Source organism: Lytechinus pictus, chromosome 2 (assembly GCF_037042905.1).
Source record: "Lytechinus pictus isolate F3 Inbred chromosome 2, Lp3.0, whole genome shotgun sequence".
Lineage (NCBI taxonomy): Eukaryota > Metazoa > Echinodermata > Echinoidea > Temnopleuroida > Toxopneustidae > Lytechinus > Lytechinus pictus.
In genome coordinates this window covers 48,402,223-48,474,311 of record NC_087246.1, presented here as the reverse complement: position 1 = coordinate 48,474,311, position 72,089 = coordinate 48,402,223, and the positions used below count along the sequence as shown (strand labels likewise).

The window sequence follows — 72,089 nt, the reverse complement described above, 5'->3', positions numbered from 1 at the left end:
ATATCAAATTTTATATTTTCTCTTTACAAAACAAAACAGACATACATGTATTTGATTGGTAATTATATGCGAGATCATTTCACGGGAAAAGACTCTTTAACAGTTTATTGCTCTATTTATTTTCCGAGTTTCAAGACTATAGAGTATCCCAAAGGGAGCCCCCCGGGGGGGGCACTCGACCAAAAAAGTGGTAGGGGTGTGCCGCGGGCGAGACAAAAAACGGGGGCCTTGGAGCGGGCTTATTGTAAAAAGGAGGGTCCTCGGAACGGGCTCGGAACTACAAATGTTTGTGAAAACGGGGGTCCTTGGAACGGGTCGCCTGCGTGCGAGTGCGTATGCATCCCTATGGAACGTGCATGCAGCTATAGCCCGGCGGCACGACTGACGGGCGCGCTAGCGCAGAGGCGATGGTCGGGCAGCGAGCTGCGGCCGCTTTTCACCAAAATTGCGACCGGAACGGCGTAACGGAAAATATGCGATGCCCTGGAGCGGATTTTTTTCTTCTTTTTTCTCGAAAAGAAGAAAATGCTATGCTTTGGAGCGGCTTTCTTTGTTCTTTTTCTCAATAAGACAAAAATGCTATGCCTCGGAACGGAAATTTGAGTGTAAAAATGGGGGTCCCCTCCGCGGCACATACCCACTATGCATTATATACTGAGTGCCCCCCCCGGGGGGAGCCCCCTGTCTACACCGGAGAGACAGGACGATGTCTGGACGGTGTCGCTAGAAGGGACGGGATCATGCGGTAACCTGTAAGATACGATAGCCTTTATAATAATAAAAATTATTATTAAAAAACAAAAAACAAAAACAAACAAAGAAAGGAGAGGAACGATTATAAAGGACACGTCAAAGAAAAGAAAGAAAATAATAGTTGACCAAACGAGTTGGCGGTAATAGTCAAATATGACTGGTCGCCATTAATTTCCAACAAACAACAACATATAAATACCCGTTTGCCTTTTTATTTTTTACAATAGCATATTGCGAGCGGGCGAAGCGTGCGAGAAAAAAAAATCAACATTTGCTTGATTTGATTTCACCACAGTGACAATCAAGATAATGATAATGCATAATAGGTTATGGAAAAAATGTAATAATTTTAATTTTCTATCATGAAACCTTGAAGGGTTAACATAAGTTTTGTTATGATATGGAGACAAGAAAAAGCGAAAATGTTTGCTCTTTGTTATTCTCCCCTCCTCTCATTTTCTTCACTTTTCTTCCCCGATTCCTTAAATCCTCTCCTTTAACTTTATGTTATTCTTATCCCGTTTCTCTTCTCTTTCCCCTTTTTTCTCCTTTTTTGAAATCTGTGATGGATTGTCCTCAAACCTTTACCAATTTTTTTTTTTTTTTTTCTGATATTCGATCACTAAAACTTTTCGTCGGGGTGAAATTCCCCCGGAAATTCCCCTCGCCTTTTAATGGGATTTCGCTGAGGTAGTAACTCGGCCAAAATTTTGCAGCTTTAGCCAATTAGCCGCCGAGATGCATGAGAGAGATCGAGAGAATGAAGATTGAAGAAACAGCGAAATAATAATACACCAGCGGGAAATTAGATTGAGCGAATTTGGACAAGTTGTATCCATTCTATTTATGGGTTTGGGAGATATTTTAACATGGTATGTATTATGCATTGGTTGGGAATGATCATACGATTAATGCTTTTCTCGTTTTTGTTTTAAATCTAAGATCAATCAAAAGTTCTGACTCTGAGGTTCATAAAGACATGACAAGACAAGATCAAAGCTTTGGGTGAACTACTTACCCTGGTCCCATTCGTTGTAATTCGCGTAGGCCTAACAAGTTAGTAGTAGACAGCTGGCGCTGGCACAAGTGGCAGCTGCAGCCCACTCTAGGCGACACCCCAATACTTACCCGTGCTAATAAAGTGGGACTCCGCTCACGCGCGTTTGGGCCTCCCTAGCTTAGAACTAAGCAATATTATCTAGAAATCGTTACATTGTAGTAATTAAATATGTTCTATTAAATAAATTGATAATGTTTAATCGGTACTCACCGGTTCTTTTGTTGCATTTTCAGACCATTTCTCACAATTCTTCGTAAATATTTGCGGCAAATTTTGTCGCCATAGACAGCTTAGCATCCATCTTTATTGATAAATGGAGCGCCCTTTACGATTGTTGTTAATGCCGCGGAGAAATCGTTAGGCATTTTGGCCTGTGTTCAAGGCGTTCTTTCTGTTTTATTTTTAAATAGATTGTGCATTTGTTGAATAGCGCCGTCTACGTCAGGTATGAGATCGAGTGTATAAATACACTCTTCCAAAATAATTATGATTCCGACCTGGCGCTGTTTAACTTCAATCTCTTTCACCTAAATTAGCGATGAATGCTAGCATTATAAAATATATATTATTAACGTCTGACGAAAAGAATAACCAACCGATCAGCTGACGAGAACGCGAATCACGTGATCTTCATATCAGCTTCGATCGCGAGTCAGAAGAGAAGAGCAGTTGCCCAGAAAATCAGGAAAAAGCCGTGAAAATGTAAGTTCCCCTTCATTTCTTTCAATTTTTTTTATTGCTAACAATGTATTCAATTAGTGAGATCGAAATGTAATGATTAGACAGTACGATAGCTTGTAGTTTTGATAAAATACAAAAATAATCATCTTCACAAAGATTTCTGACACAAAATACTACTGATGTCGCCTATGAGGTCCATACATGTAATGTTGGACCTCATTGGTACTAGGAGTGCTGCAGCCGTCTGTTTCGAGGAGTTTTTTAAACATTTATATATTTGTTTAAATTCTCCTCGTACACAGATGGCTCGCGATTGTGCAGCCGCCATTAGGGGGTAAATAATGCAAAATCCCCCTGACGGGGCCGGGCTCATCGATTTTTGTCTTTATTTCACAAAAATAATATAGGCCTAGGCAGGCTAGCCTAAAAAGAACTGGACCAAAAAAAAAAGATTATAATTTTATATTAATATTATTAGATCTATTCTGTTTTGGCTTGAAATGCACCAAAAGTGGGAAAAAATAATTTAAAAAAGACAAAACAGTGACTTAATTTGGCTGGGGATCGAAGCAGCAGCTGCGTGTATTTAATATTGGGTCTCCCAGATCCGGATAAATCCCTTATCCGGATTGGTGCTGGAAAATGCATTTTCTCCCTTCGCTGATGGTGGCGTATGATGTGCAAAGAAGTTCATGCCTACGGCTAGGCACTAAGTGCAATTCGCCAGATTTAAAGTGCTTCTATGCTAGTATATAGGGATTATGGCATAAGGCATTATTTTAACTCTGAAAGTCTCTTTTTGTATGTTTTGACATGGAGATCAACAAGAAAATGGTCAAACTTGTGTATTTTGTAAATGAAAAGAGCAACATCTTGTTTGGGTTTTGTTCTTAGCTGGAGGATGTGTCTGAAGTTGATGTCTTTCTAAGGACTTTTCTTTGTATCCCCCCCCCCCCATCGGCTTCATAAAAAGGTTGAATAATTCTTACGAAGAAGGGTTCAACCAAAGACACTGTTCTAAGGCTATTCTAACTTTAAAAGTAAGAGCTGCCACTTAAAAATTTGAATGTATTGAAATGTATAATCATATTTTTTCTTGTACTTATGCCCATATGTAACAACTGATTTGACTGAATTAAGTTCAATATGTATTTTTTTTCTCTCACTTGTTTCAGGACTGATTTTCAACTAACTAGAGGCCGCAGAACAGGAAACTTGTCACTTTGCCTTCACAAACTTTCAAGGCCTTTACATGTACTTTCATGAACTAAGGGACAGACTCACCTCATTTGATGATACTGATAAATTAAGAAATTAACCTGTCAGTTTCGGATCTAAAAAAACAAACCTTGAATTTGAATTTTAAAAGGGGGAAGGGAAAGTTTAAAGGTGTCATGTGCACTTTTACACAAGCACAGATAAAGGATTAAAGTGGGACTTATAGTTCTAGATTGGCTGATGTGCTCCTACTTTCCTAAAGAACATTGGAATATCAAGACTTGAGACTGCACTCTGATGCATATTCCTTGAAGCAAGACAACTCAGATGGTGCTGATTTGAAGAGAAATATTGGCTGTGTACACTCAATCAGAGAGGTCATACTCATAAGACCTTTCATCCAAACAATTGAACAGTGTGGGTATGGATCCGTCTGAAGTGGAGTTCCTGGCAGAGAAGCAGGAGGTCACGATCGTTCCCAACTTCTCCCACGATGAAGTCTTCTTGATAGCGGGCAACGTTGGACCGTTCAATCCTAGTTTACCCATGAAGGTCCCCCTCTGGATGGCTGTCAATCTGAAACAGAGACAGAAGTGCCGGATCCAACCACCAGATTGGATGAATGTCGGTAAGTTATTCATGGTTGGTGATAGGAGGATGGAATGGTTGGGAGAGGGACAGTGAAATGAATTGAATGGAATATGTGTTTGTGCAGGGAGGGGGGGGGGGTGAGGTGGTTTATGTAGCTAGTTATTACAATTATATTTATCAGCTAATATCATTTTTTTCCAAATCAGAACTGAATAAGAACTAAGATCTAGATGACTGGATTGTTTCATTATCTATTGGCTCAACATGATCAGATCTATGCAATTTTAACAATAAAGTCATGATTTCATTTGATATGATGATAGATATAATGGTGGATGCTGATATCGAGCATTTAGGACTGTCACATATGGCATGCCTTTACATTAAATACAAATATTGATTGATACAAGGGAAAATCGGATATAATATTTATTTAAAATGATAAAAAAAAGAAGTGAACACTATGATGTGTGGGAGATAAATAACAAATTGGTCTTCACCAGAATTATTGGGAAATACCAGTGGATGGATGTATTTAACGATGACAAAAATAATTTCTATTTTGATTACTAGAGAAACTAGAAGAAGTGAAGAAACAAGAGCAGGATTCAGCTGTTTTTCAACCCATGGTGAACCCGCATTATATGGAGGTTACTAAACTACTTCTCAGCCAGTAAGTTTGAAAAAGTTACTAACATTATGCTGCTGCAAATGCTGTTATTATCTTTGTCAAAATCACTACCACCACCACCATCATCATCACCATCATATCATCACTCATCTTTATCATTACCACTGTTATCAACATTAGTCTGTATATGTATTTCAATAAAGTTTTGTCTGGCCTGAATAGCAGAGCTAGACTCTAGGCGCTGATTTCCCATGGTGATGATCGTGTACGGCTTTGACAACAGAATCCTGGAATATTTATCAAGCAAAGCTTCTATGCTAGCCAAATACAATAAAACGTCCTTTTGGATAAAAAATAACAATTTTGAAAATTGACTCACGTGAAATAAAAACTTCGTTCTTTAGTAGTAAAGTTCAACCAAAAAGGAAAGTGTCAACATGATTGTACCTTGCATATACATGTACACTGTACATGTCCTTCATCACTGCATGATATCAGACATGCCAACCGTTTCCCTTTTTAGAGAATTTGTTCCTCTTTTTTGCTATGAATACACCAATACTTTTTTGTATGATTTGTTACTTTAAAAAAAAATTCTGATTAAGGAGTATGTACTATACACAGTGCGTGACAATAGCACCGGTACAACAGTCCCAGACCGGTAAAAATCACTGCCGGGCCTGTAACTTGTTGCATGAAAAGCACAAGTAAATTCTTGCCTACGAGCGCATGTTTAACAGGGTGAATTATCAAGTGTTCAAGTTGAGTCATTTCACATGTATTTTCCACCAATCTCACAGGCTGGCGATTGTTATGTTGAAACAAATAAAAAAAAAAAAAAAATACTCTTTTTTGTCAAAAAATACTGTTTTCCCTTCTAAGAATACTTTTTTGTTGTTGTAGAAGGTTGGCAGGTCTGTGATATACATCGACGTCATACCCCTCCCCCAAATCATAAATAGATAATAAAAAAAAAATCTCATGAAAGAAAAATTAAATGAAAAAAATATATTCTATTGCATTTCTCCAGGGATGATATATACATGTGAGAAAAAAATTGTATTTTGAAGTTTTTATCCTTCTCTGTCAGTGCTACGGATGACATTCCCAACGCCGATGAAGTAAACGCGTTGATCAAAGATATATGGGATGTGAGGATGGCCAAACTGAGGCAGAGTATTGACAAGTTTGTCAAAGACCAGGAAACACATGCTAGGGTGAGTTTAAACGTCCGTCTTTGGTTTGTTCCACATCCACCCTAAATATTTACATTTTTGTCAAGAAAGGTAATGAAAAATGTCAGATTTATTTCACAGGAAAGAGATTATAGTTACATTTTTATGATAGGTTACACTCATTAAATTTCCATTTAGCAGAAAAGTGAATTATTTATATTGGGAATATTCACAAGGACTTGTCTTTTTTCTATCTGTTTTTTTTTTCTTATTTCATAGATATATGTGTCATGGGTTTTTGGAAAGTTAAAGCCATTTGACGAATTCTAAGAAACTTGACTTTTGTATTGTATGTGAAGCTAATAATCCATAAAGACCAAGTTGTAAATATGCTGAGAGACATTGACATTCTTCGTGATATCATTTTATTCACTTTCCTTCGATAAATGTTAATGTTTTCTGATTTCTAAATATATTTATCTTTATTATATACAATCAGTTGTCTTATATCCACCTTCTCATATGATGGAAACTTTACAATAAGCATTACAAACATTATTTTGGTTGTTTGCATTACCTTTTTTTTTCTTACTTCTGATTTGCTCACTGTCTATTGATTAAATTGTAATGTTTCTAGTTAATGTTCCTGATTGCTTTTTTTCTTGACTTTTGTACAATTTAAGCGTAGTATAATTAGTGCATGTTGATTGCAATCTACCTTTAGTTTGTGAACTCTATAGTAAAAAAATACATGTACCTTAACGATTATTGCGATGTAACACAAGAAATATGTTCCTATGAAGTAATCATATAAACTTTTTACTTCATTTGCAGCTTGACAACTTGTCATTGATGGAGATCAACACGATAAGACCATTCCTCACAGAAGCCCTGGACCACATGCACACATTACGCATGAATCTCCTAACAGCGGGCCCAGGTCCTACTCAAGACAGCTAAGACTACCTGTCAAGAGACTTGGACCACCGTATGAGACTATTCGCTACATGGTACCCAGTCGATTGTTTAATAATGACAAACTGCTCTGATGATGCATGAGTTGTTTTTTATGGAAGAAGCAATCAAGTGCCTCCATGAACCTCTAATTTGATCAGGATCTATGAATGGAGGCGTCGGCAAAGTCATATACCACAAAGAGCGTACAGAAAGCCTGGAAAGAGAGAAAGTTATCCATACTTCACCTGGGCACCCTTTCCTGAATGTTGACATCTCTGACAATTTGTCATTCTTCGACAGCTACATACATGTAATAAGAGACTAACTGGTGCCAAACAAACCAGTGATTGCACTGAAATTGTCAGAGCCGACTATTCAGTAAAATTGTGCCAACATGCTGATATTATTGAATTTTGGTGTACATGTCTGTAACATACTGAATATGAATAAAATTCATACAATAAAACCTAGCATATAGTGATGAAACTAAGGCTTTGTAAATGGCTACAAGAATTTTTACAGAAATTATTTTAAAATGTATTTTGCAGCATTCCAACAATTATTGTACATTGTGTAAGCAGTTTAAAAAAATTGATGTGAGAATTATATCTGGACAAGTGATTTTCTAACGGCAGTAATTTCATATGAGATAAAATAATTCTTTAAAGTTTGATTGGTTTACTGCTTCTCAAAATTGATTCTAGCTGTCAGTGAATCAACCCATATATGGCCTGGGAATGACTACCAAATTAACTCTTTCCAAGGATAAATGATAAAATTAACTAAATTCACACTTTGCAGAATCCGCTAGATTGCCCTTAGATATTAGAAGAGTGATGATCTTTGATTTACTTACTCATGCCTGACTCAAAATAAAATCCCATATTCACAGAAAAGTGCAAGAAAATCCACTTAACTTATTTTGCTAAAGAAACATTTTAATGAAAAATAATATTTTATTTGGGAGGGTGTTACTTGACCGTTAATATCGGTGTCTTCAGTTTGATGTTTCATATGGCCACCTTCTCCAGCCATTCCCTGCACAACAATACAAAGTGATATGTCTGCATTAAAGGTGAATGATCCCAAGAGGCATCAGAAAAGCAGATTTGATAATCTAGTCAATGGCAAACGGGAGAGTTGTCCCTACAAATTGTCTCAATCTGTAAGTAACCGCATATGATGTACATAACATCTGTAAACAGCAACCCTTACAAACAATATAAGGACTATGGTGTAGGACAACATTGTTACCAGTGTTAACTTCTATGAAGTTTATCTGAAATTATATCAATTATACAAATTTGTATGGTATTTATTTACGTTTGATTGAACAGGGGAAATTGTTTGTGAGAGTGCAAAAACTTGACTTGTGCCAAAGGCTGAAGTAATGCCTATTTGATATCATAAGAGGCAATCACTGACTATTCTGCCTCGCTGTCGTGTAATGAGACAGCATATGGCAATATTTTCATGGATATCTGCTTTAAGCGAATTGACAATGAACATTTTTGTAATATGACACATTTTCTGTGTCGTCAACCTGGAATCTACAATATAAACTTTAGCATCGGAATGTTTTGGAGAAACATTCAAGTAAAAATGTTGCACCAAATATCCTTTGTGGCATGAATGAATTTTTACCTTAAATGTAAGTCAGGTGGATAATTATATGTTTGTTCATTATTGTGTAATACATTGTCTCAATAGCCTTAGTGGCAGAAAGTGTGCATTGCTGATATGCATTGCCTTGTCTCATGTTCGTCTAAGAAATTCCACAGATAGATACCATATGAGTTGGATAAAACACCCTTCCATAGGGTGTATAATAATTGACTAATTTACAATGTAATTGTAATATCTCGTCATATGCAGTATGTAAATATTCAAGATATGTGTCTTCAAGCCATGTTTGCCTTGTATATTATACTTCCAAACACCAGAAAAATGTCTCCCGATATGACTTGATTAAATTCATATCATTAATAAATATATATGTAAATACATATTTTTCAATAGTTTGAATTGTATCTCCAATATTTCATATAATTGTTAAAGGTCAAGTCCATCCCAACATCACTGCTGTTCAATTTTAGTAAATTAGACAGGCAGAATGGAAAAACAAGAGGAAAAATTGAAATCACTTCAAATGACTGCAAAATGTAACATTCCTGTAATGTTACATTTTGCAGTCTTTGAAATGATTTCAATTTTTAAAAAATGCTGTAATTGACAGCATTTTAAAATTCAGTTCTAAGATCGACGACATACCGATGTTCTAATGTGAGATTCTAAATATTTCAATTTTCCCTGTGATTTGCAAAATGGCAAGTTCACTTCTCACGATTCAGTCAATGCCATGCATTGTGGAGCGTTGTGGCCCAGTGGATTAGTCTTCGGACTTTGAAACAGAGGGTCGTGGGTTCAAATCCCAGCCATGGCGTAATTTCCTTCGGCAAGAAACTGATCCACAATGTGCTGCACTCGAACCAGGTGAGGTAAATGGGTACCGGTAGGAAGTAATTCCTTAAAAAGCTGTGTGCGCTATGAACGCCTAGCTTAGCCGGGTAATATAGGAGCGCCTTGAGCACCTAACAAGGTGGATATGTGCGCAATATAAATACCCTATATTATTATTGGCGTATAATGAAAAAAGTGGTTTCTTTATATATTACTTATTGCTCTCTGCTTTGCTTGTTTAACTTCAGTGTGGAACAAAGGCTGACTTGGCTTTTACAATGTAATTTGCAATTTCATCATCCCTCTTTCATTTTTCTAGGCCAGAGTAGAGTTTGACAGGCCACTGGCAGACTGTTGAAACAAAGAAATTTAGTGCCGAAGACTGAACATAATCCAATTTAAAGGTCAAGTCCACCCCAGGAAAATGCTGACTTGAATAAATAGAGAAAAATCAAACTAGTATAGTGCTGAAAATATCATCAAAATCGGATGTAAAATAAGGAAGTTATGACATTTTAAAATTTCGCTTATTTTTCACAAAACAGTGATATGCACAACTAGGTGGGTCAGTCGATGATGTCCATCACTCACTATTTCTTTTGTTTTTATTGTTTGAATTATACAATATTTCATTTTTTATAGATTTGACAATAAGGAGCAACTTGACTGAAACATATAGTATTAAACAATAGTATTAAACAATGCTAATGCCACATGTTCAGGGAGGAATTAATCGTATCACTTGCCAATGACGAGAAAAGTAGAATATTTCATATTTGACATAATAAAATACAAAAGAAATAGTGAGTGGATGACGTCATAGTCTCCTCATTTGCATACCAGCCAGGATGTGCATATAACTGTTTTGTGAAATTAAGCGAAACTTTAAAATGTCATAATTTTCTTATATTACATCCGATTTTGATGAAATTTTCAGTGTTATGCTTGTTGGATATTTCTTTTTATTCAAATCATCTTCTTGTTGGGCTGGACTTGTCCTTAAATTTCCAAAGTTTGATATGGTACAACAGTATATCAAGTGGGGCTTTGGAAATAGGATCGCTTCTCAATTTTCTTGCTTGAATTTATCATTCATGTTAAAATATCATTGCATTCTGTCTGGGTGCTGCCATATTCTTTTACAGTACTATGATTTTTTTTGCTGCTTGCCCAAGATGGTGCTAACGCCAACAGAGTTGGAAGTGGCACAACAAATGTGACACGCCCATATAGAATGCAACCATATCATCATATTCCAGTTTCCCATTGGTTGAGAGAAAGGTGCAAAATTCGATATCAAGTTTAGTTTTATTATTGATACAAAATTTAGTTCAATTGGTTAAATTTGAAAGTTTTCTTTTACTCTGAATTTCTTTATGTATTTCTTTATTTACTTATTCATCCAGTCAATGCAGAAATATCACTGGTTGGAGCTGGTAAAAAGAAAACTGGGGTGACACAGGGCTACATTTTTCCCCTCTGCTTCTGTCTGCACTTACATTTTCTCTTCATTCTCTCTTTCATACCAATCTTGGCTACATCAAATAAATACAAAGGACATGGCATGTACGAGTGATTGCAATTTTTTTATTCCTCAAGAAACATATCTTTGGAATAAAGAAAACAAAACAAAAACAAACCAAAAAGAAGGTTGAGAGACAAAAAGGAAAGATAATCTTACACAACTACAATGCACTCTAAGACTCTTGCAAGAAGAGTAATCAAAGAAAAACTAGGTAAAGACATCACAAATGTCTAATTCATCACAAAACACAAAAAAAACATGGAATAAATAACATTTCGGTCCTAAAATTTGAAGAGGAAACAAAAACAAGACACATTGGACATTTCCTCATACTGATAATCTGTGCACTTTATCTTTCTCTCTTGCATACTCTCTCTTTCTCTCTCTCTCTCTCTCACACTACATTATACTCAACCAATTTATTAAGTTAAACCACACTAGGAAAAAAAAAATCTTGAAAGATTTACAAATAAATGGAAATGTACATGACCTACACATAGTTTGTGTCTACTTTCATTAACATCCAATTTCAATTAAAATCACATTCAAATCATGTGATAGAATTTGTCTCTTCTAAAATGTGTTATTTACAGTTGTAACCATTCGTTAAAGTCATGTGCTTCATATCATATGAGATCATAAATTTACACTACTTCCAAAGACAACAATGCACAATAAGTACAGATATTTTTATTTTTGATTGAACGCAAGAATAAAAAATAAAAGAAAAAAAATAAACCTATCATACACTTGCACACATGTTTGCTAGTCACATTATACAAGGTTTGTTTTAATCAAGAGAAACATCAGTGAATGAGGCTTTCAATATATAAAAAAAATCTTCCTTTTGTCTTCTTAATTTATCAAGATGAGGTTGCAAATTAACTCTCGAATCGACATATATATATATATATATACTTCATGATTTAATAATGTTTCATTTGCATTGTACAGATTTTAAGTCAACTGATAGAATACATTAATTTAAAAAAGAATGAATTGACTTGCAACATAATTTCAGGTAGCCATTTTCATATCTTTAATGTCAAAATGACTAATTCAACAAATAAACCAGCTTCGGTTTGGGAATTTACAACTATGTATTAAGTATAACATTATAGCATGTTTTTAGTAAGAACTGACAGTTGAATTGATTATTTTTTTAGTTCTCTTTATATTATAATTTGGATACATTTTTTTTCCAGAAAAAAAAGCAGACTGGATTGGATAAACATTACCCTGTGTGAAAATAAACTTAAAACGAAAGACAAAACAGATTTTATCAGAGTGTACACAACAATGGATTTGAACAGTTTTTGCTGCTAAATGTCAGATACATATATTGAAAAAGAAATATACAGCCCCCCCCCCCCCCCGAACTGCATGGATCTACTTCTTAGGTGGGCATGGAATTACACAAAATAGAAGGGAGAATAAAGGAAGAGTTGGTCCACTGTTGACACTTATTTTTGGTCCTCATATTACTAAATTATTTCAACACCATAAATTTCTAAAACTGAAGTGCAATTGTAAGTTGAAAAAGATTATTTTCTCATGGAAATTGGGCTGAGATAGTTTCCCAAGAATTGTGATTAATGGCCATAAAGGTGAAAAGAAATGTTTGATAATATTACCAAAGATTGTAATTCTCACGTGCATATACCTAGATGGATAGATCGAGGTATTTATACTAAAAGTTTGATAGAGAGATTGTCTTGTTTAAAGATATCACATGATCATCAAACATAAAAGTTCTATATATTTAACATTTATAATTGCTCATTTTCATGGTTAATTGTGTAAAACTAGAAAAATCTACTGAATATGAAATCCAAAGTATAAAACTGCCAATATGACAATATATATATGCAAATGTACATATCTATACACATGTATACATATATTGCCACATACACGAGGGAACTATGCAATGACAAAAAATGCTTTGAGTTATAAAAACTGCCATATTTACAAATTTACAAACAGCAAATCTCCCCCAAAAGCATAAAAATAAAATAAATGAATAATAAGTCTTAACCAGGTGCACTGAATGTGCATTTCAACATACAAAACACAAAAGTTGGTGCAAAAATTCTATGTGGGTGGGGGAAGTGTCATATTTAAATAAATAATGAAAGATTTTTTTTTACCATCTCAGAAAAACAACATTTAAATCCAACAATGGATAATAGTAGATAAGAACATGAAGTGAAATGTATGATACATGATTGCACTTTGCTTCAAAATCTTATAAAATATTCTTAATTTTAATAATAACAATAAGGGACGACGAAAGAGAAGTTGGATACATAACAATTAGAAAGATAGAAAATCGCTTGCATGAAATCAAGACATGTACATGTACCTAAGTTTCTTGTTTTAACTAAAAGGGTAAAGTCATACTTACCGGTACCTTCCCTTAAACAAATGTTCTAACTTTGAAAAAGGTAGCAGCACTTAGTATAGAGTTTGTAAAGGGTCTTCAAAATCCAAGCCACTAATGAGTAAGGAATTTTTAAGAAGTAGTAAAAGTAAAAACTTCCGCTTTTTGTAACACTACCATGAAGAATCTAGTATGGAGCTTGATAGGTTTTATTATTATTTGGAAAAGAACAAAAACCAAGGGGAAATGGTATCAATCAAATATATTCTTATATAGATTTCAGAAACACACCGAGGAGGAATCCAACCATGTTTTTATATTCTATTTTCAATTCCTTTCCTTATTATTTGATAAAAGAAAAATAATTACAAAACTGATCAGGAAGTCCAATATTTTGTATAATTGTGTATCCATTGATAAGGTAAGTGTTAGGCACTAAATCAGCAATAATACTTTTATCCTGAAATAACATCATTTCAGTGTAAAGAAAAATGGTAAACTAATATGGACATTGCTACCCTATATAAAGACAAGCTGCCAAAAACACAAAGAATCTAATGCAGACAAATCATAACTTAATTGAGTGTATAAATAAAATAAATAGAAATATCCCTGCTCGCCGGACAAATATATTCAAGACAGCATATCGAGTCACAGAATAAATAGAAATATATGTGTGATGTTTCTGGCCTTCCATTCAATTACACCATGCAGCTCTATATGCATTGCTCACAGTAACTTCATTAACAAAAGACACTTCATCGCATAGGTCTGCAACATTAACATTAATGTCCATTTGTACAATACTTCTGACTGCAGACATTTTCTTGATATTGATTTCTTTTCAATTTTAATGAAATAAATTCTTTGAAACAAGTATTCCAAAAGTGAGATGAAAAAAAAATCGATTGAAATCTATTAAAAGAGGATATAATGACAATGGAAAATATCAATTCCAGGTCAGGCTTGTCTATCATATGGTTAACGCTTTTTAGTTGCAGGTATTTTCTTTTGGCATGTAAAGAATCTAACTGCAGTATTCATTTTTAGTAAAAAATAAATGAAAAAAAAAATCACAAATTTAACAGCTGCAATTCAGGGTTTGAAAAAAAAAAGACAGGAAAGTTCATCATTTCAGTAAGGAGTCAGAATTTTAATTAGAATGATCTTGGTCCACTTATTTAATGCTAAATATTTAATGTAGTCAATTCTATACATTGAATTTATCATCTTTAGTAAACATACAAGTTTCTTGTAACACTACAATTTCTGTAAAAATTATCTCTGGACTTCAATTATACACAAAGTTCTACCATGATCATTCAAGTACCAAAATAGAAATTTAGAAGTCAATTCTGTTGTCACAATTAACATGATTTAGAATAAGTAATGACTTGATTTATTTGGAGTTATGAATGACCTTAATGCATTTATGTAAAACCTTATAGGGATTTTAAACAAATCATCCGATCCCTGACCCCCCAGCTTTAAATATGATAATCTGTTAAAAAGTTCATGAAAATATTAAGAAAATATTCAAACTTCCGAAATTCTGCTCCTAAAGTACACTGTATCATGAATTCTTCATGGATTGAGCAAGAATACTTTTCTGAATGACGAAACCTTAATCCATGCATCAATGGATCTTTATGCATTGCAGATTTGTTGCATCCCTAAACTTGTTTCCTCGATGAAGTTTCTCTTCTCCATATCCAATAACTCGTTCACCTGTCACGTCCACAGGCAATCATGACACCTCTAGCCTAAAACATTGCAACTGCATAAAGCTGTATTTTGAATCTTTCACCCATCTGACCTGTTTGCTGTTTCATCGAATATCATACAGCTCACTCCTATCATCTCGACTAGCTACGAACTACAGAAATCAATGCTGGATTGAAGAACGAAGACTACAGGCTAACGCAGGAATGGAACATTCAGAAGTCTGATATATGAATCTCTGCACACTAAATACATCCAACTCGGATCAATGCACCATCAAATGAGATTGCAAACGTCCTCAGCAAGGCTTTATTTTACCCTCTTCTTTCACTCTCGACCCTCGTTACTGTTACGAGAAGAAAGAGGTAGCGGTACCCTCTCACTGCCGCTAGGTCAGCCAGCCAGTCACCGTACAAGGGGCAAAGGTCATTTAGTAGCCTTATCTAGGTCCATTGTTCTCTGCCTGAGTAGGTGCATTTCTCGCATGTAATTCTCGTATTCTCGCTGCATCTCGTACATGCGCTCCGTAAGCTCCTGTGAACCAAGGAGGGTCAAAGAGAAAAGGGAAAACATGGTTAAGGCACCGAGTGAGGAATTGCAATACAGAGGTACATGGTTGACAAACAAATTTGGGGTCAACAATGATGACGATCTAGAGAAAAATGACGATGATGACAACAATGTCATCAACAAAAAATATATATTACAAGTATGCAACTACCTAAATCGATGGTGCTCAAAGTACTCCACCCCCTGAGCAGGACAACAAATCACATTGCCCGATATAACTTCAGATTTGATGTTGTCAGTGTCAAACATAACAGCATAATAATTGAATGAACAAATCTGGACAATTGCTCTTCATGACTCTCCTGAATCACCATAGAAAAATTGTAAAATATCTTATAAAACAAATAAAAAACAAATATTTCATTTCTGTCTGCGCCTAATTCCCTTTTGCTTTTACAACATAAATGAAGTAAGCACCAGTTATGTAAGGCATTTATCTTTAGTATATTAACCTCTACAAAACAGATGGAATGTGAATAAACAGAGAATTGTAAATTCACTTACATTTTTCCTCCTAGCAAGTAATTCAGCATTGCCATTGAGTTCTGCATTGTGATGTGTAAGGCCAGTTAAGTGTTCAAGGAGCACTGATTGCTCAGATCTTTGCTCTGAGGCAAGAGAAAAAAACAATAACCATACAATAGTTATCGAAATCAAGGGATATGATTGGCTGCATTACATGGACACCCAAAAATTATGAATAACATATGTGAAGAATTTTAATGTGGTTTGTTTACACATTCTTAAAACAACATTAAAATGTTAATCTGCACTTTTATCTAAAGTATGGACAAAACAGAACATTTTGTCATAGAATGTGTGAACAAAAGCTAATTAAATTTCACAATAATTTGTTAAAATTTTAATGATTAAGTAATCGTTTGAGAGCATTTGATTTGAGAATAACTCACTTTTTGCATAGACCACAGATCGGATTATCTCAGGGAAAGGGCTCAATGAAAAATATATGTGAATATTTGTCAAGGTATGTTCACACATGCTGAAACATTCTCAAGGCGTTTCACAAGCACTTCATCAAAAGTGTGAACAAACATTTTTTAAAGATTCAGTCGTGGAGTGTGTGTTAATCAAATATTCATAATTCTTTATTTTTATGATTTAACTTCATAATGAGTTGTACTCGCACCTGCCAAGTATCTATGGTACGACTCTGAGACGACCTCCCATCCAGGCCAGGAGTAGAGACGATTGTTCATTATCATAGGCTTGTGTCTGCTATTATGCTGTGTTGATGGAACAGATGGCAACATCGATGATGACAAGGAGGATGACGATGGCGTGGGTGAAGGCTGATGGTGGTGGTGATGATGGAGGTGATGCCTGCTGGAGGTTGATGACGATGACGATGATGAGGATGACGTTGGTGGAATGGTGTGATAGTCACGTTTAGCTGCTGAATCGTTCTGAGACGAGTTTGAACTTGCACCTGGAAAGAGAAAGAGAAACAAGTTTTTGAATTTTACAGCATCCCTATATCCTTCCTGATCAGAACTATGAAAAATTCATGTTTCTTTTTCTCCCCTTTCAATTCAATCATTATCACTTCACTATCCAACAATCCTATTCAGGGCTATGTGGTGATCTGTAAGCCTCTTCCGCCTTATAAATATCACCAAAGTTGAAAAGATCAAATAAACAACTTGTAATTGCCATTTTAAAGAAGACTGTGTTTTGAATCTTAACGACCCTACAAATCTTGGGAAAAAAGAAAAGATTTTGATTTTTTTTCTATCACATTTTTAAGTCCATCTTGAATTTACCACTTTCACATCCAGCTTCCATCATCTACATCACATACCTTTCTTTTGATTGAGTTTCTCCTGAGTAGATCTCAGCACCGATTGATGGAACTCCTGAGCAAAACCATCTGAGATGGGGGTTGAATTTTGCCTCGAGGTGTTGAGGAATGACGAGATGGTGAACGGTGACGGCTGCTTCAGCACAGTCTCCGACGTTGATGACGACGACGAAGATGATGTAACGTCCGACCTCCGACGGTAGCTAGCCAGTTCTCCATTCATAACCTCTTGCTTGATTTCCTTCTTCAGCTGCACACCATCTACGGCCTTCGTCGGTAACATGCTACCACCACCTACCGGAGGCGCCGTTTTCAGTAGCTGTTGGTTGTTATTGGAGGCGGTACCCGGTGTTGATGATGTCGAGGAGTCATCGGTGCTCGGGGAATGTGCATTGTGATTGGTTGTTTGGGGCGCTGCTCCAGCAGTGGAACCCGGGACTGTTCCTGGAGGTACAGGTGCGGTGGACGATTTGTCGTCGATCTGGAGGTGGTTGAGTGGGGTCTGCAGACCAGGGTGAGAGTTGATGTAAGGAGAACCCTCTTTGCCCTCCTGCAACCGCCGTTGGAGCACTGCATCCATTGCTAAATCGGATGAAACCCGAAGACTTTGTTTAGAAACGTATTCATCGAACTCACGTCAGAGCTAGTAAAATCCCCACACTGCACACAACTAATTAACATATCAATTTAGTATTGTCAAGCTTTTGACAACATATTTCATTAAGGATACCATCTCCTTATGTAGAGAATACCCTGCAGTGATCATATCAATTCTTTACACAACATAGCCACAAAAAGTAATGGTAAATGGTGGTGATTTTTTACCTGATTGCTATTAAAGAAAGCATGAATGCTTGTAAGCAAGCAACCAGAGGACCGGCAGCTTAAAGTCCTCTCCGAGGGACCTGGTAATAAGGATTAATGCCTTAACAAAGTGGGAATCCAACCCAGGTCATCGGGATGCGAAACCCCCGCTCTACTGACTGAGCTTTCGCTACAAAAATAGCAGTAGGAAAAGAAGACTACCAGTGTTGCTTGTTAATGTCAGGATCAGGTGACAAAACTAGCAAATAACGTAATGGTACCTACCTGGGCTGTGGGCGTCGGCACTGTTAGGCTGTGGTGCATCACCATCTTTTGTGTCTCTTTTCACCTTTCTTTCTCTATCGGCTTCTACAGCTTTCTTAGCATTGGCCATGGCTGAAAGTGTTACAGAAGAAATAGGACAATATCAACAGATGTTCTTGAAGTAAACATCTCTAAATATAAAACCTAAAGTAGCCAGATTCCTTCCACTATAACGAGTTGGGTTGATAATACATAACAGGTAGATAAGCATGGATGGCCTGTTGTACAAAATCGTTCAATTAACATCAACTGCAAAGCAAAGCAAAGCAGCAAGTTTAAGGATTGAATGAACGCCTCCAACTGATGGCAACAAACAATAGAAAGTTTTGTGGAACAGGATCAATAACTGAAGCCTAACCTTGAAATAGAGAACAAACAATATCAGGTCACGACACATTGCTTCTTTTGACTTTTCTTGTATATCTTTGTGACTATACTAGACAGGATTTACAACAGAAATCCGCAGGACGCCAGAGGTTCACAGCATTTTGACAGAGAAACAAAATCACAGGGAATGTATGTACAAGAATTGACATGATGTTCTCAAATAGTTTATCTGATCAGTTCATCAGTGTCCTCACCTTGTCTCTTTTCCTGCGTGAGAGTGTCCAGACCAAAGATACGAAGAAAGCGGCACTTGTGAGGGTAATTGAGCTCCTTCTGAAAGTCATCCTGGGTAAGGGGTGCAGCAGGGGGTAAGACAGGGGGCTGGGGAGCCACCTTGGATACCTTGGCAGGGGGCAGGTCCTCCCCGTAGATCCGCCTCCTCTTCCGCCTCTGCTCTCGTCGCACTTCTGTAAAAAGCAATGAGTTTGGAAAAGGAAGAATGATTATCGGCATCATTAAAAAAAAAACTTGGATAAAAGAATATCCCTCCAGTGGATAAATAAGCCATCATCTGATTTTGTCATGTGATGCATTTAGATGAGGACTCTTTCAGAATTCATGTCCAGAAAATCTTCTTTTTTTTTTGGGGGGGGGGGCAAATTTGGGGATATGTTTCTTCTCATTTTACTGCTACTGATAAACACATTTCCAAGGTCGATTTTCCAATATTAACATTTAATAATAAAGAAATACAATTGTTACCTCTCCTGTCTTTATGTGTAATCAATCCAATGGTATTGAGGAATCCAAACTTCTTCTCATTGCTATCCATCTTCAGTCTCGAACGTTTGATGATGCGCATCATCCGTCTACGATACCGCTCCTGCTTATCTTCCAGCTCCTCCTCACTGTCCGATTCGCTCTCACTCGAGGCATAGACGCCATTACGCCTCTCCTCACCCTTCCTTTTCTCCTCCAGATCCAGCTTACTGATGGCCGGATCAGAGTTCGAACGGTTCATGTGACCCGGGAGGGCGTCCCGTATATGCTGATTGCGGTAGAACTCGTGGAAATGTCGGGTGAACTCGGCGTGCGGGTGGCTTAAGTCATACGGTCCCAACTGCGCCTGGTTCTTCAAGAGAGTCTGTGCATGGCGCAACGGGTCTTTGTCCTCCACATTTGAATTAAGAGGTACATGGCTACCTGATTTGCTATTACTGTTGCTGCTGCTACCACTGCTGGCACTATGAGTTTGCTGTAACCGTCTGTGATCGCTGGGGATTCGTTCCGCATGTTTGCTATCGTTATGTAACGTTCTTGACGGGGGCAAGCGTTCATAATCCACTGTTCTATGATTGTTGTAAGCACTGTGCTTGTTGTGACCCTCGTGGGTGGTGGGGTGTGGCAAGCCATGGGCGGATGACCCGTGGGATGATCCATGAGATGACCCGTGGGATGATCCATGAGATGACCCGTGGGTTGACCCATGGGTTGACCCGTGGGTTGACCCATGGGTCGATCCATGGGATGATACATGCGCTGATAAGTGGGATGACCCATGTAGAGAGGTCAAGGGAGGTGGATGGTGACTGGAATGCTCTTCTCTCTGTCTCTCCCTGTGTTCAGCTTCATGCCTGAAAAAATTAATCAAAATAGTCCAGTAAAAAAATGTAAACATTTTCGTAATCTGTAATCTTATTTCAATAAGTCACATAATTCAACTACTTTATCAAAGTAGCTGGATTCCAGTTAAAAAAAAACAAATTCTTAAGTAATTCATTAAACATAATTTCATTGCCACTGAAATCATTTTCTAGTGCAAGATTCAATCACTTCACTGCTTTACAACGTGGTATTACATCTTTTTAAAAGGATTTAAAAACTGAGCCACTATAATACCACATCCTGAAATAATGCATGCTCTTATTCAAAGTCAAGACTATTTTAGACACTACCACCTGTCATACTAGTAAAGACATTTAAATGCTTCCTTCAGGTAGTTAATCGAAACATGTACTTAAAGGTCAAGTCCACCCCAGAAAAACATTTGACTTGAATCAATGAAGATAAAAAAAAGCATAACACTGAAACTTTCATAAAAATCGAATGCAAAACAAGAAAGTTATGACATTTAAAGTTTCGCTTATTTTTCACAAAACAGTTATATGCACAACTCAGTGATATGCAAATGAAAAAGTCAATGATGTCCCTCACTCACTATTTCTTTTGTTTTTTATTGTTTGGATTATACGATATTTCAATTTTTACAGATTTGACAATTAGGACCAAATTGGCTGATCCATAAAATGTTATAACAATGCTACATGTAAATTAACATTTTCAGGGAGGAATAAAATCTTTCTCACCTGACAATAATCAGATAATCTGATTATTTCACCTGACAATAATCAGATAATCTCATTATTTCATATTTCATATATCAGAATGCATTAGAAATAGTGAGTTGGTCATGTCATCATTCCCCTTATTTGCATACAGACCAGGATGAGCATATAACTGTTTTGTGAAATTAAGCGAAACTGTAAAAATGTCATAACTTTCTTATTTTACATCCGATTTTGATGAAATTTTCAGTTTTAAGCGTGTTTTTATTTTAAAATTTTTATTCAAATCTACTTTTTCTTGGGGTCAACGAGTTCTTTAAGGAACCTGTCCATAAAACTCACCTGCCTTTAACAACCACTTTCATTCTTGCCTTGCGCATTCTTTACAGACAGATGTAATTGCAAATACAATTTAATTCGACTATTTCCATTTATGACACGTTTTATTTGTTTCTTCTTACCTTTCAGCAATCTTCCTGTCTTGTTGTAGTAATAGCTCCCTCTCGTGGTGAGCTTTACGCTCCCTGTCTGACAGGTAACGTGTAGCATCATGGGAAGGTATATCCTGTAACAAATAAAAAAATAAAAGATGTATTACCTATCTTCATAGATGATAAAGATTATTTGCACCAGCTTGACTATAAAAGCCATTCTGTATTGGATTTAATACTGATCAAATTGGCAACAGTTATATCAGTCTGAAAATCGGGACATAAATCTTATTTACAGTTAGATGGATTCATGATTTTTCTGATCTTGACTCACTTTTATCTCATCAGATTTTTAGATAAAGAATAAAATAATATTTGTGGAAACTACATAATGTCTGTGTGCATCTTAACTTTACAAAAAATTGCATCTAAAATTTATCAGGCTATGAACCTTATCAAGACTTGTTGAGTCAAATCACAAATTCATTCATAACTGTCCTGAAAGCTTATGCAGCCAAGACTTACTCTGTGCTGGGAGTAATTGGTAGGGGATTCCTGATTGTGGTGATGGTCCTCCCGTCCGCTACGGGGTGTATGACGGTGTTTGTCACTCCACCTGTCCTCCCTGTCTGCCTTCTTCAGGAGGGGTAGGGGGCCTTGGTCCTGGGGAGAGTGTTTGCTGGACCCCACCGAGGAATGCGACTGGGGTCGTCGGGAACCTGAGGAATCTAAAGACGATGGAGAAGAGAGAAGACCAAATAAAAATAATTATAACGAGAACTTCGACCAGACCTGCCATTTCAATCATCTTTAAAGAAAAATTACTGAGAAATCAGTGAGGTCCTTTTCATATGTACATTCCAAATGCAGATTATGAATGGATTAGAGAGAGAAATCAGGGAGGTCCTTTTCATATGTACATTCCAAATGCAGATTATGAATGGATTAGAGAGATGTCCAAATTTCATTGTGAATCAATAGCAATATCCTCCCTCTTCTCCCATCCCTCTCCATTTCACTGCTTCCCTCCTCCACCTCCTCCTCCCCTCCCCTACCCCCTCCTCCTCCCCTCCCCCTCCTCCCCTTCCTCCTTCCCCCTCTCCTCCCTTCCACCTTGTCTTCCTCCCCTTCATTCACCCCATCACCACCACTAACGTGGACCTGTAGCACAAACCATAGCGCTTGTTCTAGATCTGATTTTTACGTTTGATTTCATAGATCATTACATGCAATGAAGCATACAAATCAAATGCAAGAACGACCGCTATTCTTTGTTTTATAGGTCCCCGATCTAGCAATAGCATCATCATCTTCATCGCATCATCGTAATGCATCCCATCATCCGACTTGTCCATCATGATCACCATCCTCACAACCACCATCAATGTCATCACCACCACCATCAATGTCATCACCACCACCATCAATGTCACCACCACCACCATCAATGTCGTCACCACTACCATCAATGTCATCACACCCACAATCAATGTCATCATCACCACCATCAATGTCATCACCACCACCATCAATGTCATCACCACCACCATCAATGTCGTCACCACCACCATCAATGTCATCACCACCACCATCAATGTCAACACCACCATCATTACGATCATCATCAAAGGAATGTACCTCTTGCTGGACTGCTGGAGTACCTCCTCTCATCGGCTCTACCCCTGTCATGATGGAGAGACCCTGAATCCCGTTCGCTTCTACTCCTCTCTCGGCTCTGCTCCAACCTCAACTCCTCCGCCCGTCGCTCTCGTTCCCTCTCTCGTTGTTGCTCCTGTAGCACCTTTTCTCTGTGATGAAATAAATACAAGTATATATCCCTTGTGAAAGACAATGTGCACAAGACGGAAATTTCCAAATTTGATCTTTGAAGATATTACTTACAGTTCTTTATGGTAAAGGTTATATAGAAGATTATAAGAGATTGAAATAAATTGCAAGGTAAAAAATATAAAATCATATTCTCATCATATTTTGGAAACAAATAAATGAACAACAAATTTGATTTTTTCCAATGATTTTGAATCAAGATTCAATATTTTGGTTGTTATGAAAAAAGCTATTTTGAGCTCATGGACAATACAATCATGAGATTAAATTGTAAGACTTCGGATATGACCGGACATTTTCTACTTGGACATTTTTTCATCTTAGATTTTATGATTTCACAAAGTTCAGTTTATGTAACTGTACCAGATCTAGATCCACAATGATATAGTGATACTTAACCTTGCTTGACAGACTTTCTCACGAAATCAGTGTTTTACTGCAACTACTTTCATTTAGCTTTAAAACCATATGAGGAAAAGGATTATATAAAGTCTTAGGCTTGAGGTGATTCTTGCAAATTTTCCAAGGGAGCAACTGCTGTTTAGAACAAATATCATGAAATCGTACTAAATGTGGGAAAAGACTAAACAATTATTAAAACAAAAGTGAAAGTGTACCTTTCTGCTGCAGTGATGGGGTTACCGAGTCCCCCAAACGACATAGCACCGGGCGAGAGGTGAGGCATCTGCATGGCGGCTTGAAGGTCCGCTGGGTAGCGTAGCCCTGTGAAGAGGGGGCTGATGGCTGGATGGGGGAACAGGGGTGCGTGGGGTGACCCCAGGGGGAGGAACGGAGGCCGCAGACCGGGGTAGGAAGCATACCGCTCAAAATGCTCTTCAGGTCTGTGGTGACGAAAGGGAAAATGAGAAAATGGTAAAGGAGTTATTTAACCTGTTGTCGACTGGAACCGAGTGGTTTGTGTACAAAGCCAATGGAAATGAAAGAAACTGGTCGTCGGTGGGTCTCAATTATTCCAAACTTTGCGCAATGGTGCCAAGTTCTGTACACTCTATCATGCATTGTTATCTTTATCCAAAACAAACAGAGACTGGACACTGGGAAAGAGAGTTGGAAACAATTATGAATGAACGCAATGACTTAAACATACTGGATCATCATCTGGATTTCAAAATAATCAATGATAATATGTTCAGATGGTAAGGACTGAAGAAGGGGGGGGGGCTTGAACAAGTCAATAGTTAGGGAAGGATGAATCATATTAGAACAGTTTCAATAAGAAAATGTAAATGACATATGATTGCACATCATAATAACATGTCAGCATTTTTCACCTCAAAGATCACACTGCTTGTCCTGTTATCCTGTAAAGAGTTAAAGTTCAATATCTTTATACATCCAGTACTCTATTCACATGACTTTCTGCCCCTTCATTTGTTACCAGTGTGTCTGTAGCCTGTGTTGGCTATTAAAGCAAACTATCAATTCATTGATGATATGGATGTAGCGATGTTTATTGTATTTTGTGTTGTATGGGCAGGGAAGGGGGGGGGGTATCTACTTCACTTATTTACCTTTTCTTAGATTAAATTCTCTCCCTGCCTCAAATTTATTTTGTGTTGTATGAGCAGGGGGGGGGGGAATCTACCTCACTTATTTACCTTTTCTTTAGCTTAAATGCTCTCCCTGCCTCAAAGCTCTCTCTCCCCCATGATCAAAATGCCTCCCTCCTCATTGCTCTTTCTATCTCTTTCTCTCCTCTCTTACATATTTTTTTCCTTATATATATATATATATATTTTCCTCTCCTTTAATATTCCTGTCTCTCCCTTGCTCAAATTCTTTCTCCCTCTCCCATCCCAAGTTGTAGGTCTGATCAGTCAGTCACCCTGGGGTGAAGGTTAAACCTTATTTCTGGCGGACGAACCTCGCTGATTGAATCCCAAACCGTGCATGAGGGTCTCTCCGCTTTTCCTCCTCCAACCGCGATCAACCTCGCTCAGACCAACTGATCGGGGAGGGCAGAAATTGGAAATTTGTCAACATGGGCAACGTGCGACATGCCCAAGTTGCAGCCCCTTCTGAAAATCCCAAGATCGAATATCCAGATTTTCAACAGACTATACCGATGCAGAGTGACATGTAGTCTAGATATGGTCAGGCCCAACTGAGCATATTGCTACGTAAATATTTCTATAGTGACGAGCTTATACATACATCTCAATGTATGGATCCTTATGTTGCTTTCAATTTAAAAAGATTCAAACTACAAAAGTAGAGCAAAAAAGCTTTGGTAATAGGGATAAGCTATAATTCTTCTTATTGTCTACTAACACCTGGGGCCCGTTGCAGAAATAGTTGCAATCGATTGCAACTCTAAAAATCATGCGTAACTTGATTTTCAACCAATCAACAGCGCGCATTTGGGACTTGCGATTGATTTTTTTATTCGCGTTTAAACGCAACTCTTTCTGCAAAGGACCCCAGGTCCTATTTTCTTGAGATTTTACTATGTCTATCTGGAGATTGGAAATAAATAAATAAATTGGAGAATCTAATATCCAGTGGATTCTATGCTTATCTAATTTCAAATATTATCATCATCATCATCCTCTTCCAATTCACCATAATCATCACCAACAGCTTCATTATCCTCATTATTCAATGATCTACTTTCTGAAAAAAAAATGTCTGATAGCGCGAGACTACATAAACTCGTAGCATGATGACAGACAAGCAATGAAAAACTGCAGAGAGAGAAGGATGACAAGAATTGGACTCTTGCCCAGACTGCAAAGACACCCAAAGACATCATCAGCCTGCAGCATTAATGATATGGATTATAACCGTTATTGTTTTGATTGTCTGAGCTTTGTTTGTGCTTACTTACTTGGCAACATAGAGTAAATGTATCCTTGTTTTTCCCCCCTAAATCACACAAATAAACATGTTTGTGTTTACAAACGAACTTGCAAGTATGCGAGATTTCTGGCAAGGGGTGTAAGGAGGGAGATATATCTATTTTTTCCTGACATCTGAATGTTTCTGGCTAAAACAATTTTAAATCCTAAAGATGATTTTGCTTTTATATCGAATATATATCATCACAAAGAATGTAGTGGTTCACATGAGAGGATAAACCTACCACATAAAACCATACATTTCAGAGAAAATATGAGTATGAAGTGTTCAATTATCATACTTTTTAACATTGAGTGTTATTTTTACCTGAAAAGCCTGTTCTTATAAGAACAAAAAAAATCAAGATCAGTCTTTCAAATTAAACTTTGAAGCATTAAAGTATATAGCAATAACAATTTGCTGTAGAAGCTTTTTCAATCAAGGTTCTTGCCTCCCACATACATCCTGTGAATATATCAGTGACAGGTAGTTGACACGATGGATCAATCAAAATCTCATCAAATCATCTTTTGGGAGCGATAAGGAAAGGTGCTTCAAGCATTTCTAAGCACTTATGTATATATTCATAACCACTTACACATAACACCTTGCATAAAAATAGTTATTTTTTAAAGATGAAATTAGCATTTTTAAGAATGCATTACAGATTCGACAACAGTATAGGAATTTAAGAACACCAAAGAAAAAAAAAATCCTGCTCGTAAGATTTAATCAGTGGTAAAAGATATTGAAAATGAAATTCAAAATTCTCAAGAAATCTGACAAATCGCAATGCAATGGGAACGACAAGGAGAGATGTGTTCATTATTTCTCTTAATATTGAATGGTGAGGGAATTCTTCTTCACCTTGCTATTAATATGAAGGACATGCACACGTATGCAATAACGAAATAATCACACATTACTGGCAGGAATATAAATGATAATTACTTAGCATCTCGTTCATGACGGCCGATAATTAGCTGAAAACAATGAAGCGGCTAGATCAACTTTTTTTCTCACTCTAATCAATTGGGGTGCAACCCATTTCTGAAAAATGAAATTAAAATAGACATGGTCTACGTCCCCTTTGTCTCACGACTACAATGCCATCTCATGATATGATAAGTACTACTCTCTTATAACAAAATGCTCAAGGACATTGAGTTGTTTGCTATATCTCATGTCCACTTAACTAATTGCATTTTTCTCACATCATTACAATGTCAAATCCAAACTAAATCCAAACTTTTTTCTATCATACAAAGTTTGCCGTTATATTTCTTCATTATTTATTGCTGAAAATACAGGTGATTGTCTGAAGTGCACTCTGAATTATTAATGTGTTGCATTGTCATTTCTCTAGAAATGCTTAACACAAAGGATAATCTACGTGTACATCATCTACATAAAGCACAGTGCTTAATGAAGTACTGAATTTCATTTCCAATAAAGCACAACATTTTTCCCTCTAAAAATTTGTTCTGCCATATACGAATGATAACTGACAACTTAATACAAAAGTATTCATTCCAGCATGTGTAGCTCAATGCCCACATTTTGAAAGAAATGTTTATTAATTATTACATATTCAGGTAGGTAGTATTGAAATTGTTTTCTTTATGTGTAATGTTAAAAAATATGAATTATATGTAGTCATGCTATGAGTTTTTTTTTTAAATTCATATGTGATACTTGCACTTAACATGAGTGGGTGCGAGTATAGAGAATATGTATTACAGACATATATCATATGTTGTTAATATAAGGCAACAGAGAGTAATCGAGCGTAATATACATCACACTAGATTGGACTACCTCATCATTCAAAGAAATTGATGATTTGATACGAACACCACCGCCATTATTTACCCCCAAAGCTATCAGGCGCACTAACAACCTGGCGAAACGCAGCGCTATCAAGGAAATGCCTTGACGTCAAATCCAGGCGTGTTCAAATTACAGGCGTAATTGCTCATAACCAATGCACGGGCTATGATGAGGATGGTGAACCAACGAAGGTGAAGGGATGAGAAAGGGTGTGTGGGTGGGATGGAGTCGGGGGCGGAGGAGAGCATAGGGGGAGATGGGTAGATGGAGAGGGTGAGGGGGGAGGGAGGTGGAAAGAGAGCAGGGAAGAAAGAGGGAGAGGGGTGGGGGATGTCAGGGAGGATATCAAGGATAAGAAGGGGGAGGGATATGAAGAGATAGGTATAATCTTAAGAGACAAACTGATAACTCAATCACAAGTGACATGGAGACGGGGGCTGAGGAGAGTATAGGGGGAGAGGGGTAGGTGGAAAGAGAGAAGGGGAGACAGAGGGAGTGAACGGGGAGGGGGGGAGACAGGGAGGATATCGAGGATAAGAAGGAAGGGAGGGGGAGAGGGAAATGAAGAGATAGAGATGATCTTAGAGAGACAAAATGATAACTCAATAACAAGTGATATAAGTGGGGATCAGGAGTGTTGGGTAGGAAATGACTCGTCAATTTATAAAATCTAAGATCTATCATTGCTTGTCATTAATACAACAATACTGTGAGAACAAGAGAAATATTACAAATTTGTAATATCAAAATTAGCTTTCTTGTAGTGCACAAGAGGGGGATTTCATAAAACAGGGGCATGCATTGTCCAATGTTTGATTTACTGGTACATGAATAGAGTGTGCACTGAAATTTGTTGAAAATTAATAGCATTTATAATGGATAAGTGCTTCATAATAATCACACTCATTACAATTATCATATAGCACCAGTTCAAAAGAAGGGAGGTTTAAAATTGACCCGAGGGTCCTCCTTCCTTCCCCAATCCCGAAGTCCAGACAGACATAAAAGATGTCCTCCATCTGAAATGAATTTGACAATAAAGTATCCCATTTGCTCGGCCACTTTGCGGAGCACTGGTAAAGTGCAGTGGCGACACGGCTAAGATATATAATATTCCCTTCTCCGAGCCCTTAATGAAATCTATATATGTTCTTGAGCCCATGAGAGATGAGAACAATCTCTTTTAACAGATCAGTGCGGAAAATGTCAATCTGTCCCGTCTCATAAGATGGCTCTCTCCGCAATCCAGACCCAAAGCGATAAAGATGAAATACTGTGAGACCCTATTACCCTATAGATCTATTCGACTGTCCGCCTTCTTCATTTCATACCTCAACATTGTAATGTTGCAAGTCATTTCTTATTCATTAAATAGGAAAACGATTTCTATCTATAAAATTTAAGGTTTAAAGTGATCTATTAACATTTTAATTCCATAGAGGATGAAATTTGCCCATGGAAAACTACATTTCTATTAAAGTCTCCAAAATTTATAAATGAAGATAGTAATGGCTCGTACTGTACTACATACAATTCATATGTCTTTCTTCCACCACTTATGGGACTCTGCTTAAAACATATATGTGATAATGTACAAAATAAATACTCAAGATCCTAAGAAATATGTGAAAGAATAAACCCTGCAAAAGAATGCAAGTAAAACATTAATGTTCACTTCGGACAAACCAAGTTATAAATAGACTGAAATATTAATCCAACTATAGCCTAGTTTCATTGAAATTATCCAAGATAAATTTCATCACTTCACACTATTATCATAGCTAATTAATTCAGTTACTTTATCACTTGAATAAATCAACTCAGATCAGTCAAGTCGTTCCAGAGAATTACTCACGCAGTAGTCCTAAATAGCTTGATTGTCTGATAAAAATGAAAAGAGGTGTTTATTATTCCACCTCCATATGATCAGATGAAAGATAGATAAGTGACTTTGTGGTATATGCATAGTTTATGTAATTGAAACCTATTGATTTCAATATCTTCACCATGAATAGACCTTTCCTCCTTCCACAGCGATGGAGCAAGCCCTCAGTGTCCAGCTGTTTAAATCATTGGTTATTCTTTCCGCACTGCTGAAGAGGATCGCTTTCAATCAATAGCGCAAACATTGTTAATGGCAGATGCCGTTGCCGCACGGCAACCCGACGATTTGTCCATCGAATATTCATGAAGATGGAAAAACATGGCCGACAGACGATCCGATTGCGGTTGCCCATATTTTTTTCCTGTTGGTCCCTTTCTTCCTGTCACTCTCCTCTGCCGTGACTTCTTGTGCGAGTTAATAGGGTGTGTATGTAGCGTGTCTAGTCTCTTCATGCATCATCATAATGATTATGATACCCACTCTCCCTCTTCTCTCTCTCTCTCTCTCTACCTCTAATCCGCGCTCTGGAGAAGGGCACTCTCTTTAGCGGAGGCGATAATGATAGTCTGCATATAGAAATAGACACCACTTGTGTGTGTGTGTGGCTCACTAATGTGATGGGGATATCAAAATAAATTACAAGCTATTTCTACAATTGGACCTGAGAATGAATACAATTGATATTCAAAATGATAAATTAATCCCTTTGGACTATCAATTGCTCAAGCATTGAAATCATGTTTATCAATCCACCTATCTAACAGCAGATACCAAACAAACCAGTCTGCATAGAACATTAGAATTAAAACAAGGCTATTTGATGTGCAAATAAAGTAAATTTTTTTAACATCCCCATTAGTTTCTTAATCTGACCAATTACAGACTAAAATGCAATTCATTGAAAATGATAAACTGATTGACGCCAATATTGGACATCTACCCACAGAAAAAAAACACAATGATATGATGCATATTCACCAATCATCAATTATCATCATTCTTTGAAAGTATGTTGATTCAAAACTCATCAAATTTTACATCCATGATTATCTCAAGAGAGTTTAGCCTCCTAATCTCTCTCAAAAATTTGTTCTTTTCTTGTCTATTTTCTTCTTTCCTGTTAGCTTTCTCTGTTTCCTTTTTTCTTCTTCCTCTCTGTTTCCCCCCTCTCCATCCTCCCTTTATTTATCCCTCCCTCACATTTCATCTCTCTCTCTTTCCCTCCACCTCTTGGTATCATTACCTATTACCCCCCCCCTCCTTCTATCACTCTTCATACATCTCTTCCCGCCTCTCTCCCAATTCATCTCCATCTACCTTTATATCATATTCCACAGTGGCGTGTCCAATGTTCACCCTTGCTCCATTCCGTCCCTAAAGACAAGACTCCACCGTCACTTCTCAACCACAGCTCGCATCTCGCATCTCCGCGGAATCTCTCGCCCCCTCTCTCTCTTTCTCCTAAAGAGCAATAGATATCGCATGACTGCAGCACAAAGGAACGGAAACAAAATGCCCTGATGTTCAACACTGAGAGGTCCTTAGTCCATCTATCTCATACACGGACAAGTGCCTGCGAAGACATCAAGAGAGCTTTCATATGGTGTTTTACGCTTCATAGAGCCACCTCTATGAGGTCTTTGATATCACCAACAAGTAACCAGGAACTGCTTGATATATCCATGGATCCGTATACCTGGGTCACATTTGCTCTACGGCGGCCGTACGGCGAGTAGAAAACAGCCGTTTTAACATTTTTTGTACCAGCTATACATGGGTTAGTTGAAAAAAAAATGAATATAGCGGCTGTTTTTTACTCGCCGTAGAGCAAATGTGACCAAGGTATATAAACGCCTTCACTGGATAAAAGCTCATTCACACATAATCAGAACCATTAATAAGTACCATTGATACTCAGCTAAAAAGGCTTCAAGTCCTTCCACCAACTCTCAGTTTCTACCTCCTTGCTCAAATTAAAAGACACCATAGAATAAAGTGAAAGGGATTATTTTACAAAGCCAATGAGGAAATGAGAATACAGATGTTAAGTGGAAAGCTCTATCTCAGTATATAGTCATTGTATGTACTTGGTGCTGTTGTTCGAATGAATATTACTTTTATAGATAGTTGATATTTCAATGGGCTTTTGCAATTAAACAAAAATGCCAGAGATTTACAGATGTGCGAGCATTTTGTTGTTTAATCGAGGAGAAGGGGGGTTGCAGGTGGTAGGGGTTATTTGTGTGTAACATACAAATGCAATGAATAAACAACATTGACTCAAAAATTCTCATCAGGGTATTTTATAGTATGGACATCAGAGAAGAATTCCCTAATCAGTAAATCTTGCAATGTTTTAAACGACCATAAACGCTCTCAAGATCGTGTTCAATCTATTTCATCGTTAAAATGCGACGGTAATTTCCCCCCAGTGCACAGTGCTTCCCATTTGGCAAATGAATTTCATTGTGATGAATAAAACACATCGCAACGAGCAAACGGGGAGACAGCTCTGCGCAGATCAGGAAACGCTTGATGGAGGATTGCTTGCAACGTGATAATGATGCAGCTTAACACAGGTACATTAATAGCTTCCTTTGCCTCAGAGCTAACTCATTAATAGCCGTACAATCTGCAAGCGAACGACATCTCAAGGACTTGCTTTACCAGGCTTGCATCCGATCCCACCCCCCCCCTCATGAAAAATATCAAGCAAATCATTACAGACAGAAGGCTGTCATGTAATTTTCAATCTTCAATAAACAGTTAACATCAAATGCCTTTCTAATCATCATGCCATGCATACATGTAGGTATTCTTGTAAAATGAAATTCACATATACAAGCTACAAGCTTTACGGCTTGATTACATTAGGGCTGTATTACAAAACTTGCTACCAATAGCACCTCAACATAATTCCTTTTGAGCTGACAAATTATGGGTATTTGATTGGCAGTCGGTGAGAACTGATGCGATGTATTAAGATTGCTCATTATGATAGACCCTTACCCCCCTTCCCTTTTGAAACCCCGCTACACCCCTGCCCTTGTCCCTATCCAATACAAACCATCTCGGGGGGGGGGGGGCAGTGGCTCTTCAGAATTCTATGCAATTTGCAGACAGCATTCAATATAGATTTTAATTTCCTCTTCGGATCATTCCTACTCGGTGTGCAATGCCAGGGCTCTCTCTTGACGGCAGACATCGTTAGCTAAATAAATCAATCCCTATCTATTCGTTTTCATCTCATTACCTGTATAAGATAAGAAACCCCGTTTAGGTCTCCCCCTCAGATGTTTATCCCTTCAAATGGCAGGATTTTTCTGTCGTTCTTGGTCATAATCGCACTCCCCTCAGACCCTTACTTGTCTTTGATGAGGCTGTAATCTTTGGAATATTGGAGATTTAATGTGTTTTTCAAAGCAATCTAGATATTTGGGTGCGTTTACACTCCCTCTCTTAATCTAATGTGTTTAAAAAAAAACTTAGATGAAAAGAAAAACCTTCTGAATTCAGAAAACAGGTTTATACCATCAAAAGGCACCCCCTTTTTTTCAACACATGAAAATAAGTTCATCTGTTGCCAGAGTGATTTTGGGACTCGCTGTCCTTCTCATTATCATACAAATATAGAACCCATACCCATATTTTGGGTGTCAAAAATGCCATTAAAAAATTGGTTTGTTATCAATTGTTATCTATTTTTTCTTTAGTTTATTCACTTGCATTTAGGAGTTTCTTCCCCACAACTGGACAAGAATGTGAAATATCTATTCTGATTGGTTCATGGTCAAGATTTTTCATCAAATGCGGATGCCACAGTGATCTTGATTGGCCATTTAGTGATTAATGGCACACCCCTGTGTTAAAGAAACCAGTACTTGCTCAAGCCAGGAAAAAAATCAGCACAAACATTACTCCCCTCAAGTGTGTTCAATCTGCATTAAAAAAAAAGAATAATTTTTCTTTGCCTTAAAAAAAATTGAAGTCTAAACGCATCCTATGAGTGGCGGGTTCCTGTTATTTCATCAATCTCAGCACTAACTATCAAATAATTCTGACAGCATCCCAATCGTAAGCATTTGATTCAATCCACCTCCCTGGATCCTTGATGCCACTTTTAATGAGGTTAACTTTGCAAGATTCATTATGGATTTATACCGCAGATTTATACTTCTCTCAGTATCTCTATAAACCTTACGATAATAAACAGATCGAGATTCCAATTCTGTTCCAATTTTCATCAGATATTTCCTCAAAAAAATAATTTCATTCTGATAAGCCCCACAATTCTTCAATATTTTTTAAGGAGTCCATTTTTAATTAAAAAAAACAGTGCATTAATCAGATTACAGATAGATGAGAATTTAATGAGAAATAGAAATAAGGGTGGTGGTGTTGTCACAACCCCTGTTTTAACTAACTTTAAATATAACTTGTAAAAGCTTGCAGTAATGATTGCACAGTCAACAACTTGGATACAATACAAAAAAGAACTTTTCTTAAAAATACATTCCTTACGTAGATATAAGTTGAGAGATGAGCTGGGCAGTGACTGATTAAAGCATTTAAAATGAATCAGACACATTCTTCCATGCATATTATTCTATGATATCAACAAATATATATGTAAACAGATCAGGGTGAACGTGCTTCCTTTCAGAATGTTTGGCGATAGAAGTGGCTGTCTATCACAGAGAAACAAAAGACGCATTTAGGGTTAATCTAACTTGGCAAGACCTGGGTAACAAGGGCTGTTCATTTTCTTCTTTTAAACTTGAGGAAGGTGAAAGTCATTTTTCAGTCAGCGGGATGGGAGGACAGCAGACATCGATCAGGGACCAAGATTAGGGGTCCTTCCTTCCTGGATAGTGCAATAATAGCAACCACAACAAAACGTCAAGTCATCTCTCATATCTGTCCTCTTAACATTAATGTTGTTCTCTCCTTGGAGGACCCGCTCGCCATTGCAAAGCCCCCCCTCCCCCCTGCAACGCATCCTGAACACCCAGTTCATCAAAATGTCACTTTATCACAACCGCCCGTGTTTGAGCGTCTAAAGCTTCCCTATTTACTTCCCCAATACCTGGTTTAACCGAAAAACCGAGAAGACACATTGTTCACTCAAACAGGCAGTTCATCAAAATGTCAGGCCGACTGCTCTCGCGTTTAGAAGCATCAAGTATCCCCCGGTCTCCGGCTTTCTTCATCAATGCTTTTCTTAATAGATATAACTTGCCTTCTCCAATCACCAGTTCATCAATATGTCACTTGATGGATATCTTGTTTGGTTTCATCATCTTGCTTATTTCCAAAGAAAAGAAGGGGGTTACAGGCTTGTCCATAGGAAGACAATCATCCACTTTGCGTACCTCATACGTCATTGTTATCCTCAATGACCTAGGGGATTTCCTTCTCAGAGCTCCCGCTTTTCAAGGTCTCAAAGCAAATAATACAAAATCAAGATGAAGTAACATACATGTGCATAAGCAGACAGCTGCCATAACAGACACAATAGAAATATCACTGAACAGTCTTCAAGTGTTTAATCATTGGGAGATTAAAGATGATTGTTGTAAAGCAATTCGAGCTAAGATATGTTGGTTCTGAATAATATATGAATTTCAAATAAGTTGATACATCAATTTCATGTTTATAATGAAGTATTCCACGAGATCAGAGTTGATACAATGTTAATTGTCAAACATCAAACTCTCAACACAAACCAGTGCATCATCAAAATTTTTATTTTCACTTATTTTTTAAAATATATTTTACATTATTTCTCAGCCTCTCATATTTACTAACTTCATTTGAATTACAGAAAATATTGTCTCAGCAAAGTCTTACAATTTATTTTTGTTGTGTACAATAATCTCTCTCTCTCACTTTCTTCCCCTTTTCTTATTCTTTTTTCTTTATCTCCTCCTCTCCCTAACCATTCTCTTCCATGCTTAAAATCTTCACCTCATTCTTGCCCTCTTCCCCCTTCTCTCTCTCTCTTTCTCTCGCTCATATCCATTTTCATCTTTTTTTTTCTTACACTCAATCCTCAGCATCAATGAAAGCGATCAGTCAGATCAGGGACTGGTGAGCTGGAATTAATAAAGAGCTCTCGCAGTACTCCCCCATCTTCCACCATCCTGCCATTCCCCCCCACTACCCTCCCCAACACTCCCCCCTACACCACCCACCACCCTCCTCCTTCCCAAGATACTTTGTCAAGGGTCTCTACCCAAGTACAGACTTATTCTTAAAATGCCACATGGGCAATTACACCCCCATGAAAAGCACGACTGCGTACAAATACAAGTGGCAGTAAGCTTCAGGAATGACGTCTCTACCTTGAGGCAGTCAGCATGTACTTTTCCACTTGCACGAATCAGGCAAGTGAACTCTTATAGGCTTTTTACACTACGTTTTCTCAACCCCGTACTATTTTTTTTTCCTTTTTACACAGGCTGAATTTTCTGCCTAACCGCAGCTAAGGAAATGCGTAGTGCTTGATTTTATCACGCATAATTCAGAAATCCTGGAAAGTGGTAGCCATTCATGAGCGCTTGTCTCTGATCGGACAACAGCGATGGCTCCGTTGCTTCAAGGGCACACATCAAGCAACATCATAGGCTTGGCCGGGTTTCTTTTTACACCAGCCACTCTTAACTCTGGACTACCACTCTTAGCACCGCAATTGCACAGCTAACCCTGCTATTTTGCAGGGCCAAATAATCCTGTACTATAGGTGGGGTTAGCCCACTTTGCAAAAACACTGTGATACGAAAGTGGGCTAAGCTTGATCCTGTACAATTGGGGCTAAATTGCCATTTAGCCCCACCTATATTATGGTGTTCAGGAAATGTTTGCAAGTGTAAAAAACACTTCTGGGAGCATCAATGGAGGTTTATGGAGTTATATGTGAATGAATGGGGAGGTCTCTGTGTGGAAGTGAAATGGTGGGGGAATAGCTTTTTCATTAGGCATCATTTTCAGGTCAGGAGTTGTCCTAGGCAGAGGTTTCCACACTTTTAAACAGAATGTTAACAACAGCAGCAACAGCCACAATGAAAAACCTTGTAATGGTAACACCTCACCATCAGTTTATTTCAAATGTCAAGTGAAGGCAATCAGAGGAAAAATGGGGCAGATGTTCGCTGGGTTGGGGAATTATTTAGGAGTAAGCATATTATGTATTTATCATCTACTAGTAAATACTAAGAATGTGTCAGTCAGTAGTCCAAAGTGTTAAATCCATACTTAACCCCATTGAAAGGGGGTGGTTGGATACATCTTACACTATACTTGGCATTCTCCGTCCTCAACCCAACCCTACAACCTTCTTCCATGTATTCTTTGGCCATCCTCTCCATCTCGAAGCACCCACCTTGAACTCAAAGCCCTTAAAAAAAATGCCTGCCACCCCTCCTCAGCACATGCCCATACCAACATACACCATCTGCATTAAATGACCGGTCCACCAATTAAAAGAGAAGGTAGATGACACAGAGAGAAAAATCATAAAAGAAAAGAGAAAATGTCTTTCACAAACCTGAAAGCTGGATACTGAAGGTTTGCTGGTGTCAGGAACGCAGGATGGAATGGATATGAGATCTGAGCCATGGCAGTGGGGTCGTAAGATGCCAGAGGGTGGGGCGTGGCTGTCGGGGGTCGGATGGGGTCTTCGCCGGCACGGTATGGCTGGAAACCCCTCCCTGCCATCTCCTCCGACTTGCTCGGTAGTTGGGCTAGCGGTCTGTCAAGGATATCCCAAAGAGAATCACAAGATTATTCACTTATTGATTATTTTCTAAACAACTTTCTACAGACCAAATCCCCAATATTTTTCCTGACCATTATTAGTTTGTCTGTCTGTGATATTTTGGCATTTGTCCCAAAGGCATTTTGGTGTTGATTCCCTGTCCTATAAGTATGACACAGTCACATTACTTCTTGATCTTTTCTGTGAATTATAACTGATCCAAACGAACTGAAATTAATCTCACCTCTCATCTCTAATTGACAAACTAAGATCAATCTTTATCAAATTGATATTGAATGAATTTCAACAAAATACTGAAGTAACTGAACAAATATTCAATAATCTTGGAATATCACAATACCAGATGTTTTAGAAAGATGATAACATCAACTATGAATGTGCTCAAACTGCCAATCAGCAGCATGAAACACATATAAATCTCATACAGCAGCAATTTCCCTGATATTTCAAGAGTTAGGAAATACATTTTGAGAACACATTTAGAGGCAATGAAGAAAATGGTTGAAATTTCGATCTCTCACCTCCTTGGACCTAGACCTAGACTGGGGCTTTCTTTTCCTCTCCAAATAGAAGACGCACCCTCTCCTGACAGCGAACGACCGAGGCTACGATCTACAGAGTTGCTCTGGCTTCTTCTCTCAAGCTCCTAGCAACAATAAAATAACAAAGATAGATGAGTATTACTAAAGCTGTGCCACAGGGGATTAGTTATGTTGCCTTATGATCATACTTTTTTTATCTTTTTTTACTATAAGATAGAAATTTGACAATACAAACGGGAAAATTTCATACAAACAACAGTCGAAGACCCAACAGGTTTAGACGCGACACCATTTCACAGTCCGTATTTTTGTGTACACCGGTCAGCCCCATCTAAGGTATTGTGTCTAATCAGGCTGTACTACTATAAGCTCCTTAAAAAATTGTTTTCATTCATTTTTTGTCATTTTGATTTATTTATTTTTCAATATCGATGACTTTTTAGCACCCACAAGGGTTGGATTCATTTAAATCCAGACAAAGACAAAGCATTCAAAACCAATACTGGTTTCAATCTTGAATCCTGATAAGGGAATGTTACAAGGTGTTATGTTTCAAACAGTAGAAATAATAATCAATCATTCAAAGTTAAAAAAATACATGTATATCTATACTACTTTTAGGTCATTTTTTTTTGCTAGATTTGAAGTAGAATTTCCTGCCCGTTTGCTGGATGCACATCACTAGAATATTTCTCATCCAGTCCCAATTTTTACTCTAATATCCCATTTCGATTAACCGTTCTTTTAGTTGTATTGTGAACTGACATATGTTCATCACACATCACACAGACACGAGATCTGACCTTTCAAAAGTGTTCTGATATCATTAAACCTAATTTTTTTCCCACTCACAAAAGAAATGGCCTATGATCATACTTTATTAATGATACACGCAATGAATTTGTTTACAACTATCTTGACAAACAGGTCATAATTGCTTTGATCAGCAGTACAAAGAGGACGTACGTGTTTGATGTAAGGTTTGTTTTATAGGTCTTCTAATTCATAATTCACGCACCTAGAACCAAGAAGGCCAAGTCATTTCTATAATCTTGTCTTTTATTAATCTTCTTTGTCATACAGTAGCCTACATCTATCACTGCTTCAGACAGTGGAAAATCAGTTGGGCAGCTCCATATCACAAGACACCCGAAAGAAACACAATTGCCATTTTCGTTCTGTAAAATCCTTTTTCACATGCTTCAACCATGACCTCATACTCTTTTCAATTATTACTATTAATGCATTTGATAAATTTAGTAAATTCACATCTATAAATTGTGATAAAAGTAGAAAAAATCCAATTATCCATGATTTCATCTTCCTACAATGATGAAGAGGTGATTATTATCAATATAGAGTGTGCATTTTAAAAGAAGTGTTTGCTTTGTCAATATGTGTAACTGGATAGATAAATGTAGACTATCAAAGTAATTCATACAAATTTGGAAACATCAACATAGCATTAAAAAATCACTGCAGTAATGAAAATCATATTTTAATCATATGACAAAATAATTGGCTCAATATATGACCACATATTGCCCATGAAAACTTATTTATCTGACGAGAGATGAAAATTATATTCAAGAGAAATAATGACTGATCGATTGGAGAGATTCCTTCTTAGAATTGTCATTTCTTTTATGATTAATTTAGTACAGAGATAAGGAAAGCGCACAACCAAGAAATAATGGCATCCATGACTTTGTGATATTGGGAGATGACTATTCCCACTTTGACATCTGTGTTTAATAAATGTGAAAATTGTGTCATGTCAATACAATTGCCTGTATCCCGCGAGAGAGAACATCTCATAAAATTGGCATGGGCAAGCCAATGATAGGACAGGTCCACGGGAGGAGTCGGCGAAACTCATTGTATCAGTATTTGCTTGCTTTTTACCTCTCCTCCCAAACTTCATCTCTGTTTGTGCAAAGGACTCTGGCCATGAAAATGGTAAATAGAGAATTGATGTAATTTCTTATGAGACTAATAGACCAGTTCGTAGTTACTTCTGGACAATTATGGTCAAATGACCTTTCATTTCTTTCATTATGATAGGCAGATTTCAAAGCAAGATATTACGTAAGCTTGCCTTACATAGCAGGATGAAGAAATTGAATAGACCAGGTGACTAGAATAGCACACCAATGAACACTTTATGAAGGTATTTGTTGCATTCCTACTTTGAAAGCATATCATAGCATGTTGCACAATGTACTTGGCAAACTGTGAAATACCAGTCGTTCGTGGACGCATTGTTGTTTTTTGTGGATGTTAATGAAAAGAATATATGAATAATCAAGACATCAAAGTTGGTGCTTATCTCATTAGATTTTAAACCACCATGTCACTTCAGTACAAATGACCTTCCTCTGATCATGCGTAGAATCTTTTGATCATGCGCAGAAAGGAACTACGAACTGGCTTATTGCCACGAGTTGAGGTAAAAGTAGGTTTGGGTGGTCCTCTTCAAGACCAACATACTGTGTACCCACAAAATACTACATGGTGTACCATGAAACCACTACACTCTCCATGGACACTAAACCATTCAGAATTAACCCTGGATTTTAATGAAGATGCAATTAGGCGGCTGTTTTGGCTATTGATTAGGTGAATTTGTTTTATGATTGACAGGTGAAGACACCCCTGGATTTGGACCCAGTTGAAAATGCTGTTCGAAACAAAACATCTTAAGGGTATGTGCTCTATAGTCGAGTCTTTCTTTCTTTTTCTTTGCATGATATTCATCCCACTAGGGACAATGAAGAAGGGGTTTCTAACACTCATTTTCATAGAATAGGGCTTTCCAGGTTACACTCTTGAGCTGAAGCAATTTGGAGAGTGTTATATCAAGCACCTTGTCAGTGATATTCATTGACTAATTTGTTCTGAGCCAATCAGACGCACAAATTTCAGTAGCTTTTAACTGCTGCAAGTGAAAGTTGCCATTTGTTTCACGAAACGACTGATGAAAACACACCTTGATAAAGTGCAGAGAGAGTGCATCACTACCCGTTTGACAAGTTTTCCTTGTGTTTCGATGTACGTGGGTTTGATGAGGCTTGCATTTATTTGTGGTAGCTAAAGATATGGAGAGGGTTTCAGTAAGCTGGCAGTATTGATTTACTCAAACCCGACAGCTCAGCCATGAAGCAAATAGTATCTTAGTAAACGCTACATGGGCATTCGTTGCTCCTGCGACTGTCAAGTCTCCAAGGCACTCGAACAAATACCGCGGCAAGTTTCCAGATGACTTGGAATATCAGAGGGATTTATTTCAAATTTTCGTAACTCCTCTGGCAATGGCGGTAGGAGGCAGAGGTGCGCTTCACTGCCTGAGAGGTCTTTCCCATTTTATCTGAATTGTTTGAAAAATAACTTCCTAATAATAATAGATCAGTTAATGACAAGATATGTTTTTTTTTTACCAAAGGTAGTTATCTGATTTGGGGGGACATGCCACTAGCCTTAACTTCTATTTCAATGCTCCAACCATTTTTCATTTCTAAGGATTATTTTGGTGAATAAAAGGGGGGGGGGAGGGTGTAATCACCAACACTGCACATACCATCTTCTATTTTGTAATGTAACTATTTCTCCCTCATCTTTCTTTAGTGTATCAAATAGAACATGAATTGGTAATGTGCAAAGAGGAGAGCCGATATTCCTGCAGGCGCCCAGCTAAGGTCTGTTAGTTAACTATTAGGGCAGGACTAAAGACTTCGGCTAATTATTCGTGTAATAACTGTGGGCAATCAACAGTGACTGCGTGAAAAGTGGGTCTATCCTCCCGAGCCTTCAAGCAAATCTTGTCTTTCCATAAATCTATGTTTTAGGGAAAGTTATCAGTTAAAGTCGGGAGGGGTGGGTGGGGTGGGGGTAGGGGTGGGTGGGGGAGGGGTAGGGGTGGTGGTGTGCATTTATTCTGGGCCCCTATCTTACAAAGAGTTATGATTGATCCAATCAACCACAACTATGGAAAGCCAGCAACATCAACATCTAAGATACATGCTTGTTAAAAAATATTTTCTAGATGTGATGTATAATCATACATTCATTGTTTTCTGAAATATTCAGTGTGCTTCTCTTTGTTGACATTAAAAAAGCACATAATGCCAATTTCCTGGAGAAAACAATTCTGACATGGTTGGATTTCCATATAGTTTAAGATGATCGGATCAATCGCAACTCTTTGTAAGACGGGGCCCTGATATTACTTAACATTGTTGTTTATTATATTTGTAACACTATGGCAAATATGATATTACACAACCCTTGGAAGGAAGAAAGAATATTCTGTCCTTGGTAGCAGAGAAATTAGAATTGCCCATTCATTAAATCTTTTTAAAAGGCACATCCTCTTCAATTCAGGTCTTGTTTCTTTACTCTTCAACTCATTTTGACATTGATTCACAAGTGTATTTCCCTGTTCACGGCATGCACAGCCAAACCTTTATAGAAAGACCACTCACAGGAAACAGAAAATGCGGCCACTGTAGACAGATCAAACAAGATAAATTTCTTGCTCTACAGAAGTAAAATACACAGCCACAGCACTACAAAAACATTACTCTCTTAAATAGTGATAATAATAATAATAGCTGGATTTATAAAGCGCTTTTTGCCAGAGGATACAAAGTGCTGCTATTATTACCCTGGCTTTAGCTCGAGCTATCATCACCGGTGCTCAGTGCATGCAAGGAATTAATCCTGCCGGGTACCCATTCACCTCACCTGGGTCGAGTGCAGCACAGTGTGGATAAACTTTTTGCTGAAGGAAAACACGCCATGGCTAGGATTCAAACCCACGACCCTCTGTTCGAAGGGCGGGAGTCAGAACCACTAGAACAGGACAATACCAATGATAGCCTGTATAAGTTGAAAGTGAAGGATTAAGCTGCACAACATTATCTTCTATAGAGATTTTTGCCGTTTGCTGAGGGGGTGGGGGAGAAAGACCTGAAACGTACGACGATGACAGCGAAAGACTTACCCTTCTGGAATCCAGGGCAGAACTGGTGGTGTGGGTGGGGGCAATGGTAACCACTGGAGGGCTTGAGGTAGGGACCACGAGGGGCGAAGGTCCTAGGTGGTACTTGGACGGGGTAGAGGCGGAGCTACGTGTTGTACTGGCAGGTGACGTTCTAGGTGAGATCTCATCTGGGCCTGGGTGGGGAAAACAGACAAGAAAACTGGTTATGTATGGAAACAAAATTCATGGAAAATGTATGTGCAGATTGGAAAACCCCTTTTACGTTTTTGGTCTTTGAAGAGAAGACACACAATGTAACTTACAACTGGTGGTATTCTAGCTTTTTCACTCTGGCAAAGGTTATACAACTTTTACATCTACGAGGCCTACCTCATTACATTACGATGCCATTAATGTAGTAGGTTTTCATTAGAATACCAAAAGGGACCCCAATACAGAAATGACAACAAAACACCACACTATCAATACATGTAAGCATTATGGGTATCATGTTTGCAACAGGTTTAGAAATTCAGAGAAAGCATTACATAAACACGTAGAGTTTAAATTGCAATACAAAGTTCTCTTGATGAGGCCAACAGACTATAATTTTATTTAGCCATTAATCAGCAAAGATTAATACAAGATCCTGATATAATGAGGCATTCCAAAATTTTAAGTCATCTCAAGTGAAGCTGAAATGATCCTTGCATGTACGTCAGTTATCGCTACTGATTCTGATGCGAGAAACTGAATATCTATACCATAAATTATAGCAATCTGAATACAGAGCAAACACATTCTCCAACTCATGTTACGTAGACAAGGAGAAAGAGATTTGCAACTTTACACCACATGACCATATCTCTTTTCCATCTATGAAGAAAACATATCACGGTTCGTGAGCACAGTGAGACATCAACCAATGGCCATCTTATGGAACTGGTAGCATTTTCAGAATTTCATCATTCCTGGAATACTGGGAACTAATGCAAAGACTGTCTTCCGTGTGGCCCAATTATTACAATGCACTCTCAGCAAAAAAAAATTGATTACAAACTATTGAAATTATTTTGCTCATTATTGAATTGATTTTTATATAATGACATAAAATATTTCAACACTTATCCTTTTAACAGATGAATAGAATAGGTTTGCAGGTAATTTATTCAAAAGGCGTGTCAAATGGCGCATCGTAATGAATCGGGTACATGAGAGACAGACCTGGATAAGACAATTTCAATGCAATCAACCCAAAATGGTAATGTCGGGCAGAAAAAATGTAAGTGCACTACAGAAAGAAGGGAAAATATCCCCCACCCCTGTCAATACAGAAAATATCAAGCTTCCGTGGAAATAACGAACATTTCAAAAAGCAAAATGAAAACATGAGAGATTAACATGATTCACACAATATCCAATGAGACAAACCTTCCTGATAAACATTTCTTTTCCAACAAAAAATTGAAATATGACGTCTTGGCGTCCTACTAAATATTGCAGCAACATTCAGCAAACAAACCTTGGAAATATTTTTGTGTACAATGTCATCGGGATATGCGTCCTCCAAAGTGACATTATTTACAAAATACAATATACAAAAGAAAAATTGGGCATATGACATCATCATCAGCTTGCTCATTGCACATCCATGAAGGCATGCATCCAACTGTTTGGCCAGCCTAATGCAAAAACTTTAAAATGTCATGACTTTGTTATTCCCTTCCCCAAAATCGATGACATTTCCGGTGTTTTGTTGTGTTACTTATTGTGTTATTTTACTTGTTCAAATCATTCTATTTTCAGCCTGGATGGAGAGCCCCCTTGGCCTTTACTGGTCTGATGCGGAACACTAACGAACCGTGGCTGTGCAGAAGCCACCACCTATACACTCGGGTCTTGCATTGGTTCTGGTTTTCTTTTTATTAAAAGATTTTGTAACAGAAAACCCGCAACAAACCCTGGTCGATAGAAAGGAAACCAGAACTCACTATAGGTCGGAGTGTATCTACATGTAGGTGGTTACCCGCATCAGACGTACTGCTGACGTTTCGTGTAATAACATCGGACACATGAAGGCAAAGACAACGGCTGCAGCCCCTGCCTTGATTATAGCTTATATGGGACAATAACAGATTAAAAATGAATTATCTCTAATAAATAACTATTAGAAAACGTAAGAGGAAGCCGTAGGCTGAAGCAGCCAGACCTACGTCAAACCCAGCAGAAGGGACGTAAACAACGAATGGAAGCAGAATGCGCACATCCTAATAACATCATCAACAGGTAATTAATGCGATCTAGAAGTGTGTAATCCAGTCAAAATCGCCTGAAGTCTTAGAAAAGGATGATGAGAAGACGTCATGAGAAAGAGACATCCAAGAAACCCTGTCTCATTCAGCCTAACCTGGTAATTCTAACCTGTGCATCAAATGCAATCTTGGGTTCCGCAGTGTGCCATCTGGACATTTGAACAGTGTGCAAACGACGAATCAAATTGTTACACAATGAAATTTGAATGCATTTGGTGACATCAACCACATAGTGCTTTAAAATCATGAATTCATTGAAATGCCATAGTATCATTCACAGTTCATAATGAATACGTACCTCTTTCACAGTACAGATCTATGCACGTATAAAACAACATATCTGATTATGTCTATTGGACCAGGGTGCTACATAAGCACTTGCCCGATTGCCCGGGGCAAGTAAAAGTTATAGTCAGCAAGTGCTTTGAAGTAAAGACCAAAACTACTTGCCCGGATTGGGGAAGCAAAATTCTCACAGTAGAATTACCAAAATTAGGGTCGATATGATATACCGACCCTAAATTTGGTCATGGCGGGCAAGATAAAATCACTTTGTAAAAGAAAAAGCAAGAACAAGGTACATCAGTTCATGTCAAAAGAGAGAAAAAAAAAGTAAATGGTTTCTAAAACCATAATATTTTCTTTTGAAGAAGTAAAACTTTTTTCAAGGATTTTTTCGGGCAAATGAAATAGATTTTCAGGCAAGTATATTCCAACTATTCAAAAATGTACTTGCCCAACAGGGCAAGTGCATCTAAAAAGTTATGTAGCACCCTGATTGGACAGGGTAAATTTCTGAAAAATGCTTTAAAAAGAAATACTGTTTTTTTTTTTAATCAAATTATCATTCTGTTTGTCACAGTTTCTTTTTTTTTCTTCAGAACTTGACATATGGATGGGGTTCCCTTGTATGGGAAGTTAGGAGTAAGGCAGAGCTGCTAACCAAAACAAAAACATATCAGTACTATAAAAAGTTGAATATCACTATTTGGTGAGGCAATAAGTTTTTTCAAAGAAATACCATAGGAAAACACATACAGCTGATAGAAATAAATAATTTGCATGAAACCATTAACATTGCCTCATTTTTCAGTACTTAATAATGAAAATCATTATGCTCATCATTCAGTTTCAGTATTTATGAATTCTGAACGATAAATACAAATCAATAAACAATGTAAAATATGGCAACCCTATAGATCAAGATCACACTCTTCATGGCACAAAACTGAAAGCCCCATTGCCGAAGCACGGAAACGGCACCTACACCCTTTATATGCCCTAAATCCGGGGCTCAATAACCAAGGACTGGATATGCAAAGGGGGCAAACGAGTGTCCAAGCAAACAAGACCTTGTGTACAAAGCCTTCCTGCGCAAAGTGACGCCAAGTGATGCTGCCCAAGTATGAAGAAAGGAGGATTCTAGGCTTTCATTTCCTCTCTCTCCACAAATCAGACCGACAGTCAAGGTGTCACATTCACATTAGCCTCGTTCCAAGGGGATACTTTTTATTGTTTTCTAACTGATGATCGTTACCGACAAGGGTTAGTACGGAGACATCTCTCGCATCTTTGAATTCACAGACGTTGAGAAGAAAACATGTATTATAAAATTGACACCTTGCAGCATCTCAATGTCGGCACCCTATACAAATTCCTGATGGTTTATACATAGGTCTGGCAAGGTATTCTGATTCTCCCCCCCCCCTCCACGATCAGTTCATTGCCTGTTATAACAACAAACATGATTCCATACATACTGCATGTAGGCCTTTGTTTTAATTTAAGTGTTATTAATATTTTTTCTGTTTAGAATATTTTAATCTATAATATGAATATATCATAAGCATAACATAAGCATTATATGCTTTTCAGACTTTTTTCTTATATCCGGACTGTCTTTACCCCATATTTTTGTTGAGGGGGGGGGGGGGAGGGTTCTGACATTATACCTTAACTCCAAACTGCTTGCTTAGCCTTAACCTAGGACTACAACACAGTTCATTAAAATCAATGATTTTGCTACACGGCGCATGTGTAACGTGACATTTTGACTTCTGTGATTGATTAATGTTTAGCTCCTCCTTTCCCGAGCCCAGTTTGGTTTCAGACTACTGCTCATAGTATTGCATTTGCCCGGCTAGCATCAAAATAAGCCGGTTTACCCTGCTTTAAGCAAGGGCCAGAATCCTTTTCGTCATGCAACCCCACTTCGGTAAAAATGAAGTCTGAAATCGAAGTGGGCAAATCTTAATGCCACAGAATTGGTGGTTCTACGACCCCCCCACTCCCATAGCTCCACCAATTTCCAGGGGTTAAGGAAACTTTTGTAGTCTGAAAAGCATATTAGCGTGTTTATTGGCTACAGTATATTTGAAAATACCAATTAAAAATTCAGCAAAAAACTACAGATGTACAGCAATCTTTTGTTAGCAATAATGCCTGTATGCAGTGTTGTACAATGAAAAAAAAAGATAATCCATATTGTACTGATCGAAATGAAATATGAAATAGAAATACTCCGACAATGTCAAGTAATACAAAGAAAAGTTTCTTGTATTGCATGTAAAAGATAAAAAACATTCAATAAATGATATTGCTCTATGAGAAAGATAAAAAAAAACCCATCACTAATGGGATTTATCCTTGATTATTACTCTCATACTCTCATTACCACTGCCATTGTCTCCTTTTAAAAAATAAACGTCCCCTTGATTCAAATTGATGAGTTTGCATTCCAGTTTCATTCACCCTTTACTCTGCCGCTATGGTGATATTAAACCAATAACTATCTGCTTGATTGAAAGATAACGGGAAATGAAAAGTTCCGTTCAAAAATACCTGACCAAGGTTGCTTCGGCAGTGAACGACCTCTGTCTTGTTCATTCCTGTGATTGGGCTGATGGTTGTATTGAAAGGGAAAGTTGATTTTGAATTTGTTTTTGTTTTCATTTTGGTCCATTAATTAATCCCAAAACGATAGTTTGGGTGTTTTCTGATTAAGTACTGTTTGAGGAGGCACGTGTGACACTCTTGGGTTAATGGAGATGCCATCTGTTTTTTTTTTAATAATTGAAACAAAGTACAGGCCTAGATTGACAGTACAAGAAAAAAAACCCAGCAGGGTGTCGACAACTACAATGTAACTAGTGGTTTAACAGTAAGAGGCAATATATAGGTCTATTCTATATTAACAGTATGAAAAAAACAGCCTGGAACAAAATGAAATAAAGGGTGTTAAGTGATTCCAAACCCATTGGTACGAGGTGGTTGCTCAAAGCTCTACATTTTTAATACTTGTTTTGAAGCTTCAGAAGAAAATCAGAATAAATCAGCCCCTAAGGAACATATTGAATTATTCAAGCTTAATTGAAATCCTAAAGGGTACATTTCCCCTTGATTTATTAATGTTGTCTACAAAGGAACTGTTGATGTGATGGAAAAGTTACTGTCACAGAAAAAAAAAAAACACAAACACAAACACAAAATAAAAACAAATAAAAGTGAAATATTCCATTTACTTCATAAGAGGTGTTTTAGATTTAAATTTCAAGGAATTGAAACAAATTTGTTGAGATAATCTAAATAATTATCCAAGCTTTGAATGGTGGGCCGATCAGAGTAGAAAAAGCAGAAGGGAAATAATCAATATGCCATTAAAACTACTTTTTTTTGGAAGAGAGATGTATTTTTGTCATATAAAGAAGTACCATGTCCATATTAAAAAATATAATTATGTGATCTGGTTTATTTGTTATCATGAAATCAATAAAACATACAAATAAAAAGAATAATGAAAATATAAAAAAAATTGCACATTTTTGTCACCCATTTCCAAAGAGCATACTGCATAGGCATAAAAATATAGCTCTGCTCCTATAATGCATAGATAAAACAAATTCTTAGCAATAAAATGTCAAAATTTCAAATTCTAGAATTGTCTAAATCAAAGATTTGAAAGCAAAATTAATGCACTTATTAAAGTAAAAGAAAGCAACATTACTGGAGATCAGCCCTTGCAGTTAAGTCTAAAAAATGACTTTTCTTAGAAGATCATTAAAATTCAAAATGACTTCCCACTGTCTACTCTCAAATCTACCACCATTTTTAAGATACTTTGCTGGGAGAAGAGGGATGTCCTCCAATCTCCAATAATCTCCATCTATCTTCTGCTTATAGAGAAAGTCATCACAGTGCAATTTGATGCATTTCAGACAAGTATGTCATGGAATTTTATGAACTACAGTAGATGAATTAATCAAAATCATTTAAAAAAAAATGGTTTGTACCAAAATATTTTTTAAATAGTTGTTTGTGGCCTTTTGGAAAGCTAGGATTGTGTATTTCATCTTAATTATTGTTGTCGTCACTGCATTTACATTATTTCTTGCTCTAAATTACTAAAATAATGGTTAGTCTTATTTCAGGCCTGATGATAATGAAACCTGTCCTGTAGAGGGGTTGTTTGCCTATGATTTGTTGATGAGCTGTGATTGAACACTTGTGAGTGAATGGAAGTCTGAATTAGTTAGTGTGTGCCCTGTCCTACCCTAATGCACTTGTCTGCTGCCCTCTATCTATCTATATATAGCTTTCGATTGTCTGCGACTGCAATGTAGTCCTAGTTCACCGGAAGTGGTGACACCGCTCGTTCAGTATCACGTTCGTACATTGATGAAAACAGTTTCGATTTAAGTCGATGTACCCGTACCAGGCCACAGCATATACCAGCGTGATAGCTCGGCCGGAGAATCAGGCGTAGCATCACGCTACGAACCAGTGGGGCGACTGTGGGTGCAACATTTGCACCCACATTTGAACATTTGAACATTTGAACACACAGTTGTTTGGAAATAGAACATCAATTTCCTATCGGATATGTAGTGTCTGGAAACAGGACACACTAAATGTAATGGAAAAGCTGGTAACAAGCAGTAATTTGCAGTTTACCAGCCCTGCTGAATCAACGAAACTCGAATGTTGATGCGGCTTCATTCATTTTTGCTAAGCTTGGATGACGTCATCATGTACGAACTAGCGCTCGTTCGAGCACTATGACACCGAACGTCAAAGCCCTCAAATACGAGTCACAGATTTGGGCAGTGCACGAGAAGGCTCGTCACAGATTACTTTGCGCATGCGCAGCGCTCCCAAAATTCCTCAATCTCGTACGTCCACATGGCTCGTCACAGAAAACGAAAGGTCTCTAGTCATTGAAATAAATCACTCAACAATTTGTGGATCAACAAGATGTAGATGTGAATACATTTTTATTCTTCATCAATGAGATCTGAGCAAAATGCCCATACTACAATCAGTATCATCACCATGATCATCACCACCACCACTACCATCAAGATCATGATTGTCATCATCATCATCATCATCCTCTTTATCATTACTACCATCTTCAGAACCCTCTCAAAATCTGATCGAAGATTCTGCTCGTTATCATAACACGGGCCTGAAGATGCTTCAGATAAAGAGGTTATCAGCAAGACAGACCCTTCAATTAGAGATGGCCTCCATGCATATCATGGATCCATTAGAAAAACACAATTCGTGGAAATTCATGAATATTGTCTGGCAGGGATATGATGATTACATTTGCGAGAGAGATAGAGACAGAGATAGTACCTCTATACCCCATCCCCCCTCCACGCACATACTAACCCATTTCTCCCTTTAAAAAAATCCATCTATTGTGTTTTATTGAAAATATATTGCTTCATTCCACTGCACAAAAATACATTTTCAATTTATCTTTCTGTTCTTAAAAAGACCAATTTCTTGACTGTACCAAGCCCCTTACCCCTCCCAAATCACATCCACTTCATTGAAAATTGAAAAGCTAGTACTGTATTCTCATTTCACCCCTCCTACATCCTCACTTGGTAATATGGGTAAGGGTGGAGGGGAGGTGGGGGGGTAACTCACCCCAGTCTTCAACTCCTCCCCCTTCTACCTTTCTATTAATCACTGACATCTGCTTAGAGAGCACCTCCCCTTGAACCCCACTCCCTCCTCTCCTGCACAAGTTTGCATTACAATTATATATCCCCTTTACCCCACCCCTATTTCTTGACACCACCCTGCACCCCCCCTTCTTCCCCTCCCCCATCATTCTCCCCACTCCATCCATCATTACACTTGCTCGCAGGTAAATTGCAAGTAATACTTCCACATCTTCATCTGAAGTAAGTAACCCCTGTTGCCGTGGCAACCCAAATGACAATTTCCGTCATCTTCTGTGGGATCAGATTACAGAGGGAGATTTTCTGGCGATAAAGACCGTGTTCCTCCATTTCTCTCATCTCCCGATAGCCTTTTAAATTCATCCTTTTCTTTTCTCTTTCTTGCTGCACAGCCGCGGGGTGTTCATTAGATGATGTATTGTTTAAGATCTGGTAGGGAGGCAGGTCTGATAACCATTATTATCAATCTCAATAGATTCAACTCGTACCTAGAGAGATTCAACCCATGATTATACTTGAAAAACAACTGATCAATAATCCTACCTGAAGATTCAACACCAAATGGAAACATCCAATAATGTTTTTTTTTACCCCAATAACACTGAAGCCCAGGCAGACACAATGTAGAAAACGATCATCATAATTCAACTCCTTGAGATATTACACTCATGTCTGTTTCCTTATAATGATTCAAGTCAGGATATAATACACAAAATTAATGATAAATACTACTATGAAGAATCTACTTACTGAAAAGAAAAGATTTTTGGTAATCATGGCACAGGTTCCAGTCAAGATATTCAACCAAAAAAAAATTATCATCAAGGTATCTAAGCCTCTTCCAGATACAGTAATATGCAACAAATTTCAATAACATTTTTTTCATTAAGTGTCTAGAATAGGCACGAAAAATCACCTCTAAGAAAATGGTTGCAAGGACAAATTCACAACAACAAAATAATTCCATTATCTGTCATATAAGATGTCATTAGTATTTCCTGAGCCATGATGAATGATATTCTTGGTTTGTCCATGCAACCTTTGGCAGATAGATGATTTTCATTTTCAACTTGAACTAATTATTCGAAAGAATTGGACTGATTGGTGAGCAAGTTTTTTTTTCTTTATTTGCAAGGGGACTAGAATGTCTCTTGCCTCTGCAATATTTTGGATGTTTCATATAATATGCAACTGACATACACAAAAAATGTTGTGAAGCGTTGTTGCACTGTGGGAGCTTTAAAATATCTTCTCCACTCATGAAAGATAGCACTATCAGCTACTAGTGGTATAATCAGTGACACTTCATTCACAAGTTATTACGTGTTAAAAATTGCAGTAGGCGATCAGTAACTTCACCACTTACGTTTAAGTAGCACGTTTTTTTACGCTCACCGACAGCATTGTGGTGAATAATATGCCACAATGCAAATAATGAGTTGCAATTGGTTAAAATTGGTATCAAACTGATCGGATGCTTTCCATGGCACAAATGTTAGCGAGTGGCATTCAATAGTGATAAAGGAGTATTTAAATGTCATCTATCGTCACTGGTGATTGATAGCACTATCAGATGAAAGTGGTGATAACGTATTAATGAGCCTAAAGATTTAGACCCAGAGAGATATTGTGTAATAAATTTCTATTTTCAAGTTTTACTTAGAGTTAGATTAAAAGAAATGGAAAAATTAAGGTTTTACAAAGGGTATTGATCATTTTTTTTCAAAAACTGAACTGTAACAATCTGTCATTCAAAGAGATGAATGGCACACCTACCCTGAAAGAGACTTATAAATAGCAATTTTCAGGCTTTCAAATACAAAGTTTGACCATCAATTGCATAGATTCAATCCAATTATGTAGAGAAGCTTAGTTTCAACATTCCCTTGAGGCATTAAAAAGCATTAGTTATATACTTTCACGGTATGATATACTTACATGTACATTGTACATGTAGATCCATTCAAATTATCATGCATTTAAGTACTCTTTTGCTCAACCAGATAAACATTATCTGCTACTCCTTTCATTATTTGCATAGATAACATAACGGGAGAAAAATAATTGGGCAAGTGGTAACAAGCCCCCCCCCCCCCTCTGAAGTAAATTATAGCTATAGCCCCTATAATTTTCAAAGGAGCCTCCATGATTTTTTTCTAATGGATTCAATAATAAAGTCAGTACAAAACAATGTAATGAAATGAGATTGAAATAAACTTCTACCTATAGAGGGGGCTGTTGATTCTTACCATTGTCATTGGCCTGCTTGGCCAGTTTACGCAGGGCGGCGGCGAAGCTGGAGGTGCGGGTAGCGGCCAAGGCCTGGTTGGTGCCTGCACCGCCGTTGCCGCTGGTCACTGTGACGGTGCTGGCTGATTGGCTGAAGGGGGTTACGGTAGCGGTGGTTCGGTTAGCCTTGCTGTTAGCAGAGGAGACCACAGTCAAGGGAGGGGGTTTGTTGCTTGGTCCAGGGGGGAGGTGGCCTGGATAGTGGTTGATTAGAAAGAGAGGGAGATGGATGGAAAGACGAAGGGAGAGACACAGACAGGAAGAAAGAGGAAGAAGATGTATATAAGAAGTAGAGACAGAAAGATGGACAGCCAGAAAGGAGTGGAGTGTGAAAGAACGAAAGGAAGGAAAGAAAGAAAGAAAGAACGAAAGGAAAGAACGAAAGGAAAGAAAGAAAGAAAGAAAGAAAGAAAGAAAGAAAGAAAGAAAGAAAGAAAAGACAGAAAGAGTGAAAGAGATAAAATCGGGAGAGAAAAAGGAAGGGAGCGTTAATAATTTTTGGTTGATGAAGGTATGCAATGGGATCGTCATGGTTATAAATTTTGTTCAAGCTCAGAAGCAATAGCCAGGCAGGAATACATAAAATTATTCATGTCACGGTTGAGAGAAGATACAAAAGGAGTGAATAAGAAAATATGGGTGGAATATAAAATAGATGTGATAGGGCAAGGAATAAGAGGTATATATTAAACAGAAGGGGGGAAATAAACCAAGATAGCATAAGATAAATGGGTAAGGGAAAAGGGTTCAAGGGATTTTGTAATTTGAAAAATTTGGGTAAAGAAAGGTAAAGAAATGATTACATAAGAATAAATGAGAAGATGCTAGATTTGATGGGTACAGTTAATTTTTGTGACCATGACTGATTATTAATTTGATGATGAGTTAGAAATTAATCAATCTAACATGTTGCTTTTACAGCTTGAGAGATCTTGCCTTCTCCACATTTGCATTTTTTCAGCTTTATGATCATTTTTATCAGTGAAGCCTCAGGGCATAATGTTATTAGAAAAGCTATAATTGCATCTCATAATCTTTCTTTCACCAAATGTCTTTTGTTCCTTAATCTTAATAACATTACTTATTTTGAATTGAAAAAAAAAATCACCTGGTTTATTGTTCCCACATATTCCTCATGCAAACCAGTAGAGGGATTATGGATAAGAAGAGGACAAAGAATTTAATTTGAAAAAATATCAAAAATAAGACCTGTATGATCTTGAATTGATAAAACCTTAGCAGTGACAACGTCTTTTTAATTGAACTATGTATTAATGTTCACAGCAGAGCAGAATTTTGAAAAGGTTGCAGCACCCATTTCTAACTCATCATTTAGAAAGATGTGTACTGCATTAAAAAAATCAAAGTCAGTTTTTTTCTTTTGTAAAAAACTAACAAAATTTTGCCTTCAACAAATTCATCATTATTTCATTGCTACAATTATATCATTAATATTTTATCACATATTTATCATGCTCATGACATTTAAGACAATGTAGCAGAATCACGAATTCGCTTTAAAAAAAGTCATGCAAATTTGTGATACATCTTTATGATAAGTGCATTACAAACTCTGCAAACAGGTTTTATCATTCTTTTGTTTACCGGCAACAGAGAGGATGGCTGGATTCCAGAAAAAAAAAGAAGAGAGAAAAATAACAAGGAGAGAAAATTGGAAAGGGATAGATAGAGCATTGTTATAACTAAATTAAAGAAGGGAGGACAAATGAAGAAAAAGTAAAAGAAATAGACCTTTACAGTCACACTGAAATGATTGTTAAAAACCATATTAAAAATGTTCAGACTCCTTCAAGCACGAGTTTAAAACTCTGTATCCTCCAAAATTTGATAAAGCTTTATGTAGGTTTTGTATAGTTGCCATATGCAAAATGTTACTTTGCAACATTTTTTGTTGTTTTATCTGTGACTTGTTGCAGAAGGAGAAGCATTTAAATACAATTCCAAAAATTAAGTGAAAATCTCAAATATCCCCCCAATCTGATTGGCTACAAATCATGTTACGTTTCATTTTTGGAGTTGCGTTTTAATTGCAACTCTTTATGCAACCAAGTGTCATTTCTTTTTCAGCGTGACCCCCAGTATAAAGGTTAACAGTGCACAAGATAGACCATTAAATTTGAATGAATATATTTCAGTGAGAGAAATATTGAATAACACACGAGGGCAGCAAATAAAATAAAAGAACAGTTAGACGGAAAAAAAGGGAAAGACAGATAGAAGTTAAGACAAGAAGCAGAAGAGTGGAATTCCAGAGCCATCCTTCTTGAAAACGAAGAACAAAACAATAAACAAAAAAGACAAAATGCTCTCCATTTCGTATGCACAGACATGCTCGATCTCTAACATGCAATTTATGAGCGGTTTTCAATTATGCAGGCTAATGGGAAAAAGAAAGGAGCATGCTAAGACGTGACCAGTCTTTAATTTCCAGACTGGCTAAATGGACCACGGGAGGGATTTTTCGAACCTGGATTCTATTTTAAATGTTTATTAAAACATTGGAAATGGATGAGGTGGATTGGTGAGAAAATGAGGAATGCAAACATGAAATGCACATCAAGATGGCACATAAGACAAACATGCTCATGCAAAGTGTAAGGTTTGTTTTCGGGAAGGGTTGCATCACACTTGTTCTGTTGAACCTTGGATACTCCTTCAAGTTTGTTTCACTGGCTTCGGGAGAACACGTTTCATGTTTCCCTTCTTCTATGAGTCGTCTCGAGTAAGCTACATTCAAATTCAATGAGATTTCAGTTACAATCACATGCACCTACTTTTAATCTCCATCTCTCTTTCTCTTTCTCTTAGTCTCCACCTACCAGACAGTTTCTCTGTCAATCATTCAATTCTACTCATGCAAACATAAGGTATTGCAAGTGAAGAGCAGAAGTGATGAAAAAAGTATATTTTCATCTCACTCGTTTTCAAAGGATAAACTGAATCGAATGAACGGGAAATAAATGTAGATTTCATGACAATGATATAAATGGGACATAAATGAAGCCTGAATAATAGGGAAATAAGACACACACAAGAGGGGAAAAGGGGAAAATAATAACATGACCAAAGTGGGAGAGAATAAAAAGAAAATAAAGAGGTAAAAATGTAAAGAGAGAAAGAGGGAATATGAAAAACACATGGTAGATTGAAAGACAGAGAGTAAAAAAAAGGGAAAAAAAGAAAGGAAAATTAATGAAAGATATAAAAACAACAAAATTAAAAATGGAAAACCAAATAAAATAGTGATAGAGTAAACTATGAGAAGTGAGTGTGGGAGAGAGTAGGTGAGAGAAACAGTAATTGAGAAAGAGAATAGGTGAGAGAGAGAAAGTGAGCAAGACAGAGTGTGAGAAAGGGAATAGAAGAGACCAGAATCGAAGAGGCCTAGGTCAACAATCAAGCCGAAAAGGCCAGGAAAAATCCAGGATGCCAACTTGGTCTTGAAATGCGATATGCCCCGACGCGCTCAACCACTCAATTTACCGCCAGCCACCTCCCGCCGCCATCCACCACCACCACCACTACACACACAGGCTTTGCAATCCTATCCCAAGCCATGTAAACCATTTTAAAATAAGGCATGATAAGACGCCACACACGAATCCCTCTCTTTTTTACCCCGTCTTCTTGGCCTTTCGATTAACTATTCATGATAGCACAGCACATCATCCAACACTAATAATTCCAGTAAGGATGAGCAGTTTTGCCACGGAAAGAATGACAAGCTCTGCATTACCAGATCAATTTCCACGAGCCTAGATTACTCTATTACCTATCACCTTCTTTACCTCTAACCTGCCAAATGAATTATTCAATACTGATTTCTTTAAACTTCACCATATCGAATCATCATACTTATAATATGATATCAAGTCTCCAAACTGAGCAAATTCAATAGGTGTCTCTATCGAGTCTACTATTTGAATGCTTTCATGAACTCATTTTACTTCAAAAAAAAAAACCTTGATAAACCATAACAAAAAGAGATACATGAAAACACACACTTAGCACATAACTAATTATCCACTCTTTTAAATCATTAAATGCAGGGACATGGTAGTCATATTCTAAAATATAAAACTAAAATAGAGCTAATTTCTAGTCAGTGATGCAGTCAGCGCAATTTGATAGATGACCAAGGAAAGACAAGCACCGGTGATTTTAAAGATCAGATTTGAGAGATATTTCAAATATTGCATGTATCAGACAATATCAGTCTATTTAGGAAAGACAAAGTTAATGTAATACTATACAATGTTTTCATAACTTTAACTGTCTGTGAAAAATAATGATGCTCTGGTTTTACAAGATATTTGTGACAATTTTTTTAAATAAATAGGTAGATTTCCAGTCTGAATGCATCATATATGCGCTGAAGTGGTTTGTAGATGCTCGCAACATATAACTTAAATGAATTCTGATTACAAACATTTATTCCAAGAAATTTTCAACTTGGGAGAGTGTGAAGGTTTGAAGAGCATGCTGGCGAAACAGCGACACAGCCCTTCAATTTTTATATGGAGGTAAAATAAATGAAGAAGTTTTGGGGGTTCTAGTTTTCATTCAAAAATATATATAAAAAAATCCTTAAGAAACTGAATCTTGATTTGAAATGCTAGTTTACATAACGTAGTTGACAGAAAGACATGCAGAGGTCAATTCACTTAGGAAGAGTGCACTGGCCTGCTTACCCCCCTCCTCTCTCTCTCCCCCTCTCTCTGTACTTTGTCTAATCATTATAATACAATTTTAACACTGTCCTTGTCATCGTCAGTCTCTCTCCACCCCCTCCCCCATTAATTCTACACCATTCTAGAGTTAAATAACCTTTTGAAAAGTAAAATAGTAAGAGTGTGAGTTATGACTTAATGGTCCACTAATTTTTACAACAGTTTTATTATGCAGGTAGTTAGGATAAATTATAAGAAAAAAAAAACACTTACAAACATGACTTTATAATGCAAGCTACATAATGTCTGAATTAATGTCTCTATTAATTGAACTAAGAGGCACATCAATATCACCTGTCCGACATAAATTTCCTTAAATACATACCATTCAACAATAAGCTCATCCCATAAAAGGAAGGAAGCATTTTTTTTTAATTATTATCCACAATGTATTCCAAATATTGAATTGGAAAAGTGTATTTTTTGAAATTTCATTCTATTTTTTTTTTTTTGGGGGGGGGGGTAAGTTTAAGCTTTTTTCTATTTGTAATTATAAATCACAATCCTGACAATTTTTTTTCTTCTGTGTAACAATGCATGCCTAGATATAATTATCACAGATCAAATCATCGGGATAGAAAAAAAAAAGAATATTGACACATGAAATCACAAGCTAATGTCCTTTTTATACAATATTGCTCAATCAAAACATAGGACACAGAACCTTTTTTTATGAAAGTCTACAAAGCCTAGTGACAACTCCATTTTTACTGGAAAAAATCTTGCAACAAATCAATAATATATATTTTTTCGTCCAACTGAAAATCACATAGTGAAACCACAATGCGATAACAACAGCGATGGGGAAAATGACCCTTTCTGCACCAAACGTTTCAAGCTGTCGAGCAGTACAAGACATTGAGCTCCGATATGTCGTAGAATCTACCATTAACATGTCAATCATACATGATATATCCATTAGAGAGTAACAGGATTGGTAAATTGTGCAACAGAAGTGCAACAACCTATCCTGTCTACAGGAATACATATTGCCTGATGAATGGCATACATGGTCACATTGCACTTACAAACTCTTATCCTCGCATCGCAGTAGAAGGACGCTTTGCACATTTATAGTCCATGAATACTTTCTTCCCTTTTTTTCGTTCCAAAAGTGCACAATTACTGCGATTCCTGGTAAGCATGGAGTGATACAACAAAAATCCTCTTCTGTAAAAAATGAATGAATTAAGACTTTAATAAAGTTTAATGAAAAAATCATCCTTTTCCTATTTTGCCTTACATTGATCGTAACAATGAAATCTAATTCTAAGAATCACATCTAAAAATAATTTTTTGGGCAGAGGTGTTAATGAGAATATTTGTGTTATCATGGATTCATTCACACTAGAGGGCTTTGAGGTGTCAACTGATGATAATCAGTAAAGTATCATTTGTATTCTGTACAGGAAATGTTCACATCTTCAGTAGATGAGTTGGAGCATATTATGCAGTGTCATAAATAAGAGAAATCGTATTCAACTTTTCAAGCAGTTTTTATATCAACCTCTTAAATTTTTGTAAAAATCAATCACAGGAACTTCAAATAAGATATATTGATTTTTCATTTTACCATACTTTCTAAATGCTCACCAGCAGATACATCAAAATGTGAGCAAAATGGTTTGCCTTCACATGGATGCAATCCTGCTAATAACTGAGTCAGCATTAATTTCTTGACATAGGAAATATTTTCTCCCCTATCAAAACACAACATCCATCATTCATCGCAGATTTGTATGCTGCCGTGGTAGTCATTCATTCCCTCGTCATCACAGCATTTTAATCACCGTTTCATCCTCGTAGATTACCCCCCCCCCCTCTCCTCCTCCTCCCCACCTTCCCTCGTCTCATCTCGACTGAATGGTGGAAGAGCGGTTTCCTTTTTTAACCTTCTCCCCTCACGCCCGGAACGACAAGCCAGCAGCAAGCAAACCATTGTTTGTCACGCTTAGCAAACCCTCCACAGTAATATTGATTGGTCTTGCCCTTGTGCAATATAATAAATGTGGAAAGGATGAAATGATGGAATAAACAGTGAATTTTTTTTTCATGATGTATTTAAAGGTTTACCTGAAATTCAGACGACACTCTTGTCTAAATGCAGAAAAAAAGCGTGATGCTCTTATAAGTACTGTGGGTAATTGAGGTGGATTGTTTAATCCTTGGTAGCCAAAATGGATTACTTCTTATTTTATATGGAATGGAAGTGAAATATGGGTATTTATTAAACCCCATACAACATAGCCAAGATGGTTAATTATTCGTTTTTTTTTATGTTAAGTAGATACTCACTATTGACTCATGAATACATCATCTTCTTTCAAAGCCCACTGGAACATGCCTTTACGAGTCATATTCTCTCAAACAATGTATACAAAATAATACCCCTTTCATAAACCCAATAAAACCTATCCTCCAATTAGCTGCCTAAGAGTAATGCGGATAATTCAATAAAAATTGCGTTCACAAACTCTGAAAATTATCCGCATTATTTTTACGAGCGCCCGTCCTGAAAAAGGCGGATAATCGTCATGACAACTGGACACGCCCCCTCCGATGCGGTTGTGTTGGAAAAGGGTGACCTTGTGACCGCACCATGGCAATTATCCGCATTATTTGGAAATACGTTCATAAACTCAAAATCTTGTCCCGATGCCGCTATTATGCGGATAATAGCAGCATCAGAATAATGCGGATAACTCTTGTCCTCCTCTGATTTTAAGACCAAATTATGATGCTATTAGCCGCATAATTGGGTTTTATTGGGTTTATGAGAGGGGTATAAGATATAACCCCATGATGCGGATCTCACACACATCCATCATTGACCTGATTTGTATAATGCACCACTGTCAAATTTAGATACTGTCATCCAATTTTTTGTAAACCACCCTGGTACAACCCTCATCCCCATGAACTCACATAAACATTTGTTGAAACAGTCTTGAAGACATGACTTCATACACACACACACGCACACACACACCTCTACCGCATGACTCCCTAAGCACCAGAAAGGGGGCTCCCTACACATAATCAGGTGATCCCTATTTCACAGATGACTGATGTCATAACAGCACAAGCCGTGCACATCGACGATGGCGGCGATTAATGCCTCCAAACCCAGCGTCGGGCACGTCCCTTTATAGTACTCATTTTCTCTGAGCACTTAACGTAAATATCATCTCTGCGGGCTCTCTTCCCGGGAAGAATTTTCCACAGTGGCGATACTGGGGGTGGGGTCCATGGTGATAGAGTTTATAAGAGATGAAAATGGATGACACTCTTAAGGCTTTGAGGAGCACACATAAAACATTAACACCATCTCCATCGGTGCATAATTTAACATCAGATTTGTCTTCTCCTACGAGTAAGGGACTAGAACGGCGGCAGTGTGAGTAAAAATAACTGGAGTCATTTTGCCCTCCACTGCACTCATTAGACGGAACAATTGAGCTCAAGAGAGGCTTTAAGATACAAGGCGATATAAAAAAGTATAGAAAGATCCTATCAAGATTAAAATATTCCTCATCATATATAATACCCTGGGAGATATTAATGGCTCTTCAGCTTGGGTATCAATAACAATAAACACTCAAAATAGATGCAATTAAAATAGGAAATGTGATGTACAACAGCCATTACGGCATATTTCACTATGCAATTGATGATGTTGGAGTGATAGTGCTTTTCATTGGTGCAAGTCTTGCATAGTGTATAAAATGTCAAAAAGAAAATTACAAAAAAGGGGAAACCATTCACGCATCAAGCTATCTCTTGAAATCTATCACTTGTGAATATTTCCACAACCCGCTTTAGGATATGGTAATGTATCATTCTATTTATTTAAATTACAGACTAGTATCGTATAATCAATTTCAATAAGGAAAGATGGCTTGAAATGAGGAAAAGAAAGATCCAACCCAACTCATTTCGTGAAATTTACACTATTTTAAACTGCGATCACGGTTCAATAAAAGAGAATAGGGTAAGAGAAGATATAGAGGAGAAAGCAGAAATGGAGATTGGAAATACTTGTAAGACCATCAGATTGCATGCCCGAGGGACGATTTTTATTGATTCAAACCTTTTATCATGAGTCTCTGGAGTCAAACACTCATAGAGTTCACTTCACAACGGTGCTGCCTTACATATGCCTCCATGTATTGGATGATGACCTGTACCTATCCTTTTATGAAACATTCAGTATTAGTTTTTATCAGGATTAAGTACAATGGTTCTCAATAGGTCAAATTTTTATAAACATTCCTCTTTGTAAAATAAACAAATTTGCATTGCTGAAGAACATTCTGAACCTATATTGTAAAATCTATAAAAATGTATTATTATACACTACAATAGCCAGTACTCTCCATCATTTTGCAGGATGTCAGCTCAGAAAAAAATTGTCATTTTCATTATCGATGCCTTCTCTGTTCCTGACTTGTCCCACAATATTGTCCCTCCCACCTGCTCTCATAACCCCCTTCTCTCCAGCCACCCCACCCCTCCCTACATAACTAGCATCCCCCCACCCCCACACAGAAACAAAAATTTTGACACGCATCGCAGCTTAATGCTAAACACAAAGCTAACCATAAATTAATGACACCAATTCATTTTCTCTTTACCTAATATGAATACACAATAGGGGATGGAATAAAAGGAGTTGATACAGTAGGTGCCTGCTGGCTAGACCACAGGAGTCACGCAAATGCAGAGAGGAAACGGCGGCAGATGAAACGAAAAGGGACCAACCATAGGCGCAGGGAACTGGACACGCTAATTCCCGCTGTCCACTTCATATGTAGAGCAACAAATTTGTGTTTGAGTAGAAAAGCTATCAAATATACCCGTTATCTGTGCCAGGGATACAGAGGATAAAACCCTTGTCTTATATTGATTTTTCTTTTTCGAAAGTCAGTTCACATACGGCATGATTTGTTTCAATCAGTCGTCGGGTGATGCACTGCACTTTTCAGGACATGGTGGGTACCATCACTTTTAACTGATGAGGGAGTTTCTAGGTATCGTGTTTGTTCGACCGCTGTGGTTTGGTCGACCTGAATGCACTCTCCTATTGGCACCCACTTGTACTGATAACTACATTTTATTACTGGTGGTTTAATAACATAGCGAAGAGGAACAATGTGATACTCGTGCTTGGATGGAAAGCGAAACAAATCAATGAGCAATAAATCATGAACCTTCCCAAATTGGCAGCCATATTGAAAAAGAGTAACATTTTATGGGGCATTATGTTTGTTTCCCATTCTATTGCAAACCTAAATGTTTGTAATAACCGAAGATATCATCTCCCATCAATCTTGTTAGGATTGATAACATTGCCATCTCTTGGATTTGCAAACATAATATTTCTTCCTGCAGGCTTACATGTATATACATATGCATGACCAACTTTCAAATAAGTACTTTGAAATATGCAATATTCTAAAATCTGTACTACCAATGTACACATAATCACAAATCAAATATATACTCACAGGTAAATTTACAATCTCCCTAAACAGACTATCACAATCTCGTTAGGAATCCAAAGAGTATCGATCAATTCAAACGCGAAGAAACCCTGATAGAGCTGCGGTGAGTAGTATCACAAAAATAGATCTCAATCATCATGACCTATGGGCTATAAGCAGGGGCTCAAGCGAGACCTTCCAAAAAGAATAGGCAAACAGATTAAACAAACAATCCCTCAGTCGTAATTGTTGCCAATGTGTTTTCTCTATGCCCATTAAATGGCTGATCATTTTTTGCGTTGTTGATGTTGATTTGGGGGAAGAGGATGTGGATCTATGGGATTTGTGGTTGAAATGATGTCATCAAGACTGTATAGGATTGGCAAAAGGGCCGTCTGCACCATCACGAGTTTTCAAATTAGTGCGCTATTTCTGATCCGGCAAATTATCCCGATCTGAACAATCTCGAGATTATTTGCAATGGAGACGCAATTATCGCGCTGGTTCGTAGGATTAAACTCGAGATTGCAATCCCAAGTCAACTTGGGATTATTTGCAAAAAAGCGCGCTATTTTACGAATTATCGCGCTAATTCGTAGGTGCAGACGCACTCACGATTATTTATTCACGGCGTCAGACCATAATGCATCGATGCCTCGCTCGAGCAGGAATCGCTCTTCTTGCGATGGCCGAGACGGGGTTTCTTGAATCTCGAGATTAATCGCGAAGAGGGCCGATCGGGCTAAAATTTCGAGATTGAGCAAACTCGGGATGGTGCAGCACCGCCTAGTGTCCCCCCTGAGCCCATCCCCCCACCCACCCCCCCCCAAAAAAAAGCATTACAAAACATAGGACACTTCTAACAAAATGTATAAATTTCACATCTGTGTATTTCATCAGTTTGTTCCATAACCCATTTACTATTTATTTACCAATCAAATAATTAAAAAATGGTTGTACTCAACCAACAACATTTTTATTGCCTATTTGTTTACTGTCTACAGTTCTAGAGTGGTGAGCTAACTGCAAAATGAAAAGCAAATATATTTCTGGGTTTACGAGTGTTATGGCAAGGAAGTGTAACCATGGATAACACCATTTCCTGCCTAGCTGGTAATTAGAGGGAATTTTATTCATTTTACTTAAGGTAAAACGTTATATATTATAACTAATAGAGAGCTTTTTTTTATTCCTCTTTTTTCAAATTTCTCCTTTGTGTATATACTCACTTAGTGTTATTTGAATGCTGAAATTGTCAATAATGACAACAGAATAAGAATATATTAGAGCATACATTCCAGTTCAATGGTAACTAAATAAGTAACTGTTTCTGATGGCATCAGTTTGATTTTAACGATCTCCAACAGACTTTGCTTGAAATAATTTTCTTTTTAAAAACTGCATGTTTTGCTTCAAAATGTTGTCTATTATGGGGATTTCACGCTAAATCATTCTGCAATGCAATAAAACAGGTTTTCTTCCTCAAACTATTTGTTCATCTGAACAGGGCATTTATCAAAGTTAATCATAACGGAATTAATAAAGGAAAAGCAATTAGAACGATGAGGAAGGTAATTTTTATTGAGCTCTTACACACAAACCAAGGTCAACATGATAATATCTCTGTCCATCACATCCTAACTTAAGAGACAGCATCGCCCCATTCTCCCTAGCGATATATTAATTGCTGAAACACGTCCCATCAAAGCGGTTAAATTAAATTTTGCAAAATGATACTTTTACCTTCCAGCTAACAAGCTGGCTCTGGCGTTTTGTCGAAAGGTGAAACATTAATAACACCACCTTGACCCAATAAAGAGAGAATTAGAACGTAATTCTTGCTAGAGAATTAATATCGAGAAAGGTTTCATCGAAGAGGAACCATCAAACATTCATTGTGTGTTCATCACATTAATGGATGCCGTTAATTTTTGTCACGTTATCAAAAAAAAGGAAACAGTGTCTGTGTCAAGGAGATGGAGTGCTATGCTTTTGTTTTGAGTTATTAGCTGTGGCATTTCAACATCATCCCCACTTTCATTATTCCAAAGGCCTTGGGAGATGATGAATATATTTTATATGCAAAGAGCTTTAAAAATGCAAAATAGAGTGTAATCCACCATGATAATAACCAGAATAGGGTTCATGGAATTGAGGAATATCAGCAAGAGATGCACGCATACATGATACCCTATATAGAGAGAGTTTGATGCAACAGTCATGAAATCATAATGCACTATTTGACATACTTCATCACCAATCTAATTCAAATTTGAACAGTTTCTTTAGAAACAGTTTTCATCAACCAAGGTTTCTTGGAAAGAATATCTGGATCAAGGCTGCAATTATGCTGTGAAAAGAGAGCTAGTCGCAGGGAACATAAGGACACCGATTCATATAAATAGTAATTCAATTATGTAAATTTTGAGATGGTAGGTAAGAGAAGGAGATAAGCACAGGAATATAAAAAAGAAAAAAAAAGACAGGTGAAGAAAGAAAAGAACTAAAATAGAAGACAAAAGGAAAAAAAAGAGGTGGAAAAGAAAACATTTTCAAAAAGAAAGTGGTACAATGAAAAGAGTATTTGATAAATTAAAGAACAAAAATCACAAAAATATTTTTTAATAGGAGAAAGGAAATTGCAATATTCCTCCACTAAAGAGGGGATGTACACGATTTCCCAGGTGGATTTTCAATAGAGGCTTTTCATAATGACTCCCCTTCACCTTCCATCCCTTGTCACCAGCCTCGTACGTCATGAAGTCTTGCCTCGACGACGCTGATCATTTGATGCACCATACGACAGCGATCTATTCCTCGCAAGCTCACTAATGCACGGCGTTAGCACCCTGCTAACAGCCGCTGAAATCAAATTACACTCTCCAAGTTGACAAGGGAATGAGGGAATGGAGAGAGGAACTACAAGAAAAAAAAGATGGCGGACTGTGAAGGTGTCTCAAGTAGTTGGGGATAGACGTGGTGGGGTGATGTGTCAAGACATCGAGCGCCATCTGCTCTCTGTTAAGAAGCCACCTCGACTGTTTGCTTTCGCAAGTCACATGACCATGCGTGGTAATTGCGCAGCTTATTTTCGTGGGTCTACTGCCCTCGTGTGTTCTCATCTTGCCTGACACACTCATAGGAAGTTGCTAATTGATTGTACATGCCAAAATGATTCCAAGATGTATCTTCCGATTAGCAGGCTTGCCGTGTTACACAGGAGAGCAACTGACAAGCGAGTCTCGTTCAGGTGACACTTAACAGGACAGGTGTGTAGTAACGGGATTAAAGGGGGTGATAATCACTCGTCTTGAAGCAGTTGCTTGCCACACCCTTCTCACTACTGTGCCTACACAAAAACTAATATCTATGTAAGTGTTGATTAGACTAACTGTTAATTGTAAGAACAAGCTGGTAAGAAAAAAAAAAATTTTACAATTATATTTTAATTTCTGTTGGGGGGGGGGGGAAATTAGAGTAATTCTAATCAATTCCCCAATGAAAAGTAGAATACAAGGAGAAGAGATGAAACATTTCTAATTCTGATATCTGTAAGGATGAAAAGAAAGCTATACAAAATGATGTTGTTTCGGCACTTCTCTTGTGTGGTCATGTGTGGGCTCCAGACTGTTGGCACTGCAGTTTTTGCAGTGTAATATGTCTTATTTAGCGTTGGTTTTAGCCTTATTTTTGTTTTTGCAACTTGAGCTCTTTCCACTTTTTTAATATATTTTTTTCATAAAGAAAAATGAAGGGGGAAAAAATTTGAGCAATCGAGAAAAAAAAATATATATAATCAGAAAAGGCATAAATATTCTTTTAGAATAAAAACGCCATTAAAATAAACACCAACCAACAACAAACCAGTGTCGCATCAGGCAATCATCAGATTTAAAGTAACACACACCCAGATATGATACAGGTGCTTGATTTGTCCTTGTAAAATATGTATGCTGTAAAGACAAATATAATTATGTCTTGACATTATACGTCTTATCTTGTGGGATACAAAAAGAGAAGGAATGTAAAATAAAGGGAATAGGAAAAAAAAAGATGACATTAAAAAAAAGGAGGGGGGAAGGTGGAAATGGGAGAACGAAAAATGGGGGGGGGGGGTCAAGAGAACTAGCCAGAGAGACAGTGACAGATACAATAAAATAGTGACCAAGTATCCATTAGTCAAGAAGAACTCCTCCTTTGAAACAAATCCTTCAGTGCCTCCTAGCCCAATTGCTCTACTTTTCCTCTAATCACGCATGACTCGCTAAACTCCTCTGAAATTCGGCAATAATGAAAAATCTTGGGGCTAAGGGAAGACAAGGCCACGGGAGCGTGTGCAAGAGTGTCTTTGCAACTCTTCCTCCCTTGCTCGGAATCAATAACTGTGCGATTGCGGACTCGCGGCACTGCTCTTTGTCACTGATTAGAAAATTGCTGCGCTGCACACCAGGGCTAAGATAACAGAGAGGAGTCGGAAATCACGCTCGAGATGGCCTGAGGAAACATTGATATAGGCCAACAATTTGGCTATATGCATTTACCAAGGACATGACTGGTCCAAATCCTACTCCCCAAAATTAAAATCCTCTTACAGAGGGCCTCTCCCAGATTTCGCTCAATAAAAGATGACTTAATTATTTAGATGACATGTTGTGGGAGTACAGGCCTATGTCTTGTTTGTAGGCCTATTATCTGACAAATAATAGTATACTGTGCATTGTGAGGCATTTCACGCTCTTAGTAGCTGCTAAGCTCTATGATCTTAGCTACACTTAAGGCATTTATCTCATAATCTGTTTGCTCGTCTCTCAAGCCCCTTCTACAAAATATACATTACAAATAAATTTCACCTTTCAAACATGATAATTTACATAAGCACCTATAGATTGAAAACAAGATGTGTATTTCTCAAAACCTTTCATAATACCCTTAAATTTCAATAATCAATATTCCCAAAACATAATCCAATTATCCTTAAAGTCAATATTGCATGAATCGCCAATACAATATATTTATAATTGAGATTGCTTCAAAAAGCTTTCTTTTTTTTTATCCAGGCTCCGCTCACTATTGACACTTATGTGTGTACATATTGATCATGTTACCTAGCAATGGCACACAATCTTACATAGTGTACATGCAAACAATGAGCACAGTGGCATGCACTTGTATACCCCATTTGTACTGGATTTCAAATTTGCTGCGAGATTCTGCATCCCTCATAAAACCCCTGCATCAAATGCGTTTCGAGGGCAATAAAACACCGCATCAATGCCACGTAAAATTGCCATGGTGTAATTATACTATATCGTGTCACGACGTGCGCAGCAACCTCAATGTCCGAGAATGGTGAACGAAAACCCATGTGGTTTGATAAGGTGTTGATGCGGTGTTGGTGCTAGACGTACACTGGCAACATCCCACAGCTCAAAGAGCTGATGCCTTACAATTGGTGGACATTTTGTTGTTGTTGCAAGATGAAACGTCAATGTAAATTTATGCAATACTAGTAAGGGCCTGCTTAGAAACAAAGGGAAAGTTTTGGCAAATATGGAAAATTGACTTATCCCACCACCACCAACATCATCACCATCCCCTTCCATCATGATCATTATCATCATGGAGCGTCGTGGCCCAGTGGATTAGTCTCTGGACTTTGAAACAGAGGGTCATGGGTTCAAATCCCAGCCATGGCATAGTTTCCTTCAGCAAGGAATTCATCCAGTGTGCTGCACTCGACCCAGGTGAGCTAAATGGGTACCAGCAGGAAGTAATCCCTCAAAAAGCCGTGTGCACCTGAATAGGTAGCGTAGCTCAGCCGGGGTAATAATAGCAGGGCCCGCTGGGAGAACAGTTTTCGGAACTGAAGTGGCTACCCTGTTATTATTGTTATTCACCATTATAAACAGCACGTTCTTGTTGCAACTGATTCTAAGTGACCATTAATATTTCAGAAATGTCCCGACTGACAATGTTAACAAGGGCTGATGCTTGACCGATGTAAATGACGGTTCGGTCAAATAGCCCATGTCCAATACTAATGACCTGAATATACCAGCCTTGGGGAGAGACTAGTGATTCATTATTCAGCAAACAAGGGATCTCATGTGATATATGCAAATGACTCTTGGGTGCAGTGAGCTCTAGGCAATGGGAATGGGGGGGGGGGTTCACAAGTAAGCACAGATTCACAACAATTTGAGAAATGAACCCGCAAACTGGGAGCCATTATTATAGTATCCAACCCCACTATTGTGAAGCTGACACATCTGACATCTATGACTATCTATTCACAATCCGCAAAATAACAGTAAAAGGAGATATCTGCTTTAAGTTTGGGAGCAACCTCAATAAATGTTGGTGTCATTTGAGAGATTATCACTCTTTTTCAATTTCACGGTTCATTTGGGCTCGATGCGTGATGCCGTCGTGTGTACATTTCTCTGTTTACCTATCTGTTCAGGGTCCCGTTCTATTATTCTTTTCTTCTATTAACCTTATATTTCAGATTAATGCAAAGTAAATGCTAATGTATCATATTTCAAAGGCACCATAACCAAAGCCACACCCAGGCCCCTTTTATCAAATACTACAAATAATGCTCAAATAATAATTCTTGAATAAGAGTAATATTCTTAAGTTAGAGAATGTATCCTCTCAGTGACAAGTATAATACCAATAATTTTTCCCTTCTCCATATGAATTTCAAATTGGGGCCCATGATAAAGGTCTTTCTAACATTTTGAACGCCAATTCTGATCCTTCAGTACATCACAACGATTTAGCATTCCATCAAGGGGATTAAGTCTTTTCGGCTCCAGGCATTGTGATATTTATTTCGCATAGGCCTAACAGTAAAACAAACAAAAAATCAATTTCTGTATGAATATTTTTCCTCCTCCCACTACCAAAAAACAGTTTCTAAATAAATATATATACCATTAAATCCATTAAATCCATAATTCTTTTATTGGAATTTCCTTATTATTAAGATCATGTACTTTTTTCAAAATTTCCTCAATAATACATTATTTCACTTAGGCCTACAGGAGAGTTAATCTGTGAAAAAATACATTGTAAAACAAGAAGCTGGTATATGATAGCTACAAATGTATGCCAGCAGGAGAATTATTAAAAGTACTGTAGGGGTGATAAAAACAAGGAAATTGGAAAGCAATAATATTTTATAGTACAAAAGAAAGTGCCAGGCACCCCTACTCCCTCAGGATTTCACCCCAGTGAGAAAGTTCAAGGTCAGATTTGGTGGGATTATTTCCATTACTATTTTTTGTTTTACAGGAATTTATGAATACTTTCATTATTTTCAAAATCATAAACAAAAAACATCAAATCATTTTTCTTTCTTTAATTTACATGGACAAGTTTGAACTTCGGATCAACTATATTAGTAGGGATCCCTTGCAAATTTGTGAAATGTAGTTTGATATACATGTAATCATAATTTTGCTATAAAAATACAGTTCAGATATTTAAAAGTTGAAATCAATTTGAACTTTATGAACTAAAAACATCACTCGCCCTGATGATTATTTCTTAACTTAATTTTTGTTTAAATCCCTCAAGATCTTCATACCATTAATAGAAGATGTTAAAAGTTTGTGTCTGATATTGAAGACTAGAATACAATTGCCATTACACCCAACGTACACAACAAGGCCTGGAAGTGTTACTACACATGGGAAAAAACTCCACCTACACGATTTCTGTCACATGAAATCACAATCTTTCAGTTCAACGTTATACATGGCTTGTGTTCAGTT

General features: G+C 37.4%; 3 protein-coding genes across 7 annotated transcripts; 1 reads left to right on the top strand and 2 right to left on the bottom strand.

Annotated features, from left to right (window-relative positions):
• Positions 1-1,370: 1,370 nt before the first annotated feature.
• LOC129254115 (DNA replication complex GINS protein PSF2-like) lies at positions 1,371-9,072 on the top strand. 5 transcript variants are annotated; one of them, XM_064095001.1, is made up of 6 exons: positions 1,542-1,625; positions 2,453-2,515; positions 3,670-4,340; positions 4,877-4,976; positions 6,025-6,151; positions 6,944-9,072. In XM_064095001.1, exons 3-6 carry the CDS (start codon positions 4,136-4,138, stop codon positions 7,067-7,069), a joined length of 558 nt encoding a protein of 185 aa, XP_063951071.1. In that variant the 5' UTR covers positions 1,542-1,625; positions 2,453-2,515; positions 3,670-4,135; the 3' UTR covers positions 7,070-9,072. The 5 variants fall into 5 exon arrangements, with proteins under 5 accessions (XP_054748544.1, XP_063951071.1, XP_063951070.1 ...); XM_064095000.1 differs by having other exon boundaries at positions 2,400-2,515; XM_064094999.1 differs by having other exon boundaries at positions 2,350-2,515.
• A 2,780-nt stretch (positions 9,073-11,852) lies between these two features.
• LOC129278541 (genetic suppressor element 1-like) lies at positions 11,853-24,580 on the bottom strand. The gene is made up of 11 exons (XM_054914691.2): positions 24,242-24,580; positions 23,415-23,584; positions 22,302-22,504; positions 21,807-21,910; positions 19,763-20,634; positions 19,255-19,467; positions 18,635-18,745; positions 17,546-18,127; positions 16,874-17,173; positions 16,231-16,334; positions 11,853-15,690 (listed from the first exon to the last, which is right to left on the bottom strand). Exons 1-11 carry the CDS (start codon positions 24,313-24,315, stop codon positions 15,583-15,585), a joined length of 2,841 nt encoding a protein of 946 aa, XP_054770666.2. The 5' UTR covers positions 24,316-24,580; the 3' UTR covers positions 11,853-15,582.
• An 11,482-nt stretch (positions 24,581-36,062) lies between these two features.
• On the bottom strand, positions 36,063-59,896 carry LOC135153239 (genetic suppressor element 1-like). Its single transcript, XM_064095672.1, has 5 exons — positions 59,854-59,896; positions 54,035-54,268; positions 43,520-43,692; positions 38,497-38,621; positions 36,063-37,948 (listed from the first exon to the last, which is right to left on the bottom strand). Exons 1-5 carry the CDS (start codon positions 59,894-59,896, stop codon positions 37,711-37,713), a joined length of 813 nt encoding a protein of 270 aa, XP_063951742.1. The 3' UTR covers positions 36,063-37,710.
• Positions 59,897-72,089: the final 12,193 nt, after the last annotated feature.

What these genes read in the sequence shown, in the direction of transcription:
- LOC129278541 (XM_054914691.2), bottom strand. Translation starts at nt 24,315, where the DNA reads ATGCAGATGCCTCACCTCTCGCCCGGTGCTATGTCGTTTGGGGGACTC. An exon ending in GACAGGAAGATTGCTGAAAG is followed by an intron (nt 20,635 to 21,806) that starts GTAAGAAGAAAC and finishes TAATTTTTTCAG; the next exon opens with GCATGAAGCTGAACACAGGG. An exon ending in GAAACTCAATCAAAAGAAAG is followed by an intron (nt 17,174 to 17,545) that starts GTATGTGATGTA and finishes TTCTCTTTCCAG; the next exon opens with GTGCAAGTTCAAACTCGTCT.
- LOC135153239 (XM_064095672.1), bottom strand. Translation starts at nt 59,896, where the DNA reads ATGTGCAAAGCGTCCTTCTACTGCGATGCGAGGATAAGAGTTT. An exon ending in CTGCCCTGGATTCCAGAAGG is followed by an intron (nt 38,622 to 43,519) that starts GTAAGTCTTTCG and finishes TATTGTTGCTAG; the next exon opens with GAGCTTGAGAGAAGAAGCCA. An exon ending in CTAGGTCTAGGTCCAAGGAG is followed by an intron (nt 37,949 to 38,496) that starts GTGAGAGATCGA and finishes TATCCTTGACAG; the next exon opens with ACCGCTAGCCCAACTACCGA.
- LOC129254115 (XM_054892569.2), top strand. Translation starts at nt 4,136, where the DNA reads ATGGATCCGTCTGAAGTGGAGTTCCTGGCAGAGAAGCAGGAGGTCACG. An exon ending in ACTAAACTACTTCTCAGCCA is followed by an intron (nt 4,977 to 6,024) that starts GTAAGTTTGAAA and finishes CTTCTCTGTCAG; the next exon opens with TGCTACGGATGACATTCCCA. An exon ending in ACCAGGAAACACATGCTAGG is followed by an intron (nt 6,152 to 6,943) that starts GTGAGTTTAAAC and finishes CTTCATTTGCAG; the next exon opens with CTTGACAACTTGTCATTGAT.